Here is a 72,089-nt window from a genome sequence, read left to right as displayed (position 1 = left end):
CGGTCCATATTCATACAGAAATGACGACGAAATTCTAATTCGCCAGTATTCGAACTCGCTGTTGTTGTAGATATACTAGTTGGCCGCCCGTCGTTGCTCGCGCGTAAAATAGGCACAAATATATTTTAATTAATACAGAAAATGGTATATGTGCGTGCAAATGTTATGTTTTTGTTTTCTTAATAGTTCACTTGTAAGTAAAAAAAAAAAAAAAATACTCGAGCTGAGATCGAAACCAAAACCCAAAGACAGAGAGTCAAGTATAATAAACATTAACCAAACTTGACACGAATGTTTTTAATCCTTCTTTTTTCTAACATAAAGAATCTGTCATCTGAACTATTTGCGCATGCATATTCCTGAAACAGGTGACAAACAGATTAAAATCTGATCACCTCCACCTACATTTTTTTTTTTAATTTGGACCCCGTGACAGCTGTATTCTGCGAATAAGAACGGATTAAAATTGTTTCTATGTGTCTGAAAACCTTATATACCATATTCCAAGTCTGAAGATCAAAGGTAGAGGAGCTGGGTTGGGGAGTGTCCTCACAGACATTCTCACTTTTATAGATATAATAAATTACTAAAATATCCATATAAAACCAGAGAATATATATATATATATATATATATATATATATATATATATATATATATATATATATATATATATATATATATATCAGTCATTGTCTGTATTTCTTGAGATGAGGTGTTTTCATTGATTGAGATTGTCGGACTGACTTCCTTATCTTGGTTGTTATCGTCACAACGTTTCGGCCGTTTTGCGCTGCGGCCTTCATCAGGTCCTAGTGGCATATGGCCGAGTGGTCCTAGACGTTGTATCAAAGTTTACAGTTACCCAAAGGTGCTGAGTTCAATCCTGAACGAAGGCAGTAAAATGTAACATTCAAAACAGATAATCATCAACTATGTCCCAGAGCCTAGCTGGGGTCTGAACACGCTACCCCCGTAATAATAATAAAAGGCTGGGTTCGAGACTCCTAACAAACGGTTCCCCAGTTTGATACAAAACATCTGATGAAGGCCGGAATGCAAAACGGCCGAAACGTTGTGACGATAACAACCAAGATGAGGAAGTCAGTCTAACAATCTCAATATATATATATATATATATATATATATATATATATATATATAGCAATTGTTTTGTTTTTTTTTGCCCACACAGAGAATTGAATCTTCAAACTTGCGCAACCTGTATTGGTTTCTCGATTTGCCTGTTTGTGCTCCGTTTTCTCAGAAATTGTGTGGTCAATCTGTCTGAAATTGTGTATAAACCTTTGTTATAATTAAATTAAATAAACTAAGTATTGTGGTTTCTACTTGATACACAGTAAGGTACTAATAGTGAATTTAACCACGATATCATATATCCCCTAGAACTTTTCGCAGAAACTACTGGGTCGATTTGGGAGAAATTTGTGTAGTCCTATGTTCTAAAGATTCAGGGAATTAAGTATTATGGTCGATTTAAAGTTAGGAGTTAATTATTATTGATTGTTTTAAATAATAATATTATTGATTTTTTTTAATATTTTATGTACAAACTAGGAGTTTTTATGCAGGACATCAAAGATTTGTGGTCGTCTCAGGATTCTGACTGACTGAAATTTCCAGTACTCTCTGCTTCTTTCGATAGCACGTGTAAATTATTTTGCGTTATCGCAACTGCCATTTATCATGGATTTTTCACTGACAACGACTATTGGTCTTCACTTGAATATACGTAACAATGTGCTTTCCTAAGTCAAGAGTTCCCTGCACAGTCATCCAGTGGTGCGGGGTCAGAGTATTGCTTTTTTCTCTTTGGTCTTTATATCGTTTATCTTTTCATTATTTAGAATAGTGTCTACTTTCTTTACGGCTATTTTGGTGATGGTCGATAGACATGTTACAGTGTTGGGGTTTCAGGTCGATTGGTTGCGTTTGTTTTTTGTTTTGTTTTGTTTTGTTTTCTTTTGATGTATTCGGGTTAGACTTTGTTTGTAATGTGGATTAGTTCCCCCTCTTGTGAGTTGTCCTTAAGATTTCAGCTGCTGTACGCATTACTGTCTATAAACGCATCCACAATGCATTGTCTACTTTCTACTCAGTGTCTACTCTCCATGCATTGTCTACAGTGCAAGCTTAAGTATAGGAAATGATAATTAATGCCAGGTGAATAATTTGAACCCAGTCGCAGAGTCACACTTAACTCTGCAACTTGGTATTAAACCCTATGCTATCGTTGAGTGTCATAGGAAAAATAATTTAAGATTCATATTATATAAAATAAGGGGTCATATTTACATGATAACCATCGTCATTTAGTGGAAAATAGTAGCGAGGGAAATACCACTTGCCGCACATAATGTTGGCTTCTTCGTTTTTCTATCTATTTTCCCTTTTTTATATCTTTCGCACCGTATCAATTTCTGTACCAGTTCTTGACTTGCATGTTGCACGTTATATATGGTCACATATCGTTGAAGAACCTTGCATTTAATAATATAACACCGGAAGATCAAAATCGGTTCATTTTCCCGGCACCATTCTAGGATCAAGTGACGATTTCTTACTCAGATCATTGATCCATTTTATAGATCTAACCGTCTATCGCGAGCCAAAGCATCGCTGAACTTCATACTTCAATACTAAACTCAAATAATGTTACAAAAGAATCGGTAAAATTCTGAAATCAAAGACGATACACATATCCGACCAGAGAATCGGTAAACTTTCGAAGAATCAAAGAGCTATTAGCGTATTAACAAACTTCTGATGTGAAAATCTTATTGATATAGAAAGAGGACACGTGACACTATTTTGACTTCAAACATCGCCAGCGACGGAATGGCTAGAATTTGAGATTCAAACATTTGTAAACTTCTAAAGAATGATCAAAGATCAAATCTAAATAAAATAAATTTGTGTATACAATAAATTTCTATGGTTCGAAGACTAGCAGATAGAAAGTTTGAACAATTTGTTTACATTAAGATTGAATTTTCGTCATGTTTCCATAGCCAAAACTTCGTTATTTTTTCATAGATAATATTTTATATTCGAAAAACCATTTTGATATTGTCAGGAAAAATGTCTTCGAATAAATGCAATATTAAATAAGAGGTCATTAGAAGGCATTCGAATACAGAATTCTAAACCTGATGTAATTCCGTGCGAAGTGAGTACTCTGCTATCTGCACAACCACATTACGCAGAAGAAAAATCTATTGACAAACACAGATTTAGAAAACGACGTGTAGCATTGACTGTAAAATTATTTACTTTATTCTCAAAAAATACAACTTTGTTATATATGGGTCGTGGATTGCATTCATCTTCAAAAGATCTAGCTTATTTGCATATTCTTTTAAATATTCATTGATATTAACCCTGTATTATTCTTTTTCGTTTTTTTTATCGGATGATTATCTTTAGTTAACTAATACGTACAATTATATTCATGCAGGTATTCTACATGATTTATACTTTCGGAATATTTGCGTAAAACGTTTGTAGTAAACACAAACCGCTTTCTCTCTCTCTCTCTCTCTCTCTCTCTCTCTCTATATATATATATATATATATATATATATATATATATATATATATATATATATATATATATATATGCGTATATATATATTTAAATTTTGACTACCAAACTCCTCCGTATGTTCCTAACTTAATATATAGGGTATTCAAGATCATACAAAACTTTATATTGTGGTTTTAGTCGGGGAAAATCGGTGCAGAAGTGTGAAAATTAAAAAAAAAATAGAATTTGCCAGGTGAAGGTAAAATTACGGCATTACAAATATGCATGCGTAACGTAATAGTTATCACTTCATGTTTTGTTTTATAGCTTTACAGCAAACATGTCTACATAGCTCACGAATTAACTTCAAAGGAAAACGTAAATCGTAAGCTAAGATTTTGTTTTCCGGTGGGTTGAGGAGTGACGAACAAGTCAATTTTTTTTTACATTATTTTTAAGGTATTAATATATATTGGGCCCAATGTAATATAAGGAAGAATGTCTAATCTGCATTAACCAAAATATCATATTTCGTCGTATTATACGATCTGGCAATGCTAGTCTTCAGTAATACCAAAGACATATTCCAATATATTCATTTTTTTAATTTCCTTGATTTAGATTTTTGTATACAAAAGGCATTACAATTCAGCTTTGTAGTTCTCTTACTTATTTTATGTTAATGGATACACTTCATTTTTAAGGAATGGCATAATAGTCATGTGTATTTACTGCATATTATTCGGAAACCGTTATTTTTAGTGATTCTTATTTGCATATTCTGATTTCTTTAGCAATAACATACTGATATGTACACATTGTATCGCTTAATCCGTTGGTTTGACAAAATATTACATTCTTACTGAAAAATTAGTGTAAAATATTGGACAAAGCTCACATGGTCTTTAAGAGGGAAAATATCAAAACTTGCAAGGCACGCAACTAACTATAAATTAATTAATGAAAGAGATTAGTTTTCTCACAATCCTTAATGCATACACGGCTTCTTTTTAATGTTTAATGGGCAATCTTTCTCAGACGTTGGGCTTATTTTTTTGAATAGAGCAAAACTATTTACAAAACTCCTCCTTGTTGCAAAAAAGTTTGATACTTTTATTTCATTTTCTGTGTGTCTACACATACGTATATGTGCACGATTGTGTGCATGTATTCGAAAGGTGTTTAGTGTATATATATATATATATATGTTTGTGTACGTAAAATATACATGATTATATTCGAGATATATGCATGTTATTTAAAAAGGTTTAAAACTTTACATTGTAATTAGTCAGATACATATTAAAAAGAAAGTTTGCTATCTACTCAGCAAATTTGCAAACTGATCGCCGCCGTCAAAAAAAATAAAATAAATAAATAAAAAATAAAAACGCACTGTTTTTCCTGCTTAAAACTTAACTCCTGAACGGTAAATATTACTATCCTTTATTTTCTTATTTTAGTTTTTCTATATATCGTGCTATCCTGCTCGCTTATAATTCTTTGTTTCCAGATTTTTATCCCTCGAGACAGAGAAAATGTGTAATTGTTTGCTAGCATGTATTACTTTAGAAAACGAGTTCGTATATTTTAAAATAGTAAAGAAATCAAAACGGATCCTTCAAATCAAATGCAAGGGAAAATAACTACCGGTCGATCCTTGATAAGAACGCACATGACCCTTAAGGCACCCCTACTTTTTATTACTACTCTGAAATAGAAATTTTGGCACCCCAAAATTCATTTTGCTTAGAGATTCTGATCTAATAGGGGGACTCTTTACTGAGTTGCTGTAATGGACAAACAAGATCAGTACATGTATCTATTTCGTGTTGCATGTACCCTATATAAATCTAAACCTATTTCTTTTTTATTTCTTCCCTTTGTATATCTTACATTCCAGGTTCCTATTAATTATTAATATTTCATTTACTTATTTTATAACAAAGGTTTTCCACCATACTTTATAACTAACACGGCTTCTTCTTACTATAAGATGAAAATTCTATCTCTGGGTGAGGACTCGGATCATCCATCTAGGAGAAAGAAAACTCAGATATTAAAATTAGATGAGGAAGATTTCATCAGTTATGGTTGTCAACCTTCTTAGAGCTTGTGGCTCGAAGAAATTTATCGGTTTGCAAACCTAAATTGCTTCAGGATTATTCTTGTTCATTGGAATTTGGGTGGCAATAAGCACCCGCATAGGTCTCAGTACTCTTCGAATTCATCCCCTTGCGGTCTCGATAATGCCTTGATTATTCGGTTCTTCCATTTTCCTTGACTCCTCAGGACTATTTAAAATTGTGTTTTCGAAGCTGATGCTATTTCTTGTGGGGAGTATATATATTTTTTAATTTTTTGCAGTTTCAGTTGTCTTAGATTCATGTGGTGTTTCTTACATCTTTTTGTTTTACCCTGTTGCAGTATCCATGCGTTTGTAGTTTAACAGGATTAGTTCACCTGTAATTTATGCATGTGTGTCAGAATTAATTCACTCATTCCGCTTTCGTTCTGAAGTGTCTTAAGACAAAAATTTGAATACAAGATTAATAGAAATAATATGATTTATTAAAACGCATCTAACAAATTTGCTAAACGTAAAATATATCCGTCGTCATCATCATCGTCGTCATCATGATAATTGTTATTAGACAGCAGAATCGGTCACCTTAATTTATTTCGGTTCTAAATTGTCTGTCTTTGAACGGAATTTGTTTGCATCTAATTCAGAAAAAAACATTGAAATAATGAATAGATTAATATAAAACAGCACAGAAATGAAAACCTTTCGCCAGATTGTCGGATGAAAAAAGCTATAATTAGCAGACATTTTTTATCTCATTAATCATCCTGTGACAAAAGCACTTTCAAAAATCGTGTTCGTTCTGTGTCAGTGACGCGTCTGTCCAATGGCCGAATCTACTGTTTGGTATTATTCATGGGTTAATCGAATTGTTTGGATGAATTTCTCATCTGCTTTTAAGACATAGCGACGTTTTAAACAATGAACTACAAGACTTATCGATAGTAGTAGAAAGTCCTGTGGTTTATGTGAACATTTAGCAGCGTGGACACAATACAACTTAACTTATGATGTTAGCGTTTAATAGAGTATAAGTTGTCTTTTTCCTCAAAGTTGTGTGGGAAGTGTGAAGACTTCACTTTCGAGCAATATCAGAGCATACATGAACTTAAATGAATCCAATGAATTCGAACTCAGCATCGTTGAATCAATGTTATCCGTTAGGAAAATAACAAATGAGAGGTTGCCCAACACATTGTAGCCTCGGTCACAAAGTAGATAAAGTATAGAAACACATTTCTACTCACTTTTTTGTTGAGCAACGATATTCTTTTTCTCATTCTCTCGCCACGCGTGACTTCTCGCTACAGCTGTTACTTCCTTCACGTGATGGTCTACTCGATGATGATCTCGAATATCAGCAACGTCTTTAACGAGATCGTGTTCTCTAAAGTGCTCCTAAACTTTTTTTATAGTTATTTTGTTCTAAAACTAATGAAAAACACAGTAAAACAGAAATGCTCATATTTATTTAGTTATTTCATTTATGAATTTTTTAGGTCTTTTACTTCTTTAATAATCAGTTGATTACAAAAATCGTCGCACATCATTGCGATATTCTTTAATAAATTAAAATGTGTATCTGTTTTTTTATATGTGTGCGGCTTATGCTTATATAGTTTTGATTACAATTTAAATTAAAATTTCCTGAAAAAAATACCAGTTTTACTGACAAAAAGCGACTTGCAAAATAAATACGTTAATGATTGTTATATAAAATTATATATATATATATATATATATATATATATATATATATATATATATATATATATATAGTCTTATTTGTAGTATTCCGAATTTTACTCGGTTTACATAATTGGAAATTCAGTAATCGTTCATATACCAATAAATTTTAAGCCAGCAAGTGATGTCTTAAATTGTAAGCTACAGAATTATCACGATTTCATAATAGAACATTCATATATTGTTTTAACAAAACTCAAGACACCCAAGAATGGATTGATATCAATCCATTTTTTATGTCTTTTTTTTGTTTAAATAATATATATATATATATATATATATGTATGTATGTATATATATATATATATATATATATATATATATATATATATGTATATATATATGTATACTGGATATCAAATTATTAACGAGTTTACACTTTTTAAATATTGTAAGAACGAATGAATAAAAAGCCATGAAACTTTAAGAAAATGCTTACAATACTATTCAGCTACTTCAGTCCGAAAATAAAAGTATTTAAAGCAGTATTAGCGAAACTATCGCAGAATATAGGAATATCTGTTGATTTCAATGTGTTATTAACGAGGTTGAGAAAAAAAAACACAACATACCAATAACTTGTTTATTGAAATAATTATCAAACATTTAATGAACTAGGAAAAATGCTTAGCAATTTTTTACGTTGACATAATTAGTAGGGGATATGCGACCCTTTTATATGATTGGTTGTAAAAGACGTTGTTCCACAGAATTAATCAAATTTAAGATTTCATCAACAGTTATTTTTCGCGATACCTCTTGGACATCATCCCACAACTCATCGTTGTTCTAAAATTGGCATCAACTAGCATAGAGGCGTCGCTTCATGATACTCCGAAGACTCTCAATTGGGTACGAATCTGGTGAATTCGCTTGCCCCTCCATCTCCATAACCCAGAGAACCCCAGTGGTTGCAAATACTCTTTTCTTTTGTTTGTCGTATGCAGGGGGCATTATCCTGCATAAAAATAATGTTTCTATTATTCATAGTGCTCCCATATAATGTACCTCCGATAATCCCAGCCCAAAGCATTATCCCAACAACACCTTGTTAACGCCCTAACGCTGATCACATGATGTGTCGTTAATCTAGACTACTCCCTTGCTCCAGCCATCTGGGCATCAAAAGTGAAACGCACTTCATCCGTGAAAAAACTTTGGGAAAATCCGTTTTCATGTTGTTCTCTGCCTATTGCAATCGCTTTTGTACGTATTTTATTTATTTGGAGGCTTTGTCACTGGCTAAACAGATTTTGCTATTTCTTTCAGAAGGCGACATCGAGTACTTTTTGAAACATTCTTCAATCCAGTTTGGAGAAAGACTTCTTTACTTGTCTACACAGATTTCTTAACCACTTCAGGTTTAATTTGGAGTAGAGAAACGCGTTAAGCACCTCTAGATTTACCTTTGTTAGCTCTCTTATGTAGCTTTGTAGGGCCACTGACAAAGTTCTTCACAGTTTGATGGTACCCTCTTAGCATATTCAATATTTCAAAGGTAGTTCTACATTTTGCTTGCTACTCTGTAATAGTACTCTTTCAAGAACTTCCTAAACCACCTTTACGACCAATTTTATTGACGAAACAAATTGCCTTGTTAATAACACCTAAAATATGGTGGATTAAGTAATTATATTCCCAGGAACAGTACAAAAATTTACAGGAAGCGCAGCTCAGCATTAACTACGTCTCCTAAGATTCTGATACGAAACTACCGGTAGTTTATGAAACTGGTAAAAAACGTTATCTCGTCAATAATACACAGACAAACACATACCCACACACATACATATATATATATATATGTATAAACACATATTGATATAATTAAATATATATCAGAATATAAACAAATTTAGATTTGTAGATTTATATATATGTATATTTATATATATATATATATATATAGAGAGAGAGCACTATTCATACATATAATTATATGTGTATATATATATCCATATATACACACATAAATATATAATTACATATGTATATATATATATGTATAGAATTATATATGAATAGTTATATATATTTGTATTTTATATATATAGAATTATATATATATATCGATTTGTATATATACATTTATTAATCTCACACTGTATATATGTTAATACACATATATATGTATTTATATATATCTTATTTTTTATATATTTATATTTATGTATGTAATTATATATATTATATATATTTATAAATATATATATTTATATATTTATGCACATATATATATTTATAAATATTTATATTTATATATATATATATTTATATACATATAGATCTATATAAACATTAATATACATATATATGTATATATATATTTATACATATATATATGTTAATATATGTATTATTTATATATATATATATTGTATTCATATATATATACACATTTATATACATGAAAATGTATATACAAACGTATATATATTTATGTATATTTGTATATAATATGTATATATTTATATATATATAAATATGCTAACATATTTATATATATATATTTAAATATATATATATATATTTTAATATATACATGCATATTAATTTATATATATATTTAAACATATATATATGCTAATATATTTTAGATATATTTATATATTAATTTCTAAATTAATTTTTTTATTACATATATTTCTGTATATATATATATTTTTATATCTATTTACATATATATACTTATTTATATATAATATATATTATATATATATATGTATTTTATATATATATATATTATATATGTTTATATGCATTATTATATATATGCATATTTACATATACATAATTTTTCTATATATATATATATATATATATACATATATATATATATATACAGTTGTATATATTCATACGTATATGCATTTATATATATTTATATAATTATTCTATATATTTCTATATATATATATATATATATATATATTTATATTTACATAACTTTATATATGCAAATATTTATACATGTATATATTCTTATATAAATATATTTACATATTCATATATTTTTATATGTATATATTTATAAATGTATGTTTGATATATATATATAATATTTTAATATATGCATGTATATAGTTATATATATATTTAATATATTTATATATATTTATTTGTATATGTATATATTGATATTTGCATATATTTATATATGTACCTATTTCTATTTGTATATATATATATATATATATATATATTTATATATATATGCATATACATATATATGTATATATCGCATGTTATTTATGATCATTTTCCTCCACATTTGTACCTCGAAAAGCCTGATGATGTCCCTGAAATAGGGAGGAATAGTTGATTAACATTATTTTATAAAGTCTTGGTTTTTCTTTTTCCAATAATCACACATATATATGTTTGTATATATATATATATATATATATATATATATATATATATATATATATATATACAAAATAAAAGTTACAAAAGTTTACTAAGGTAACTAAAATGGTAAATTTAAAATATATTATAAATATTAAAGAGTTAATATTTACAAGTAAAATAAACTCAGCCAGATGTAAAAAGCTCAATAAAACCGAAAAGGAAATAGAGCTTATAATATGAACACATGATTAATAAAACATGTTAAAAGACATCTTGACAAAGAGTTAAAAACATATTTAATTTTAAAAAAGGAAGCACAAGATAAGTGGATAGTCCTTAATCCGCGTAGTTTCGAAGAAATACTCTACTTCTATTCAGAGGGCAGGAATTAGCAAAATGCAGGATCGGATATTGCATATAAAAGTATTTAATGAAACTACAAGTAAGTCAAAGATCTTACTTGGTTAAAAAAGAGTGAGGTAAGGGGAACAGGAGGCAAAAGAAAAATAATAAAAAGATTTCACATGAATGGATAGTCCGGTGAAGGGTAAAAATCCAAAAATGGTAAAATCCAAAACAGTAGAATTTCAAATTTCAATCCAAATGGTCCAAAATCATCCAAAAGGCAGAGTTCCTTGGAAAAAAGCGCAAATGGAATGAATTCCAAATCATTAAAAGAAAAGCACTAGATATAATATTTAGAACACGTCTGTCAAGGCTGGATGAATCAAAAAAATGTATATATATCGTTCCGAACGTTTTTCAATATAATAGTATCATAGTAATAGTATATACAAAGCAAGGAGACTCTGTGTTAAATTACTGTACTCTATAAACAGTCAATTTAATCTTAATTACTTACTTGTTAATTGACAAGTTTTACGCCACTTTTTATACAACACACTGTTAGAAAAAAATGTTAAATACTATTTCCGATATATATATATATATATATATGTATATATATACTGCAGAATAATTTTATTTAACAATCAGTTGGTATTGAAATCTGTGATTATAAGATTTACAAAATATTACTGGCAGTAATATTCTATAAGTATAAGTATTGCACCATCTTTATAAGAATTGCTGGATATGCAAGATAGAAAAAATCAGCTATGCGGATAACGCAATAGACAGCTCGGATCTTCCTACCTCACTGCTTTAAGAATGTTCAATATGGATTTTACCACGTAATTTGGATCTACAATTTTCATATCCTTTTCTTTAAATTCACTTGTTGCAGGACTTTTGATAAATCATTTATTTTGACTTTGACAATCTATGTCTCACTGACTTTAGCTAATATGGTACATACCTTTATAAAGATTTGCTAATATATTCACCTCTGATGAGATGGTAGACATCAAAACTATAGGTTAAGTGCTGTGTCTGCACAAATAATTAACAAGAACATGAAAGTAAAGGTACACAATAATATATTAGGAGGGAAAGTTATAAACATATTTACATGTCTTCAGATATACTTTAGTTGGAGATATTCCGGCAGAGGTGGCGTGTTGCATGCCTTACTGGAGGCAGCATGAGCATCTTGCCTATTTGACGGTCGTTGCCGGACTCCCCCGGCATTTGTGATTGATAGCTTTATATATCTCACTCACCCGCCTATAAGATTAAATTTCTAAAGTATTCTTTGTCTTTGTTAGAATAATAAAAATGCATTGATATGAAACACAGACATTTCATTTCAAATATATGTATGTATATATATGCACACACATATATGTGTGCATATAAGTGTGTGTGTGTTTTGTGTATGTATATCAGATGGGGCCAGTAGCGAATTTAAATATTTTTTGCTAATAAAATAATGGAGGAAAAGAGAAATAATTGGTCTATGTAAAGAATATTATTTTAATGACCGTGTCAAGTGAAGTAAGATAGGCTTTCGCAATGAAACGTGTGTATTTATAGAAACCGTCTTTTCGTTTATTTTATAACATGATAGATTTTAAAGCTCTATATGACTAAATTAATAGGCGAGTTCTTACGTTCTATAAACTGATCAACTCCGAGACGAAATCTTTCATAACCTACATAAATTCACCCAGAAGTTTATGGTACATGTGTGCCTAGGCATGTATTAATTGTATAAAAAGCATATTTCAATGTGTGTATATATATATATACATATATATATATACATATATATATATATGCATACATATATATATATATACATATATATACATACATATATATACATATATATACATACATATATATACATGCATATATATACATATATATATACACACATACATATATACATACATATATACACACATACATATATACATATATATATATATATAAATACATATATATATATATATATATATATTAGTGTTGGGACGAGTAATCAGAATTGGAATCGAGACTCGGAAAAATCGGAGCTTTTTGGGGTTCTGGAATCGGTATCGGAATCGGAAAATTTGAGCCTATTTTCCGATGGCAAAACCGATTTCTTTAATTTATCTTTTTTATTTGAGAATTATCTTCCACTGCTTGTAGTAATAACAAAATAATAAATATTTATTGATTTTAACTTCAAGTAAGACTAAAATCTCTTGATCACGACCTCACAAATGTGTGTTTTACGTTTGAGAGAATATGGGCACATTTAAGATGTTTTTTTTACAGTAATCGGAACAAAATCACACTTTTACAGTTAAATATTTAGAGATTTATAAAGAATCAGAATGAGCATCGAAAATTGTTTCGGAATCGGGAATTTAGTACAGAATCAGTAATTGTATCGGAATCGGGAAAAATATTGGAATCGTGGAATCGTCTTCTCACTAACATATATATATATATATATATATATATATATATATATATGTATGCATATATATATATACATTTACAATGTAGAAATACTAAAACAGATCGATTTAAAAATTTCCAGGCAAACAATAAATAAAATATTAAAAAAAAAAAATTAAGGAAAATGGCGTAAGAAGGTTTAGCTGCTTGATCTCTTAAATAAGGATTCGAAATATTTTTTTAATGTAAATGAAATAGTGTCTTTCACCGTCTGAGTAGAGGCCATTTGGGCATATTTTCGAATGACCTAATGTTTGTAATTTTCCAAATGGTCACGATACAAATATAACAAAAATCGTTGAGATTTGATTTGGACTCAGAAGACAACGGACGGCTCCCCATTGTCTCCTCCTCTTCACTGGGAAGGGGAAGAAGGCTGGCGTGTGTAGAAGAAGAACCCACACAGGTCGATTTCACTTTCCACCTTCTGCAGGACATCTGGGAAAAGTGAAATAAACTATAGAACTAATTCCTTGTCTTGGAGTGATTGACTCTTCATCCAAAACAGGTATCAAGTCTCCCTTCAGGACGAGAAATTCCAGATGGTCCAACATCGAAGAAGCAGTGGTAGGTTCTGAAAATACATGTCACTCACACACGATTCCCTTTATGATACAACATAAATATATAATATAACACGTCATCTCTTCTAATCCATTATTAGAGATGACGCAACAAAAACTCAACCCTTTATTATAGAGTAACAACGTAACACGTCATCAATGGAAGAGTTCCTTATTTTTGTTGGTATTATTTCATCCCTGACACTATAAGTTAAACGTCTACTAACGTGGGTGTTATCGAGGTCGCTCTAGCTTGTATTGGGCGTAGAACATTCTAGTTCATTTTTTATTTTATCATTACGGACAGCATGCGTTAATCAATATAACGTTGAAAAAAGAGCCAGCAATTAGAAAAATCTATCAATGAAAATATCGAATAAGCAGAAAAACTGTTTTAGAATACGCTTCTACATGCGAATAAAATACTTTCTTTTCTTTTTTTTCGAATTAATTTCGCATTTTCAAAAATATTTTCTAGCTAAAGAGTTCTTAATTTTGTTAGTCCGCTATTTTCCTCTGAAGTGAATTGGAAGCTATTTATATATATATATATATATATATATATATATACATATATATATATATATATATATATATATATATATATATATATAGCATATTGTTATTCAGATATTTTGCTGTAGTTTCACATTATTTCCACTCACGAGATTATTTAATTCATTATTAAGCATGGAAGATTTTTGTTTACTCTCTTTAATGCCGTACATAATCTTAGACAATGTTTTATTGCTAACATATATGTGTGTGTGTGTGTACATTATATATAATAAGAATATATATATATATATATATATATATATACATATATATATATATATATATATATATATAATAAAACACAAAAAATAAAGAACATTTCCGTAAATCACGACATATTCGAACCAGTCATGCAATGGTAGCGGTTTACGCTTCTGACTATGGGGTCTCGATTTCGAACTCGCTAGATTCAGGCACTTTGATGTGTCGTAGACGAGAAAATATGCCTCAGTGGATAATTATGTTTTTAAAACAATATGTATATATATATATATATATATATATATATGGGTGTGTATATATATATATATATATATATATATATATATATATGGGTGTGTGTATGTGTGTGGGGGTGTGCGTGTGTGTGTGGGGGTGGATAGGTACATATAATTATATACACGGATATGTATATATGTATCTATATATATTTATATATATATATATATTTATATATATATATATAGATATATATAATTAGAAAGACATTACTGCACAAACACGAAGCTTTTAATCGTAAGATTTATATAAAAAACATGCATCATTGATGGTATATAATTATTAGCTTTGTCAGACGTTTTCCAAATTGCTATGTATACTTTATTAGTAATGAACTTATCGTCCATGTTCTTAACAGACAGCTATGCTTAATATTGTGACATAATGAATTGCTTTATGTCGAATTGTAGGTACATCAGCTAATGCTAATCTTGAAAAATTTCGAATAAAGAACTAAGAAGAGGTCAAAGTGAAACGCAAATTCGGAATTAAGCAAGTTCTAACAAAAAGAGACAGAAAAAGATGTCATGTAATATCTAAGATAAAGTTTAAAATGTCGAAGTTGATAACACAAAGAGACTTGAGATCATGACCCATGACGTTACGAGTATCGACTTGACAGAGAAACAAAGGATTTAAATCAGTCTATCGTTGGGTGTGGCAAAATAGATTTCAGATCATGCTGTGATCATTGAATGAAAATATTTTATAATTGCCGATAATAAAAATTATATCCTGAGATCTATTTAATGCTATAATATACTTTACTAATTAATTAAAACAAAACTATTAGACATATTCTAATGTGTGGGTTATTTCTATATTTTAGTAAACTAAAACTCTAAAACCTTCATAAAGTCGTAGCCGAGATTTGTTTTCTTCTGTATACACATGACAACATAAAAGATAAACGTTGCAGTATACTATAAATTTACCATATAAATTGGTTACAGGAAATAACAGCGAACACCGAAATGTTTCATTTATTATTTTTCAAAATGAACTACCGTTTAAACAGTATGCATAAGTAACACACAATGAAAAAAAAAAGCATGTATAAATCATTATAGTAATCTACCTATATCTTCCGGATAAATACACGCTATAATAATCGTTTCCTTTTTTTATCCGGACAAAAAAGGCCAAACTATTTTTTTTAGTTAGTATGTGTTTAATGTGTTTTTCTATGTGTATTCATACATATATACATGTGTATGTGATTATGTGTGTGTTAGATAATTACGTCGATACACCGTTTTTCAATAGTCAACCTAATATGTAAAAAGTTTACTTGATATAACAATTCAGGTTTTGTTGACTATAAGAGGAAAGTGTGTGCATTGTGCAACCATGTGTTACAATTACACACGCAAAAGCTTTTACAGTATGGACACATTCTTAATTATATATATATGAGGCGGGTTAACGTCATCCAGGACATCGTATATGTCTAATTGTAAATTGCGTAAACCCCACTCGACAATAGCACATGTGGTTTGAAGATTCAAATCCTAGAAGAGTCACGCTACGCTGATGAGCGAGAGAATCTTTAAGCACCTGTTCATTGATTACTCCTTATGAGTAAAATAATAAATAAATAATATGTGTATATTTGCTTGCCCCCAAGAAATATGGGCGATCTTCTAAGGGAAAATATATTCTTACATCACTAAGGTGGGACAGATTAATAGTCGTCTATCATTAAAAAGTCTAGTTTTTTTTTTAATGGACATGTAAACTAGGATACTCCAGTTTCAAGTCAAATATGAACAGGTGAAATCACGGAGGAATAAAAGGCGAATCAAATGAGGTATCGGTTGTTTAAACAGTTATATTCGATTTATCTTAAATTTGCAGGTTGTGCGGACATTGTTTCTGGTGCCACTGTATATACAATATTTCTATATGTATAAAAACGCATGCATACATACGCATATATACAATTTAGAACGTTGACATAGTTGTGGATAGAACCTAATTACAAATGCTATTTGACACACTATCGATTGCATACTCTTATTGTTTTCACTATAATTAGTAATAGAATATCGATTTGCGTCTGTGTGTTTTTTTAGAATGTAGTTTGATTAATTACCCTGAATTTAATAATAAAAGTCAACGGTTTTGCGCTATAGCACAAATATAAATGCTATCTCGTTGGAACACAATTTGATTATTTTAAATTTAATATATATACATATATGTGTGTATATATATATATACATATATATATGTGTGCGTGTGTGTGTCTGTAAGTGTGCGTGTGTGCGTGTATATGTGTGAGTATGTGTACATCAGGCTTACAATTTCCAGCAGTGAATCAACCAATAAAGTGTTAACGAGATTAATTCAAGGGAGTAACGTACCGAAGTAGGGCAAGATATTCGTTAAATTTATTTTACATGAGATATATATATATATATGTATATATATGCATATATATATATATGTGTGTATATATATGTATATATATGTATATATACATATATATATGTGTGTGGTTGTGTGTGTGTGTCGCTAGACATTCATAAGTATGTTTCAACTGATCAGTTTCAGTTAAGGGATATTGTATTTATATGTATATATATATATATATATATATATATATATATATATATATATATAAAGTGAAATGGTCTGGGTGTATATTTTCATACAACACTACTCTGTCAATTTTAAGTCTACAGACTCGAGATTTAACATGAGGCATATTGAGGTTTAGGCCAGAAATTTGGATGTCAATGGGTGAAAGTTCAACGATTTGACTTTGGAAAAATCTACAAAACTCCTCCGCGACTTCTTGGTCTTAATATTTGAAATTTTAGATGTAGGTTACTTGGACTCTAATCAGATTTTTTAATTTGATTTGAGCCCCAAAAAATGTTAACGAGTCATAGTTTAAAATAATATTTTACCTATGCGGTCTCTGCAAAATTACTCCATTTGAAGTTAGACATAAAGTGTATTCAGACATAAGACAATATTTTTAATCGGTTTTTGGAAGAAAATCTGGATGTCAAGGGGTCAAAGTTCAAAATATGTGGCCTTTGCGGTCCCTAGTAAATTATTCAGCCAATTTTGAATCTAAACATTTGAAATTTTACATAAAGGGTAATCAGACATGCCGCAAGCTTTTTAATCCGTTTTTCGGCGAGAATTTTGCTGCCAAGAGGTCGAATATTGTAAGAGCATTCAATTTGATGTTAAATATCATTTAACATCAAAATGAAGGCTCTGACGATGATACTTATGATTTTTAAAAAGCGGATCATTATAACATACATCTGCCTTACTTAAAAAATGTTATGGTTTTTTGGTGTCTTTAAAAAAATCACCCAATACTCTTGCTGATGAGGAGACTTCGTTTTAAACAAATATATGTTTAATTTTTGTCCATGACTTAATGTATATCCAAATAAAAATATCTTTTCCGAAACGATCGTACAATTTATTAACTTTGTTGTGTTACTTCTTTGAAACCGATTTTTAATTTTAATTATAAATTATCAATCATCTTACTAAAGATATATATATATATATATATATATATATATATATATATATATATATATATATATATATATATATACTAGTTTTATTTATTCGCTGTCTATATTAGAGTTACTTTGGTTTTTATTTCAGTTTTCATTTTTTTAAAATGGTTTCGTTGTTAGAAATACTTGTAAGAGCTACAACGATCTTTCATTTCTTCAATTGAAATATGTGTCATCCACATCATTTTGCGTTCATTCCTCGTAAATGTGTGAATCGTGCTAATCACTATTCCTATTCTCCTCATTCCCTCAGACAAATTAGTTACTACTCTTCAGTGAAAACAGTTTATAGTTAAATTATTACGGTTTTTATTTTGCGATTTTTGGTGGACAACAATTTTATTTAATCTACTGACAAAGAGTTTCCACACGTGGTATTATTAATTATATTTAAACAAATACTGTGTTTAATGATACAAAGACTCTATCGATCTCAAGCATCCATCTATTTTGATAACACTTTTGAACGATTTTATTTCGATGTCTCTGTAGTTTGGAGGGCAATAGGCGTCTCAAAAATGCAGTTTTTTCTTTCACTTTATTATTAGGTTGGTGCAAAAATATTGTCATTTTCATATATAGTTGAATGTTAAAAACCGACTATTCTATTTTGCCCCAACCTTATAGTCGAGGTGCCGATTCTTATTTAACTCCCCTGCCCCTTTATATTCTTTGACTTATTACCACCTTTTTTGTTTGGGGCAGTATCAAGATTGTACATATAATTCTTTACTTAGAGGTGAAGCATATTATTTTTGTATTGTTACAGTTGCCATGAATTCGTGTATATTTTCTCTATTTTATTTTTTTTTTATTTCAATTGTAATTTTTAATGGAACTATTGTCTGATTATGTAAGTTGCACACCATACAACAAAAATATTTTTTGATAACAAGCTGAGCATGCAATGATCATCTCCACGAGTGAAAAATTACTTTTACGGTGACTAATGTGTGTGCAAAATTCAAAAAAATCCAAGGCATGGTTATTCAGAAAAGTGCGAACCAATGAACGGACCTACGATTTGGTGATAATTTGACCCCTATAATGGACCCCGATGAAGCAACAAGTTACTTCGGAAAATCCGTTCTGGTAAGAACTTTACTTTCACCATGTCTAATGTTTTTGCAAATTTTCCAAAAAGTGGTGATTGAGAATAGTGTGAACAGATGAACAGACGAATGAGATTGAATTATTATGTCCAATCTCTATTTTGTCAGGAACCAAAAAAAATCACTCTAGACAAAGCATACAGCCAGTTGATGTTAGAAGATAAAATTTTAAAGTTTAAAAACTACCCACCATGAATGTTCGATTTATAAATTCTAACGCAGAAAACAGCAATTTCTTTTCATATTTTTCAAAAACATATTTTACGAGATAATATGACCGAAAATGTCATTTCTATAGTTATATCTAGAGTGTCGATGCTTTCTTTTATTTAAATTATTTCAAATCTTTTTACAAAGTGTTTTTACAACTCCTGCTACTATTCCTACACTTATTTGGATTACCGTCATTTTTTTTATGTTTTACATGTCATCTGATTCGATTTATATGCTGTTTTTTTTGTTCGTCTTTGTTCCTATTATTAATTCAGAGATTTGCTCTGACGACGATACTTAAAATTTGGTATATTTTTGTTTTTCATTATCTATTCTTATCATGCCAATCACCTAGCTTGGCTAAGTTTATGTTTTGAATTCTATGGAGCAAATAATTTCATGATTTTTACGTTCTAATTCTGTCTCGGGATTGTGGTTGTACGAGTGTGTGTATTGTCAACTTGGAAACATTTGCATAGTTAACTATATTTTAATGCGGCTATAGTATAAAATCATGTACCATTTCCTATCTTTATCAAAAATTTGAATTTACAGTTCGTTCCTTTTACTTGTCTGTGTTTGTTTTATATAGTTTTTGACAGTGTTATTTTTGTGGCGCTCAGGGAAAAGTGCGTTGCTTTTCATGTGTCCTTTTTTATATTCATATTTTTATGTTTAATGTTTCTCTTTATTAATATGATTTATTTTAATATTACTATTTCTGATCATTATTAGTCATAAACACTAGGAATTCTAACATGTCATCATTAGAGAACTAATAGTCGGTTGTGTGCCCTAGAATCTGAGAGACAGAAAGTCTTCTTAGATAAACTTAGCAAATACTTTTGCGTTATCTGAACAGTTATTTTCCATTAATTTCTCTCTTGACACGACCATCGATTTTCACTGCGATTTTGGTGGCAATAAACCAAGACCCTAATACTCTGCGCATTATTCTAGTTGAGGTTTCCCGTTAGTCCCTCCCATGGAAACAGAGGTAATACCTGAAAGGTTACATTATAACCACAAAAGATACAGTACTCTGCTCCCTCAAACGGAAGCGAGGAGGTAATGCCTAGAAGGTTTTATCATGATGAACTAAAATATAAGATTATGATCCTGTAAAAAAAAGTAATACTCTCATAACAAAAGAACAGATACTACACTGCTCTCATCTAAATTAAGCATTGAAAAACCGTACAATAGAATATTAATCAAAGCAATAGAATAGTTTTCATTTGGACATACCAAATATTAATTAGCAATAGACTATTAGTAGTAATATTACACGCATTATACGTAGTAGTAATAGTAGTAGTATTATTAGTAGTAATAATTTTTAGGTATTATTATAAGTAGTAGTAGTAATAGTAATAGTAGTAGGAATAGTAGTAATAGCGGCGAAAGCTTTTAATTGTTAGAATTTATTGCTGCTTGTGAATTCTTGTCTTCAATATTTCTTTGTTTTTATGCATTTGGCTCAGACTTTGAAAAGGTTTTCATGTTTTGTAAGAGCTCTCTTATTGTTTGTCAGATCTCGTTAATTGAATTCTCGATAAAAATGTTTTCTGTCGCCGAAACATCGGTAAATTATTGTTGAGCGAATGTTAATTCAATTTGCTTGTTTAGTTTCGAGATTGCTGAACGTCTTATAACATGAAAAAAAAAATGGAAACAAAAAATCAATCAAGACAAATAATATATTGATGGAAACGCGAAAGAAGACACGATAAATGTTTACACGTTTCGACTATCCTCTATAAAATAGCATTGGTTTGTCAAACACGAGCTCAAATTCCAGATCGGGTTTTCGATATTGATGAAGTCGTAACTTTTTTATAACTTAATTTTTTTTTTTTTTTTTTTTTGGTTGGTTGTTTTACAGGATATCAACCCTTTTCAGGTTATTTAATGCCGAATCCAGTTATTTTGAAGAATTTTTTTTAAATAGAATATATTTTTTTTCAAGTCGGTTTCTATTTAACCCATAGTAAAGACCCTAATCGATACTACATTCCGGGTCAGAATGGACCTGGGAGCAATGGCAAATAAAGGGTGGCTCCATACTCCCCCAAAGTCCACAAGCTAGGGCCTCACCATCGAATATAGTTTAAGGTCATATCCAGGATCCTTTTTATAACTTGAATAAATAAATTGGTGGAATTATTCCAGTTCTTAAAATATCAAAAATAATTTTGTAAAGTACTAATTTATATATTTATGTAAATATTCAACTCATCACGAAATATTTTTTAGTAAAGAAATTAATTGTAGGTTTTGTTTTTTTTTTACTTCAACTAGATCTCCACGTTCACCGTTAATTACTTTTATAAATTTTCGGGTATGCTGAAAACGAATATCAAAATTAAGTTTGAAGCAGCCACTGAGTTATCTTGAATTATTCACCTTTATTATCCAATGTAATCCTTCATGTTTTCACTGACGGCCATCTTTTCCCAACTGAACGTGTAATAATGCGCATGCGTGTAACGAAACACTCTCCCTGACCTATGTTCAGTGTGGTGACGGCGACTGAGATTCATTAAGTAATACATTGGAAAAAAGTCTTAATATCAAGAAAAGTACTTGCCTGCCCCAATTTCAATTTGATATGTGTTTACAACAGACCTAGAACGCCCTAATGTTTGTAAATTCAATACTGAGTGTTAAGTTGCAGTTAAGTTAACACATAACACAGATAATTCATAAATTATTTGTTTATATATATAGTTAGATTAAACCGTAATGTGATTATTGTATTTTTGAGTGTCTAGCTTTGATTGAACTTAACAGTTATTTCCAAAACTTGATATAAATCAGTCCCTCCCCTATACAAAAAAAATCGTTTTATGGACAACATCTAAAGAAAATGGATGCTTATATTTTTTACTCAAAAGTATTGTTGCAACTTTCACTTTAGCTTAAAAAAGTAATTGTAATTAGTCGAACTTAGAAATAATAAAAAGATGAACAAACAACAAAATCTTTAAAAGAGACAATTGATAAAATAGACACAAGTTCGCATTAAATAAGCATTAAGCAAATTTCTGATTTCATATGTATAAAATTTATTGAAAGCAATTTAAAATTAATTGCTCGAACATAAATTTTTAGTTTAAGTCCTCTTCTGACGATTAAAATCATAATATTAAAATATCAAACATAATGACTCTTATTCTTATTATTAGTTTTTGGAAATCGATTACATTATTTTGTTTCTATAAAGTATCTAAACTTGATGTTAAACGTAAGTGGTTTCAACACGAAAATTTAATTCAGAAAATATTGCCTTATTGGCGTCTAGTGATATCGCATATAATTTAATGCTAAGTCGATATATCTTAATTTTCAAATGTGGTATGCAAATATTACGCACCCAGAATCATTTACAAAAATATGAAAACATTGGAACATAGATAATGTTAATTAATAGATGTATAATAATTAGGGCCATGACAAGAGAATATTATTTTCATTATTTTGACTCTCGAGTATATATCAGTTAATATCTTATATGTTTTTAGATAGTGATGAGGTTCTCGATTGATTAACTCTGTCAAATATACACTCGAGAGTCAAAACAATGATCAGAATATTCTCGTGTCGTAGAATCAATAATAATCACTGTTAAAATTTTACAAAAAATCCGAAGAGCGTGAACTGTCAAGCTGTAATTTTGTGCGGATGCGCATATGCAAATGAATGCGAAATGACGTCACCGAAAAATATATAAAAAAGAGAAAGAGAACTTTCACGTGAGAGACGTAGTGCCAGAACGAGATGATGTTCACGATCACTCATGAGAGTGGATAACGTTCGAGATCTCGTTAGAGACGACGATCCCGTGGGTAATAATGAGAAAATAAATGTCGTTACAAACGAAAAGAGAGTGAAAGTTATTTTCTATTCTTTCTCTCTTTTCTGATTGAACGCGTTTTGTGGGTTTCCTGTGCCATATTACAAAGTTACAAAGGCATCTATTTTTCAACTTATTCCGATAACATTTAAATCAATTTATGTAGATGAAATTAAAAAAAAAACTCTTATACTTAGAAGCTCTATCCGAATATTCATAATAATCGTTCATATAGTAAAACAACATATTAAGTAGTTAAATAGTTATGTAGTTAGTAATTGAGATTCTTAATGTTTCTATCCTTTTTTTAATTTAAAAATACAATTATAATCCCAAAAGGGTGTTTGTCATCTATCTGAATCTCCAAGTTACGAAAGGTTTCTTGAGAATTTGTTACAATAGACCTTTAAATCAGAATTTTATTTTATGACAATTACATACCTGCAAAATTATAGTTCATTATTAGATTATGTACGAAGTACGTCATCGTTCAGAATTTAATGTTAACACTTGAGTTACCGTGTCAAAATAAAGCACACGAGAAAAGAAAAAGATGGTGATAAAGTACCTCGCCAAAAATTCTGTCAAAAATCTTGGCTTTGAGACTGATTACCGAAGAGTTTATTTCAGGGATTATCTCCCGATACGAATGGTGAAAAGAGGGAACAGAGAATAATAATATGTAATAGTCCAGAGAAAATGTATTTAATTTATAAATAAATGACTGAATACCAATGTACATTATATAAATTAAAAAAAAAACGGATTGAAGAGTGTGTTTTATTTTATTTTTAGTTTTAGTTTTTTTTTTTAGTTTTTTCATAGACTATCTATGATACAGTTAGACAGGAGTAAATCCCGATTTATTTTACTATCAGAAAACAGAGACAAACAACCTACACTGTAGCAGTAATAAATAGACATGGCAATTACACTAAACTAGCGTAATCTACGTAACAGAAATAAGTTTATCGATTAGCAAAGAGAAATTACAGATATTTTCCTTAAGACAAGGAATTATTTTCGATTTGAACACGTGGAATTAAAAGAATAAAATATTGTCGGAAAACTACAAAGCTGTTTATTTTTTGAACAGTTTATTATATCTACTTGAAATTTAAGACAATTAAAACAAGTTTCCTTAAAAATTGATACTGACACAGTTTTTCGTTTAAAATGCTCTAACTTATAGGCTCTATCTTATTGAAAAATCATATCTTATTAGAAAATGAACCAGTTCTATAAAAAATCATTATAGCCTTGCCGTGTAACAACGTTTCCCTCGATAAAATGTGCCATAAATCTTGTTGAACGATACACCACGAAAAACATTTACGTTAGGGAAATCTTTGTCATATTGAATAATTTACTGAGGATTTTCGGTTACCGAAATTTACACTTGTGTCGGTTCACATTGCTATTCAGATGAAAAATGATTCGTCAATGAAAATTAACAGTGAACTGAAGATCTCGTCGTCCGTCATCATTTGCAGAATCTGGTTGCAACATTCCGTTTGTCGTAAGTAGTTATTGTTTTTAAGCGCATGAAAGAGCTGAAGTCAGTAAGGTTTCAATTGCAACTGTATTTATTTATTTATTTATTTACTTTTGTTAAGCGCACGCCATACCGTGGTGGGGGAATTGCCAGCTCAAGCGCGGCGTGTGGATTTCCTTGAGCTCCGAGCAAACGCAGCATGGGTTCTCTCCACATCTTCCTCTGTAGTTTGAGGTCCCCCGGGACTTTTGCATTTACACGGACGCCTGCTCTCTTCAAACTGCTTAAACCATCTTCGGGTGTGTTTTTTTTTCCAAGGGGGAAGGGTGAAGGAGTATAACAATTCACGCTGCACTGTAAGCACTGATTCAGCTTTTGTAAACTAAAAAACGCAAAAAGGCTTCTGACAGGTCGCGATTTTTTTTTTTTTTTGCTGTCGTTGACAGACGCATGAATCACGTGACAATCATAGAAAACTAGGAAACCGATCTTGCAAACACCCACTCCCTCATTCTGATTAATACATTTACTTACGAAATATTTGATCATGAAATAGGGGCATTATTTCGAATCACTGTATATTTATTTATTTTTGAAATAATTCCTACAATTAAGTTAGTTTTTATTATGATAATGAATTATATTTAGTTTTTACTGTATTAATTTGCAACGGTTAAGGGCAATAAGACTTGGTTGATGTGAACAGATATCAGAATGTTTTTGCTCAAAACCAAAACGTCGTTGGCGTATCAAAATGTTTTGATCTGTTCCTTTATAAACTACTAGCATTTCAGCCCGGAGTTGCCCGAGTGTTTGGATATGTATGTTGAGCAAAAAAGAAAAAGTTATAGTTGTAAGGCAGGCTCGAACCCCTACCGCAAAGGAGTAAAAGAACGGGGTAAAACCTAACGTTTATGCTGTTACGACCACCGCCAAACCGGAAGCGACATTTTTTTAAATTAAGGCTAGACAATCTAAAGGAGAGGATAACTTTCAAAAATATCGGCGAAAAAAGTGACCCCCCCCCTGTAGAAAAGCGCCTAGTTGAAGGGGAAGGTATTAATGTCTTTAGCCAATTTTTCAATACTTGTCGTATGAAAGGTCGAACTTTAAAACGATACTGATCTTGGTAAAATCCGCCGCCTCTATTGAAAGTTTAAGGCAGGCATGCAAACGGACATACATACATTTATATATTGGTAACTAAAAATGTTCGACCCAATCTGATGAAAAAGCTTGCCCTTTATGTAAAATTTCAAATATTTAGACCAGAAATTGTCTGAGTAATTCGAAGGAGACCGCAGAGGTCACTTTTTTTTACTTTGACCCCTATTATGACCTCTTAAAATGTATTGTTTTAGACTCAAATCAAGTTATTAAGTCAGATCCATGTCCAATGAACCTATATCTAAAATTTCAAGTACGTAGACCCAAAATTGTCGGATGAGTTTGGTAGAGATCTCAAAGGTCAAATCGTTGAATTTTGACCCCTTAATCGCCAAATTTCTGGCCAAAAGCCGATCACATCGATTTTTCCAAATCTCAGTACCCTGTATATCTAATTTCGAGTCTGTAGACTAAAAATTGACAGAGTTATTGCGTAGGGAAATGCACACCGACACACACACAGACACACATACACGTTCACTTTTATATATGTATATTGATTAAATAGTCTTTTATACAAATTATATAAGCCATTTACTTATCAGTAGGGCTCTGATAGCAGAATATTTTCATTATTTTTACTCTCTGGTATATATCAGTAAATATCTTATATGTTTTCAAATATTTATGTGGTTCTGGATTGGTTAACTCTGTCTAACTCAGTCCGATATAAACTCGAGAGTCCAAATAATGAGAAGAATATTATCTTGCCATAGCCCTACTTATTATAGATTTATATGTAAACCGTGTTTTATTCGTCCTCGTGGATTTTTATTTCCATCATATTTTATTGAAAAATAAAATAGACGCAAACTACATGAACGTATACGTGTAAAATGCGTGTAAAACAAAGCTATGCCTAAAAAAACAAACAAAGTGGCTGTATTTTTAAACAAATAGGTTGTATGTATAAAAAATTAAAAAAAGGAATAGAGGTCAAGTTAATAAAGGTGAGGTTATGTTTTTTAGCAGATTTCATTTCGTCGATTAATATGTGCAGTGTAACTTCCTATGACTTCTTCTTCTTCTTCTTCTTATTATTATTATTATTGTTATTATTATTATTATTATTGTTATTATTATTATTGTTATTATTATTATTATTATTATTATTATTGTTATTATTATTATTATTATTGTTATTATTATTATTATTATTATTATTATTATTATGATACTTATGCAAAGAAAGTACCATGAAGAAATAGTGACGTTTTAATTTGAAAACTTATTCTGAACACGGGTAGAGTAGTACATTGTGACTATTCTCTAGTTTAAACTTCAATAAAATATGATATCATAAAACTTGTATTTTACTTAAAAATTAATGACTAAAACCGTACGATAATTTCTCTGCATATGCATTAGTATTTAAAAAAAAATCTTTTTTATTAAAAAAGAAAGAGTATAAAGATTTACAGTAACGTCGTACCATATGTCATTAAAAAAAATTGCGTGATTGAAATATAAGTGTTATTTTTATTTTTATTTTTTTGTTTAAACGAGCTTTATCGAAAAAAAAAACAGAAATCATATCACGATTCTTCAATTTTGCTTGGAATCTTAGTCCACATTCTTAACCCTATCGCCTGCATGGATTTTAAGAAATTCTTCTATTTTCTCTTCCATATATGGGCAGTACTGAGTGCCAATGTAATTCTAAAAACAAAATTAACCAGCATGAATAGTACAAGTAGGACCAAAAAATATAATATATCCAGCGTAACGCAGAGTAATTGAAAACGAGGCTGTAGCCTCATTCTCAGACAGAACCGGTGCATGAATACGTTTACTTTTTTGCGTATATTCGCACGCTTAAAAATAGCGTAATTTGCAAAGGATTGTATATCTGCAACTTTCACATTAGTTGAGTTTTTAAATCCGTTTTTTCTTTCTCTTTTTATAATTAATTCTTGCTGCATTCAGCTGCATTCGCCTACTCCAGCGATTGTCTATTCTATTCATGATAATTGTTACCAGTCTGATTGCGTAGAATTCCAAGCTGATGCCTTTTGTGTCGATATCCTGTTCGTCTGTATAGCTTGCCTTGAACTGCAAGCAACTGTCAATCGACTGAAAAGCGAAAACTGGGGGATGGCAGTAAGTTGTAGGAGACTTACGAGAACAACTGGCAACAAGGAAATAGACGTTGAAGACACCATGTCCCGCACTTCTGGATGCATTATTTAACCCGATACCCTTCAATCAACTAAGAGTTCAAGCATAATACTTTACTACTTTAATAGTATATGCCTATCGTTTTTTGATACCCTCTCCATGTTTTTAAAACATTTATAGTACTAGAAAGCAAATGGCAATGTTTGGCTTTTAAATAACATTAAAATAAAAGTAGTTATAGAAATGATTTTATAAGACGAACGAATATGCGGCATAATTTGTTCGCAAGTATTTATGATTTATGTTATTGCCTCCCAGCCATGTAAAATGTTTGGCAAGTATAATTAATTTTCTTAATTCTGTATTAAGAGAAACGATATGCTTAAATATGACAATGTATTGTGAAGAAATGTGGGATATTCAAATTTTCCATTAAAATAAGATTTAAAAGTGTAATATATGATTTAATACATATTATTCGAATGGATCAGAAAGAATTGCAAATTGCATCACTATGATAGCTAAACCAGAATTCATGACCTGAAAGCACTTCCTGTCATCGACGTGCGTCATAAACATATTTGCTATTAAATGTATTGCTAAGTAACATTGAGAATGATTGTGACTATATAAGATAAAAATTCTAGAGCTCATGGTACTCTCCATTTTAGGCTAAATACTTGAATTCGAAAACGGTGAAACTACATTAGTAGATTTACTTAACAATCTGATTCATAACTGCCAGGTTTTTGCATTAAACATTCGTGAGAAAACGAAGAATAAAAGTAAATTTTCTTCCACTCACTTTGCATATGCTGTGCAATTTACAAGAATATCGACGAATCGTGGAATGCATAGCTATTAAACCTATGCATGCATCGTTGACACGACTTCCTTAGTCCGGGATACCGATTTGTCGTTTTGGTAAATCGTACATTGGAAGTTTATATATTGTTAATATACGAATGAATAAACTGATAATTATGCAATAAAATGTATGTTCCCAAGAACGAAGTTTCATATGTATATATATATATGTGTGTGTGTGTGTGTGTATATATGCATATACATATACATGCATATACATACATATGCATATGCATATATATATACATATATATATGCATATACATATATATACATATATATGCATATACATATATATATATGCATATACATATATACATATATATACATATATAAATACATGTGTATACATATCCACATATATATACATATATATATACATATATTTATATATTAAGATATGTATATATATGCATATACATACATATATTTACATATTTACATATATATACGCATATATATATATGCATATACATATATTTACATATGTATATATATATACATATTTTTATACATTTATACATGTATATATATATATACATATATATATACATATATTCATATATTTACATATATATACATATATATATATATGAATATACATATATATACATATATGCATATATATACATATACACATATATATACATATATATATATTTACACACATATATATATATGCATATACATATAAATACATATGTATGCATATATATATGCATATATATACATATTTACATACATATACACATATATATACATATATATATATACACACAACCATATATATATACATATATATACATATATAAATATACATATGCATATATATATATACATATACACACACCCACATATATATACATATATATACACATACACACACATTGTATGTATATATATATATATATATATATATATATATATATATATATATATATATATATATATATTATAAAGTTTCCTTGTCGGATTTTAGAATTGAAACACAAAGTTCATAACATCTAGTCCATCGATATTTTATTCGGCATATCTATTTGCCTTTGTATTTTCTTTAATCATTTCTGGGGCGATGTCACACTTGGTTTTACTTCAGTTTGTTTGCAATAAAAAATTATTCCTGTTAGAATAGTTTTTTAAAATGTTTTCGTATTGTCATTTCACGCCAAACAAGGCACCGGGCTACTCAGTTTTGAGACTATTTTGGACCAGATTTTCAGGTATACTATTTATGGAGTTGCAACAACGAGATTTCTCTTCACATTGCACTTCAATTTGCTCATGCCAGTACAGTCGGAGAAGCATGGGCCCGGGAGCGTATTCCATACTGCAGCTGTCCGTTGGAAAAAAGCTATTCGAGTAGAAGGCTTTAAGGGACCTAGAGATCCCTACAGTGTTGAGGCAGGGTTTTCCGCCCGTCGAGTTAATCAAGGGCATTGCGAGAGGTGTGCAAGTGCTCGCTATTCCTCAGATACATGTCAAAATGGAACAAGGAGTCCACGTTTCGGCGATGGGACTAAGGAGTTAAGTTAATAGTTTAGGAACTATTAGGTTGGCGACTCTTTTTTTTAACTTTGACTAGGAGCGAGAGACTAGTGGGTGATGCATCAGCGCAGATGTGGAACCAATATTCCATGCAGAGGCGAACCGTGTTAATTTAGAACTACAGTTTCCTCTGAAGTATGAGTAGCTTTTTAGGACAGTAGAGAGTCCACATTTCCCGCCGCAGTTCTGACACTTACGTCAATGTAGTTGTTCTAATTTATTTTTTCTGTAAATGGTAACCTTAAGAGCTAAAGCGAAGTACTTTCAAGATGTTTATCATTAGCTATGGCAATCAGCAGTTGATAAGGTGTCTTGTAATTATAGAAATAAATAGGCTTAGTCTTTTTAGCATTAAACGTTACCAATTAGTTACAGCTTATTTCCCCTACAGACTCGAGGTCTTCATCTAGAGTTTTAGCAATTTCCTTAGATATGTGTTCATTCGTTTTGCCCCGTTGTCTGTTATAGTACGAGGTCTACTTGACAATTATACTCATCTCAGAAAATTTTATCAGAAAGGTCATTTATGAATATCAAGAATAATAAAAGTTCACGTATTTACCTCTGTGGCACTCTCGCATTTATATTATATTGATTTTTCTCTTATCAAAAAAGGGCTTGAATGCGTCCAGCAAGAGCATACCGTTTGATTTTTATGAAAAGACTGTCGTGCCGAACTCTTTAAAATGCCTCAGATATGTTTATGGCTTCTGACTTCGTATCACCTGACTTATCAAGTGCTTGGTATATATGCTCAGAGATTACAGTTAGAATATTTGTAGTAGAATGGGATTTTCTAAATCCATACTGTTTGACGAATATAAGTTAATTGTCTTTGCAGTTTGTGTACTAGTGCTTGATTGCTTAAAGGTTCGGCGATTTTGGCAAAGATAGAGGAGATGATAATATGGCGATAATTGAGTGGATAAAATGTTTCGCCAGATTTCTTGTAAAGAGGTACAACATAAGCAATTTTCTAACAATCGGGAAAGCTAGATTCGTTAAGATTTATTGTAGAGCGTTAAAAGAACCGGAGCAACCATAGCAGAGCATTTTTTCATAGTATATCAGGGGAGAACACCGGGCCCACATACTGTCGAGGTGTTTAGATTTATTATGGCTTACAGAACAAGGACAGGGACATTTGGGAGCGAATGACCTGCTGTGTTTAAAGTGGAGTTTGGGGCGAATAGTTGGGCAAGTAGATTTGCCTTTTCAGTTGCTTTGCAAGCAATCTTTATGTTTTTAGATAGCGGGAGGAGTGTCAATTGCCTATTTTTGACGACACGGTTATAAATTTTCAAGAAATAATTTGTTCGTAGTTCTGCGACACTAAGCGCGTTCTGATGACTTCAGACTGCCTTCTCGTGGCTGCGGCTATTGCTCTCTTACAATTATTTCTAGCTTCTACAAACTTTTGCCTATTTCTACCGGACTTATGTCTAATAAATCTTCAGAATTCATGCTGCTTTAAGCGATAGCAGTTGCACAATGTGATGTACAATTGTAGAGAATGTGGTTGATAAATTATGTCCGTGTAGAAACGTGTGCTTCAATTGGTGTTTTGAACCATTCAGCGGTCTGATGTGCACACTTTCCTGCAGAAAAAGAAAACATATTCCTTCATGGAGCGTCTTTTTTCATCCCTGATGGTTTCCCAGTTAGCCTTTTTATAGTACTTTGTCGTTTTTAGTAATGCCTTTTCAGCTTTGAGTCGAGAGTTAAGGGTGATTTCTACAATTATCACAACGTGATCAGCATTCCCGAGTGAACTATGGACATTTGTTACACGATCCTCGAAAACTGTAGCCAGCAAAAAGATGTAGGAGTGTGGCTTGTTAGCCGTCGATTTGGGATATAGGTAGGAAATGTAACCGTCTGTGATAAGGATTGAGATATAGAGAAACTAGGTGTTATGCTAAAAGTTGCGTCTGTGTATGTAGAGACTTTGGTGGACTTTAAAGTCATCAAATGGATGTGCTTGCGCCTTAGTATCTTGGGGGATGCTGTATCTATGCTATCAGTGACGTGATTGATTAGGATACTCTCCTAGGTCGGGGGGGGGTTCTAAGGAAAATATAAGTAGATAGCACTAATTTGCAGGTTCAGTCTAAAGCACGTGGCATTCTTGTAGTCTAATTCAAGGGAAAACCTTAATATATATATATATATATATATATATATATATATATATGTATATATATACATGTGTGTGTGTGTGTGTGTGTGTCTATGAGGGAGAGAGAAAGGGAGTGATTACTTTCAATTAAATGTTGTATTTGAAATATGAACAGTATATGATATGAACCAAAATTAGTTAATCTGCCGGTAATGAACTACCGAAACAAAATCGAATTATTTTTCTAGATAATTATCCTTATTATTATTATAATACGTTATTTAGAGCTTTGCGCTATTTAATATTCGATTCGATTCAAACTGTCGTCAGTGGATGAAGTTTCATTAAGAGAAAAATAAGATAGCGAATATGCTAAGTGATCTGGATTAACCTTTCTCATAGTCTTTTGTCACTAAAATTAGCTCTGAAAGATTTTGGAAAATGTTTATTTATCAAATTAGGAAATAGAAGCGCAAATGAGGTCAGCTGGAAACTAAAAACAAACAGAAGGAACGAATTTTGAGTAAAGGGGAAGAAGAATTTAATAGTCACTGCCGGGAGACGAGGGTCTACTTTAAAGAGAAGAAATGTCTGTCGTTAAAAGCTGATGGCGGAAAAGGTCGGTAGGAAGACCGCAGAATCGATGCAGCGGCATGCATCACATGAATAGAGAACGAGGGAAATGTGTGGCGGTAAAAAAGGCAATAGGTTGTTGAATATTCATGGTGGCTGTGACACAGGATAAATGGAGAACACATCTGTGTATTTACAGCCGATTTTATGTTTGAAATCAGCCGATGGTGATGAAAGTGAATTGCCGGGATAAGTTAGTAAGAGCGGAAGAAGAATTTATTCGCGTAGATATAATAAACTAAGACGGGGGGAGAGACAGAGAGAGAGAGAGAGAGAGAGAGAGAGAGAGAGAAAGAAAAATGAGTAAAAAATAAAACAAAAATAAATGTGAAGTACAAACAAAAGTAAGAATGATAAAATTACCAATGGGACACTTTGCTTTCGTATAAGAATTATCGCCTAGATAGGTCTTTAGTAAGCTGACCAAGACATGCTCATTAGTGTGTAGCCACATATATACTGCTTATGTAAAGACAAATAAAGAGTTTATATATATATATGTATATATATATATATATATATATATATATATATATATATATATTGTCGGCGTCCTTTCATCTAGATAGACGATGGAGAATCGCGCGTGAAGGTTGTCGCTGTGAGTGAGCAGACCGAGGCGGGCGCGGCAGATTCTATTGCACTTTCCGTAGGATATACTCTGTCTTGCTCGGCCGATGCTGCTGATGCTGATGCTGTCCTGTTAGTTCCCACTGTTTATTTCTTCTCTCCTCACTCAGACGGACACACTTCTTGACGTTGACCCTCCAGGAGCCATGGTCTGCAGCATAGAATTCGTGGTCAACAGGATTAAAAATTGCCGGATTTAAAGACCTTTTTACATACATTCTTAAATCTGAAGAGTGGTCTACCGGTTGGTCTGCCGAAGGATGTCTTTGGAGATTTGCCCATCCTGCTTGCAAACGACGTGCCCTATGAAGAACAGACGTCTTTTGAAGAGGAGGGCAAACATGCTTGGGGGATTTGCTTTGGCAAGAACGTCTTTGTTCGGAACGCGACCCTGCCATGTAATCCATAAATCTTTCTTAGATTGCGCAGATGGAAGGCGTTATATCTGCGCTCTTGATGCTCGAAAATGTTCCATATCTCACTGCTTTATAATAAGATGCTTAGGATACAGGTTTGATATATCCTCATTTTTTGTGTTTATGGGCAGCATGTTGCTATTCCACGCTCTCTTGGTCAGCCGGACCTTAGCTGTTGCAGCTTTCATGATGCGAGCGTTCAGCTCAGCATCCAGTTAGAAATTATTGGAAATAACAAATAGGTGAAGTTGTTCACCACCTCCAGTGTGTGATCGCCAATAAATATGAAGAGGACGTTTCTGACATCTTAGGCCTTGACATATGTTTTCTTGAGTCAGACCAAACTCGTTGCAAGCATAGGTGAGGCGCTCAATCAGTTGTTGGGGGTCTTCCTCAGAATGGGCTGCTAATGTTGCATCATCTGCGAACAGCATTTCTCTGGAGGGGTATGCGTCTTCAGTTTTGGCATGCAGTTTCTCCGCATAGATTAGTGGCGCAGTGTAGACATTACCCCTTACATGGTTTTACGTGCCAGCTTGGAGGCTTGGAGTCAGTAGGTGAGAGATAAGGTGGATGCAGAATAGTGGCGCTCATCTGCGCTAAGAGGAAGGACACAACATGCCAAGCTGCCGGAGGTACAACTCCTCCACCCATATATATATATATATATATATATATATATATATATATATATATATATATATATATATGTATATATATAAATATATATATGTATATATGTATATATATAAATATATATATGTATATATAAATATATATATATATAAATATATATATATATAAATATATATATATATATGTATATATACATAAATATATATATGTATATATAAATATACATGTATATATATATATGTATAAATATATGTATATATGTATATATATATGTATGTGTGTATGTGTGTGTGTGTAAGAAAACAGTTTTTTGATGACATATCTGAAATCAGAACGTAAATAATAAAATACTATAGAATCTATACCATATTCTTTTCACTGTTAAACACTGTTTTAACAGTCCACTACAGCTGTATGCTATATATATATATATATATATATATATATATATATATATATATATATATATATATACATATATATACATATATCTACAGCTGTATGCTACATATATGTGTATATATATACATATATATACATAAATATACGTATATTTATGTATATATATATGTATATATATACATATATATATATGTATATATATGTATATATATACATATATATGTATATATGTATATATACATATATATGTATATATATATATGTATATATATGTATATATATATATATATATATATATATATATATATATATAGCAGTTGTAGTAGACTGTTAAAACAGTGTTTAACAGTGAAAAGAATACGGTATAGGTTCTATAGTATTTTATTATTTACGTTCTGATTTCAGATATGTCAACAAAAAACTGTTTTCTTACACACACACACACACACACACATATATATATATATATATCATCAGGCCGGCCGGCATTTCCCGGTCGTAAGATACTCTTAAATATAATATTTTGATAATTTGATTTGACAGATTTCGTATTTGTTATATTATATTGGACCCAATATATAGTAATGATTATAAAAGTTTAAAAGAATGAATTATACACCAAAATAAAAACGGTTTACTTTAAATTGACTTTCTCCTTTAACATTAATCCTTGAGCTATGAAGAAATGTTTGCTGCAAGGCTAAAATGTCGTGGTTCGACCTTCACCTGACACAGCCCATTTTTTTCAGATGTTTCACCGGTTTTACTCGGCTAAAACCCAAATATAAAGTTTCGCATCAGTTCGAATACCTTATATATTCAATTTTATATCTGTAAACCAAAGAATGCAATGTAGCCAATTGTTTAAAAATATATACGCATAAATATATTTAAAAAAAAGGAACTTTGCGTTTATTCTATTCTTTTGGAGAAAATCTTATGCAAGTATAAATAATGTAGAATATCTGCATAATTATACTTACACGTAACAGTTAATTAAAGATGATAATCCCATCAGAAAACCTAAAAAATATAATAGGAATTTAATTAAAATAGATTGTTAAAAGAATCTTCAATAATGCTTAATCTTCTGCCAATGAATGCAATTCCACACCCCATAAAAAACAAAGCTGCATTTCTTTTTAAGTAAAACGAAAACAGGGGTTTAAATATAACAATCAATACACAATACAATAAATTTATAGCAGTATATATATATATATATATATATATATATATATATATATATATATATATATATAAATAAATAATTTTCACCTGAAAAGTAAATTCTATAGTAATATAAATCTATTTTGGGTAGTAAATAATTCCAAACCAGTGAAAGAAAAATTAGATAAAATAAATTCCAGAATAAAAGCAAAATCTATAGCTACTTATGATTTTAGTACGCTATATACTAAAATTCCGCACGAAAAACTTATAAAAGAGTTAAATGATACTGTAGATTTGGCTTTTCAAGGTGGAAAAGGTAAATATATAGACTTTTCAAACTCTAATGCTTTCTGGTGTAAAAATAAAAATAGCAAAACTAGTATTTCTAAAGGTATTTTAAAAATGCTTGTAAGTCATCTTATTAAAGAATGCTATTTTCAAATAGGAAATAAAATATTACTCCAAACGATAGGTATCCCAATGGGATTGGATCCGGCACCATTTTGGGCAAATTTGTATTTACATAGACTCGAGTATATATATATGTCATCATTATTAAAAACAGATATATCTAAAACATATAACTTTCATGGGTGTAGGAGATTTATAGATGACCTTATATGCATAAACGATAATGATGAATTCGAAAAAAATAAACATCTCATATATCCAAACGAACTAAAATTAAATTGTGAACATAGAGGACAACAGGCTACATTTCTGGATTTAGATATAAAAATTGAGGATGGAATTTTTCTTTATAAAATATTTGATAAAAGAAACGCTTTCCCCTTTAAAATAGTACGTATGCCCCATAAGGATAGCACCTGCCCCGTTTTTGTGTTTTATGGAACCATTATGTCAGAGTTTTTGAGAATAGCTCGCGTTACTCTAAAATTAACAGATTTTATACCACCAGTTTCTAGCTTAGTAATAAGGATGATAAAACAAGGTGGAGATAAAAATAAAATATTTAAACAGTTAAATAAAGCATTTGTTCGTTATCCTGATGCTTTTGAATCGTTTAAGATAAACCAGATTATATTGATAAAGGAAATCCAAAACTATATTAGCAATGTATAAATGTATTTATAATTACATATAATAAATTTATATAGTTAAAAAAAAAAAAAAAAAAAAAAAAAATGTATATATGTAAAAAATAAAATATTTTTAACCTTTATATATCTAATTTTAAATAAATAAGAATGTAAATATACAAACTACTAACTATAGTGGGGGTGATAAGTAGTTAAATGGATTAATCCAAATCTTATAAATACAAGACTGATAAATTAAAAAATTAAAAAATGTATCCATTTTAAATGGATAGTACCAGTCAAGGATCCGTCACTTGACAATCAGCCCAACAGGTGAGGGGCCGAGAACCGGGTCAGCACCTGTTGGACTGAGGTACACCGCTTGGGTAATACCTAGGAGGTCCACCCTCCCAGGCCTTGCCACCGGGCTTTCCGGTGGGGCAAGTTTATTGCTTGTTGCCTGAGGCGCCCCGACCGGGGAATGCCGACGGGGTTACTCAGGCAATTTTTAAAATTGCAGGAGTGCCCCTCCTTTAGGGGAGCCTGCTGGGTTACCACTTTCCGGCCTTGTGCCACATTTTGCTGAGTGGACAGCAAATAAATATAATCCATTTTAAATGGATAGTACCAGTCAAGGATCCGTCACTTGACACTCAGCTCAACAGGTGAGGGGCCGGGAACCGGCCCAGCACCTGTTGGACTGAGGTACACCGCCTGGGTAATACCTAGGAGGTCCACCCTCCCAGGCCTTGCCACTGGGCTTTCCGGTGGGGCAAGTTTATTGCTTGTTGCCTGAGGCGCCCCGACCGGGGAATGCCGACGGGGTTACTCAGGCAATTTTTAAAATTGCAGGAGTGCCCCTCCTTTAGGGGAGCCTGCTGGGTTACCACTTTCCGGCCTTGTGCCACATTTTGCTGAGTGGACAGCAAATAAATATAATCCATTTTAAATGGATAGTACCAGTCAAGGATCCGTCACTTGACAATCAGCCCAACAGGTGAGGGGCCGGAGACCGGCCCAGCACCTGTTGGACTGAGGTACACCGCCTGGGTAATACCTAGGAGGTCCACCCTCCCAGGCCTTGCCACTGGGCTTTCCGGTGGGGCAAGTTTATTGCTTGTTGCCTGAGGCGCCCCGACCGGGGAATGCCGACGGGGTTACTCAGGCAATTTTTAAAATTGCAGGAGTGCCCCTCCTTTAGGGGAGCCTGCTGGGTTACCACTTTCCGGCCTTGCGCCACATTTTGCTGAGTGGACAGCAAATAAATATAATCCATTTTAAATGTGGAAATTGATGAATCGCACAGGTAAGAAATTCATTTTTATACTATGAAAAGGTTAGTAATTACAATTAAGAATAGGAAATTGGGAAAAAAAGTTTTTGTAACTTGTCTTCTTCCTAAGATTAAGGGTGGTGGTGTTTGATCAACACTGCTGGGGAGCCATGATGTAATACACTGTTTTGTTTTTAAATCCCCGAAACAGTGTTTCATGGTAAACAACTGATGATCCCTTAAAAAATATAAAAATTGGTATTATAGTAAATTTGAGAGTTGATGCAGTGATTGCAGGTGATTAAATGACTTACTGACTAGATGTTTTTTTTATGAATGATAAAAAATAATTTTTTGTGTGGTTTCAAATGTTAAAAACTTCAAAGACTATATATATATATATGCATGCCAAAACATTAAAACATAAATCACAATCTAAAAGCGTCTGTAAACGTAAACTGAATATAAATATTAAATTTATATAGTAATCTATACACAATAAATAAAGCAATTCAAACAAGGTAAAAAAAAATATAGTTTTTCTTAGAAGAAAAAAATTTAGATAGTAAACTATACTTATATATATGAATTCATTGTTCAGTACGATACTGAAATAAATATATTAAACGTATATATATATATATATATATATGTGTGGGGGGGGTGTACATACATATATATATATGTGTATATTATATGAGTACATACATACATACATTTATACATACATATATAATAAATATATATACATACATTTATGTATATATAATGTATGTATATATATATATATATATATGTATTCTATGTATGCATAGAATATATATACATACGTATATATATATATATATATATATATATATATATATATATATATAAGTACAAAAACGCCAGAAAAATCAAATAATTTAACGAGGTTACCATAATGCTTAATAAAAAGAGCAAAATATTTTTTTTATTTAATTTTAAGTGAACAAATTACATAGGCGCGACAATAATAAAGCTGTGTTTGTTTCAAATTATTTAGTATCATTGTATGGGGGTAACGTCGCAATTACAGAAGATAATTGAATTGAAAGTTTCGTTCACTCGATTAGTGCCATTATTTGAGCAACACAGTTGTATTAGAGTGACCATTTATATTGTTTACCTACAATTAAATATAAGTATCTATCTATTAATCTACCCATCTATCAATCTACTGATCCATCTGCCTGTCTGTCTATCTATCTATATATGCATATATGTCTATACATACACATATTTATCTATATATCATGTATGTATACGTATATATATATGTAAATTTATATCTATGTATTTATATATATATATATATATTTCCACATATACATGTACGTATATATATATATATTTATATACACACACAGATGTATGTATATAAATACCATATATAACTTAGTATGTATGTTAATATATATATTAATATATTAATATATATATAAATATATATATATATATAAATATATATATATATATCTATATCTATATATATATATATATATATATATATGTATATATATACTTATATTAGCAGGTATGATTGTTAAAATACCTGGAGAAGGGTCTCTATACCTTGGGAGAGCTCAATTTTTTTCAATGTTGTGGCTGTTTTGCTTAAACTATTTCGATCGAACAGGTCAATAGTATTGTCCTGCCAACCTCTTCAGATTTATACCCAGTTGTTTTACGATCCTTGAATAATCTCCTACTAAGTTTAAATGCTTTGTTTTTCATTCTTTATCTTTTATTATTTTTTATCCCCTTTTTTTAGAGACCTCGAAGCATTTTGTGATATTTTTATGTTTTTTAAGAGCTTTTTTCTGCCATATTTCCCCATATTTCTTTGTGACGTTGAGAGGTTCCAGGTCGGCAGAGGAAGTATCATTGAATGAAACAAATGGCTATTTGTAGCGACCATATGTAACTCTCTACCCTCAAGTAAAATAAAATAATTATATATATATATATATATATATATATATATATATATATATATATATATATATATATATATATAAATAGTATAACGCCAGTACATTAATTCCTATTAAGAAGTTTTTTTTTCAGATTGTGACGTGGAATACGATGTTTTTTTCCGGATCCTTGCTATTGTATTTGCCCTGCCTTACGGCGTTAGTTATAACGTCATTTGATTATATTCATGTATATCATATACGGTACTGTATGTGATTACTAATTTTAAATGTCGAATACCAGGGTTCCACTATATAAATAAATATATATATATATATATATATATATATATATTTACTAGCATTTAAGTCCGGCGTTGGCCGGGTGTTTGGATGCGAATGTTGGACCCCCCCCCAAAAAAAAAGTGGTAATAGGAAGGCAGGTTTGAAACCTTACCAGGAAGGACGGAAAAAACCAGACGTCTTTGCTGTTACGACCACCGCCAAAGTGACGTAGGTTTAAATAAAGGCTGGATAAACGAAAGGAGAGGATGTCTTTAAAAAATATCGGCGAAAAAAGCGACCCCCTGTAGAAAAGTGCCAACTTGAAGGTGAAGAATTAATGTTTTAAGACAATTTTTCGATATTTGTCGCCTGAAATGTCGAACTTAAAAACGATGCTGATCTGGTGAAAATCAGTCGTTAGAAAGTTTTAGGCATACATGCAAACATGCACACATATACATATTATCAATAAAAAACCTTGCCCTATCTCAAAATGTGCTTAGTAGTTTGCTAGAGACCGCAAAGAATAATTCTCTTTAAATTTGACCCCATGACAGCTCATATTCTTGACCCAAACGAATTAAAAAGTGTGCCCTATCTCTGAATACTCTTTATGTAAAATTTCAAATGTTTTGACCAGAAATTGTGTGAGTAATTTGGTAGAGACCGCAGATGTCAATTTTTTTTTAAATTTTACCCCTATTATGACCCCTTAACATTTATTGTTTTGGGCTGAAATCAAGTTATTAAGTTAGATCAATGTCCAAGGAACCTATATCTAAAATTTAAATTGCCTACACCCAAATTTGGCGGAGGAGCTTGGTAGAGTTCTCAAAGGTCAACTACTTGAACTTTAACCCCTTAACAGCCAAATTTCTGACTGAAAACTGATTAAAAGATTTTTCCAGATCCCAGTAGCTGGTATATCAAATGTTGAGTCTGTAGACTTAATATTGACAGAGTTATTCGTAGGGAAATATACACAGAGAGACGGCCACACAGACACACATACAGACAGACACTTTACCTTTTATACATATATATATATATGTGTGTGTGGGGGGGGTGTACATGTATATACTAAGTCACTGTCATCTATTTTGCCGTATTAGTCTTCATAATTGCGGCTACATTAGATAATGACATGGTTAGAAGTAAAATTAATTATTATTGTCATTTCTATATGTCTGTCTTTCTATTTATCTATCTATCCAGTGATATTGTTAAAATAGTTTATATTGGAAGTTATTATTTGCCCATGTTTAACTTCGTTTATTTCTGGAAACATCTTACTTATAAACCCATTGTTACATTCCTGACCTATTCTATTCTCTAAACAATAAATATCTTCCAATATAAACTATTTTAACAATAAAATTTGATAGATAGAAAAATAGATAGATAGAACGACAGATGGATCTATATTAACTAATTTAACTTTTTACCATGTAATTATCTAACAACTATGCGCTGCAAGTGTTTTAAACTTTAATTCCAAACCCGAAAGCTTGATATCAGTAAGTGATTACATTATTAAGAATTAGGTTTTTCGAGTAAATGAGTTTCAAATTACGACAGATTTGATCAATAATTTATATATAATATATATATATATATATATATATATATATATAATATATATATAAATATATATATATATAATATATATATATGTATATATACACACACACAGACATTACAAATTCTGCAAACAAGGTATATTTTATCATGTATTTTCTATAAGCAAAATATATAGGAAGGGTTTTTTTGCAGAATAAAGGAATCGTTGATTAACCCGGTTTAATAAAAACACATTTTTGGCGTACCATGATTGAATTCCGAAGGAAACAAAATTGATAGATTACACGATTAAATTTTAAATACCGTTTCCTTTGTTAAAATGAAATGCAAGCAAAATATTTACCGTACGAAAATAATAGTTATTATTAGGGTTATGACATCAGGATACTCTTTTCCTTGTTTTGATTCTCGGGTATATATGCAGTTTTATTTTATGTTTTTTATCTATAGTGACGTGATCTTCTGTTGATTAATTGTGTCTAACTGTATCGGATATATAATGGAGAGTAAAAAAAAAATTAAAAGACTATGCTGTTGTTATTGCTCTAATAATTATTTAAAAACCCGTTCAAAACATGAAGCGGGAAGGCGATTGTACTTGATATCCACATTTACCTAAAAAGCTCGAAAAACAAATGATACCTTTAAAATACAATTTATCTAACAATTGCTTTAAAAAAAAAGCACAGTCTGTATTAGTAACTTAATAATTTATTTTCAATGTTCGATTCAAATGTCGAACTCTTTTAATTATACGTCCCAGAATTATAAACGACACACTATTTTTCGGTTGATGAGAGGCAATCAAGTTTTGTAGTAGCTTGTATGTCGCTCTGGTTCGCTCATTCTCACAAAACACATTCATTTATACGTCACGTCTAGATTAAAAATGCCATCCTAAGCAAGTAATACCCAGAATTACTCGGACGCATCTAAAGTATCTCGCTTGCTTTTTAGATCTGTTCGAGGCTCATTTACACCGTCTACAAGAGCCACACACTTCAATGGACACCGGTTTTAACGGATATTTTGATAACAGACCTGTTCACTATTGAAAGCGGGTGCACAACCACGATAACAACTACTTGTTTGTTAGTCGAATTTTCTCAGAACCTTTACAAAGGTTTATTTTCTTCAAACGATAAAAAAACGGCAAAAAGGAGCAAGCTATTTACGCCCTGGAGAAATCTCCTACGCGGTGTTCTCTCTTTTCGCTAACTACCATTTCCAGTTCAGTCCCATAAATTACGACGCCCATTATGGTATAGCTCTATTAAGATCGATATTTAGGATTTTAACTCACTTTCATTCTTTTATTCTAAAAACGTCGTCGACATTATTATTAGAAATTTTTGTACATATACGCAAGCAAACCTTGTAATAGGTCGTTCATTTAAATAATAACAAAACTACGAAAGATTTTTACAATAAAAATGACAAATTACATAAGAAAGCACTCCCTTTCTGGTTTATTGTTTGTATCGCTTGAGAAAAGGCATGAAGCAACTCGATGTAAGGAGCTAGAGAGAACGAAATAATATTATTGCAAATACACATGGTGTCTATTAATCTTAATCTTGAAAACACCGAGGCTGTACATAGAAGGAAAACAGTGAGCAAAAAGAGAGTTCCACCACCTTGCAGTCCTTGAAAATAACTTACTGGAATAGGAAGCTGTATTACGATAGGGAATCAAAACAACGAATTAATGGATACATTTAGACCAACAAGTCAAACGAGCTGGAACAAAGGTAGCAGGGAATAGATTAAAGAGGTGAGAGAATTCTGAGAAATATTTGCGACCATATAGTATTTTACGGCCTTAAAGCTACTTTTGGGTTATTTATTAAAAGTGTAATTTTAATATAACCGTATGCGTCATGTTCTTTTTATAGTTTCAAATATTTATTCACTATGTTTATTTAGGTTACGATATTTTGTTTTTGCGCAATTCAATTCTTTTTGTTTGTTTTTTTTTTTTTTTTTTTTTTTGGTGTTAAATGTCGAATCCAGTAATCTTGGAAAACGTTTTATACTTAAATAATTTTTATATTTGCTCGGTTGTAAAATATACTTAAACATGATATTTGGAATTGTGAATAACGCGTATATATTATTAAAGAATATGTCCTCTTTTGATTATTATATGTTACGATAAATAATTAGCTAGGTGGACTATTTTGCAAAAAAATAAAATAAAATAAAATTTAAAAAATTAATGATAATATCGTTCATAAAAAAATTAATGATAATATCGTTCATAAAAAAATTAATGATAATATCGTTCATAAAAATCCATCTGTTTCCTTTTAACAATATCATGGCAGCTGATATTTTAACTTGACGGTGAATGCCCTGGAAAATTCATTTCTGAATTATGTTTAATTTTTAAATATGCAAACGAAGAAATGATTTGCGGCGATTTTAAATGATACTTCTTCTTTTATCTTACATTGAACCTGTTAATAAGACAAAAATTAAATTAAATTGTGAGGTACAGCCGGATTTCACCATGGAATCATTCAGTCTGACGTTAACTGTTCTACCATTAAGCTTTGTATCCAGCTTATTATTCTTCTTTGTTTTTTAAGAAAAAAATGTTTGTTGAAATCTCATTATTTGTCCTGACCAGTGTAACGTAAAATATACCCTGGTAAAAATAATTCTGTTTTATGTATAAGAGAGCAAAGCTAATTTTATGATCATATGTTTTCAATTTTCGATATTTATCGGAGGAATTTCTGTACAAGAAAACTGCCGGACGTATAAATTAGCTTCGTGTGAAATTTGCAAAAGACAGGCTCAGCCGTTTCGGAATCTATGTGGAAGGAACACACACACACACATAGTGACTTTAATATAATAGCAGATATAAAAAAAAGGCTAAGCATTGCGTTTATTTGTCTTAACGCTTTATGAATCCAATATTTTATATATTGGATTATTTATTTATGGTGTTGGGTTTTGTGTAGCTGTTTCAATTGTCAACATATCAACGCTTTCCGTGTTTAGTAATGTAGAATTCAATCAGTTTAGTAAAAAGTTTCTCTGCTTCAAGTTTATTTTTTATATATCTTCAATTATTTATTGAAGACGTTTAATTAGGTTTAGCTGTTTTGTAGAGAAAATCTGTTTTGTTATATTTTTGTATATTATGATTAAGCTTTGCAAAGAGAAAGGAGAAAAAATAACAATAGCATACATGTTTAGTCTATTTGAGCTCCAGAAACCTATATTTTAAGACACTCCGATTTAGTAGCAGGAGAAACTTCATTTTAATGATATTTATATCCATTATTATTTAATTAATTACAAATTACGCAAGCAGTAATTTGATTTTACTCAAATTAAATTGAGTCATATTTGTATTTTCTATCGACTTCTTTAATTTTCCGAGGGAAAGATATCCAGAAAATAAACTTAAAAGTATGAAAATCTCATGACAATAAGTATTCTGTAATCTCAAAAAGTAAATTAATCTAAATATCTATAAAAGTGAAATCGTCTGTGTGTGTATATTTTCCAACTAAAGTAATCTGTCAATTTTTAGTCTAAAGACTCGAGATTTGACATAACGGGTATTGAGATTTGGTAAAATCTTTTAAATCGGTTTTCAGCCAGAAAATAACCTGTCCACCGGTCGAAGTTCATCGATTTGCCTTTTGAAAACTCTACCAACTCCTCCGCCAATTTTGGGTCTCAACACTTGAAATTTAAGATGTAGATTACATTAACATGGATCAAACTTTTTAATTTGATTTGGGACCAAATCAATGAATGTTAAGGGGTCGCAATTGGGGTAAATGTTTTAAAACCATACCTTTTTTTACATAGGCGTCACCACTTATCAAGGCCGATAGGCCACTCAAAGATAAGGGTTAAAGAGTGTAGAGTAGTCAAAAGGACAATATAGTAATCGATAGTAATGGAAGTTCGGTAAATTTGTTAACTTAAGTGGAACGGCTCATCAGAAACTTGTTCACGTTGGACTTGAAGACAACCATATTATAGACAACTGGAAAGCAGAAAAATGGAAGACAATTCCACAGGCGTACAGTTCTAAGAAAGAAGCTTTTATCATGGATTCTATGTTTAGGTTTAGGCACAGATAAAGAGTGGGGGGGAATTATTTATAATGTTTTCACCTAGTCTAGTGTTTCCTGTGAAAGTTTGGCGAGGGGGGACCATAGATTGAAGCTCAGTCTAACACTTTCCATGAAAATAACGAAAAAGCAAAGACAAACTCGCAATATCTCTTCTGTGAGATACAGGTTGCAGTGAAGAGAAAAGGGCATATCCACCAGGCCACGAAGTCTATTTTGAACCCTATCAAGGCAGGACAAGTCTTTTCTAGCAGCTCCTGCTCAGATGTGGCAACAGTATTCCATCATTGGACGTATCTGGCTCTTATGTATATAGAGCATTGTAACAGCAATGAGATATCTACTGGATCGATAGAAGGATCCGACCATGTTTCCAGCGGCCTTGGCATCAGATTTGATGTACGTATTCCATTTAAGATCAGGAGTAAAGGTAAAGCCCAGAAGTCTGTCAAAACTTGAGGCCTCCCCAAGACGAAGGCCATTCATTTTAATTGATGCCAGATGGGGATCAGAACATTGATGATGTAAAGATAGAAGCTTGTTTTTGGATGCATTAAAAGTCACCAGCCACACCTTTCCCCATTGTACAACGTGATCAAGATCAGAGGAGAGAGAATCGGAGAGAACTTGGTCGTTTACTCTCTTAGATGTGCTACCATAGATGGTAGTGTCGTTAGCAAAAATGTCTACGAATGGTGTAAGGATGTGATTTGGAAGATCATTAATGTAGATCAGGAAAAGAGTTGGGCCCAGGATGGGTCCCTGAGGGACTCCAGCATTTATACTGTGAGCTTCTGATTTTTGCCCATTAACTACTACTCTTATGAACCTATCAGAGAGAAATGATTTAATAATTGAGAAGACATTTCCAGTTATACCATAGCTGGAGATCTTGTAAAGTAAACATTTATGCCATACTCTATCAAAGGTCTTTGATATGTGAAGAGCAATTGCCCTAGAAAGGTAGACTCTGTCGAGAGATTCGCTAATCCTATCAGATATAACACTGTTGTTTCTATCAATTTACTCGACACATTTCTGGTCTATACATTTGAAATTTTACATAAAGGATATTCAAAGATATGGCAAACTTTTTAATTAGTTTGGGTCGATACTTTGCGCTTTCAAGGGGTTAAATTTCAAGATTTTTTTGCGGTCTCAAGCAAACTACTCCGTCAATTTTGGGTCTAACCATTTGAAATTTTTCAAAACGCTGATTTGGATATACAACAAGCATTTTAATCAGTTTTAAGGCGAAATTTTCGCTTCCAAAAGATTGAAGTAAAAAGAGTTGACCTTTGCAATTTCTACCAAACTCCTCCGCCAATTTTGGGTCTAAACACTTGAAATTTTAAATGTAGGTAACTTCGACATTGTTAACACTTTTTATTCGGATTTTAGACCCAAAGAATAAACGCCAAGGGTCAAAATTAAGGTCAAAGTTTTAAAAAAATACCTCTGAGGTCTCTATCAAATTACTAAAACAATTTCTGGTCTAAACATTTGAAATTTTACATAAAGAGTATTCACACACACGACAATTATGTACAACGGGGCCGGGCAAAGCTGAACTGCTAGTTTAATCGATACTCTTTGAAATTATAAAGATCAGCGTTAAAACACCATGTACAAACATAGGAATCAATTGTCAACATTTGTGCTTGCCTGGTGCTTTTGATTCAAATTATACACACCTTATATTTTTCGAGTGTAATGAAATGTCAGCTGATGTTCGTTAATCACGAAGGTCGTTTAAGAAGTAAAACCTCTTACATTTTTGGTGCAGAATTTATTTTTCTACACTGTTAGCACAATGTTTACCTGCGATGAACGATTGTTGTATATTGACGAGCGATGCGCTCTTAATCACTCGACTGCCGTTCCAAATATAAAAGCTTATAATTTTTAACTAAGAAATTTGAAGAGTTACGAAGCCGGAAGTTGAATCATTACAATGACCCAACTTTTGTGCGCAGGAACGTATTTTTTCTACACGGTAAGCACATGCTCAGTGAAATATGACGCATCTCTGCTTTCGGCACACCTTCCTAACACTTGTAGCTGTCTTACACTGTCTCACACTGTTAATGTAATGAGTGCATGAGTTCGATAATCATAGCAACGCAATCTCCTCTGACTCATGCAGACGCGAGAAAAACATGAGGCATTATAAAAAAAAACACCCGTTTTATGAATAATAGATGTTATACAGTAATTTGTGACGATAAATATTGATTCGTAATATGATTTATTTTCTAAAAAATACGTATAAGCCTCTTTAAATCAATCTAATTTTAAAATCGGTCTCTGTTGCATTACCATGCAATAGTATAAGGATTCTTCTGTGAATTATCTCAGATTGACGGTCCCCATTATCTTGGTTTGTTTGTTTGTTTGTTGGTTTGTCTTTGTTTTACGGCATATCAACCTTTTTCAGGTTATTTTATACCGAATCCAATTGTTTTGAAGAATATTTTTTTAATAGAGTATATTTGCTGGTTTTTTTTAAGTCAGTTTCTATTTAACGCATAGTTGCGACCCTAACAGGTACTACCACTCCGGGTCAGAGTGAACCTGGGAGCAATGTCAATTAAAGGGTGGATCAACACTCCGTAAAGCACACAAGCTGGGGCCTCACCATCGGATATAGTTTAAGGTCATATCCAGGACCCTATTGTCTTGGAAAAAAGAAAATAGTAGTAGAGATTAATATCATATCATTAGAAATTTTCTTATATAAGAGGGATCTTCTCTTTTACTTGTTTCATGTTTTTTTTCTGTTTACAGTGTTTACGAGTCTTTAAGAAGATTTTTCAACTAAAGACGCTGATAAATTGAGTTACTGCTTAAACCGAATCCAGGGGAACCCAAAAAAACAAAAGCTAAATGGAGTCCATCTAGAACATATGCTGTAGAACGGAGAAAAAAAGGCCAAACACCCTTGTGTTTTACTGTGATGTTTTGAATATAATAAACTTGTTATGACCAAAGTTTCATTTCATCCGGACAAAACACTAAGAAACGGGGCCAAATTAGAGTTGGGCCCGTTTTTTATTTAGGGAGGGCGACCCGTATATACGTCATATACTCCCAAATTACTACATGAACTCAAATCACATTCCTATTTTATGTATTTATCGCGAATACTCTACAAGTTTTATTTTATTAGTTTGTACGAACTTTTTTGTATAAATGTGTAACCACTTATCAAGGCTTAAAAGTCACTTGCGAATAAGGGATAAATGAATGCTAGATTGACGCTAATACTGTTACGGGTTGACATGCTAGTATATATATATATGTGTATAGGTGTATATACATATATGTATAAACGTGGTGATTCGTAATTATGATGGTGATTGAACAGATTTTATTCATTTAAGCTGGCAGCTTAATAATTAGCTGTTTACATTAGACCTGAAAACGGCCATGTTTTAGTCAGATGCAAAGCACCCATGCGGTATTTACGCCATTAAAGTTATACTATTACAGTAAATACCCACATACATAATGATAGGAAAAGTCTGTTTAACTCAACAAAAAGAACCAAGTTAAATTAACATGTAAGATATTTATCATAAAAAGCATAGGTTTAATGAATGAATATTAATACAGAGAAAAAAATAAAAAATGGATTATCTAATAATAATCTAAAACAGCCAATTTTATATCTAGGGTTGTGAAAACAAAATATTCTTTTCAGTGTTTGGAGTTTCTAGTGGATCCGTTGACATCTTATATGCTTTTATATAGAGTGATGGGGTTCTCGGTAAATTAACTGCCTAACTCTGTCGGATATGTACTCCAGAGTCAGAACATTGATAAGAATATTTTGCTGTCATTACCCTAGTTATAAATACTTTATTACCAGTGTTGTTACAATAGAACCTTCGTTTCGTTATTTTGATTCTCGTGTATATATCCGCCACAGTTAGACACACTAATTCAACCGAGACCCACATCCGTCTATAAAAAAATATCAGATATTAATGGATATATACTCAAGAGTCAATACAGTATAAAAGAATATGCAGTTGTCACATCCCTAGTTCTTACTTTTGACACGTAATAAAAAAGTAGTCAGCAAAGTCGTTAATTAATCTGTCTGTGTTTCAGTAAATAAAAATACGATCTCTAAATAAAATGAGGCCGCTCATCGACTTAACCGACTTGTTATAAATGAATGAATTTCAAAGATTTACATTCGCCTAATTCAATTAAATAAATTATAAACTTGCTTAACTTGAAAATTAAAATGCAAAAATCAAGTATCGAGTTTCAATTGTTTTAAAGGAAGCATTTCAAAATGAAACCTATCTGAGAACCCTCAAAGACATGTGTAAAATGTTTACAAATAACCCTTCCACTTTAAGAATTCATGGACCACGAACTCACATATGCACACATACAGACAATATCCCTTTACATATAATTTATAACTTTTTCTTATTAAAGAGCACTAAAGAATAACAGTTAAATATATTCACTGCTAAAGTTAGCTCCACAGCAATGAGATTGAAATCAGTGGATAAAATAAGCAACAACTATTTGTTTTTATTCGACTTGTAAACGAACATGTTATAGCAAGTTAGGAAGTAGAATTGTGGTATGTCTTTCATAGATAAGATGATTTAGAAGAGAACATTATTTAATAGAAGAACTATCTTTTTTTTTGGTAGATCAAATCAATCTGTATATTACAATATTTTCAGACACTCACGTATTTTTATTTGAAGTAAAATGACTTTCCGCCCACCTTCTATATTTTTCCATTTATAACTTCAGGCCTAATATATTTTCAGGTATATATATATATATATATTCAGGTATATATATATATATATATATATATATATATTTATATATCTGACTAAAACTTGATTGTCTTCAAATCCAACATAAACAAATTCTTGATGTACTGCCACTTAAGTAATCGTATTTACAAAATTTCTATTACTAAGGATTAATACAATATTATCCCATTGATTACTGTGCACTCTCTACATCCTCGAGTGGCCACTGGGTCTTGATATGTGGTAACTCCTATGTAAAAATAAATGAACGAAACGCAGCCATTCGATGGCGCCTAGGATATTTACATATAACTCCTTCCCAGTCCTCCTCTTCATATAGGCCGTTGCACACAGTTCTGAAGAATTGAGCATTGTCCGATTGGCAATAATCAGAAGCATTTAAGCTAGAACGGATTAAGAGTCTGTGACATATGCATAAAAATACACATCGGTAGTTTGTAGAGATACACTTCTAAATATACCGGGCAAATCCACAACATAGCGTGCGCCCACCGGCACATGTACGGAGAAGCGTCCATAAGACTCGTTCTGAAGAACGACGACACTGTCCAATCTACTTCGGATACAGTAACGAAATGTCTGCTCCACGATAATGAGATTTCATCACGTGGTCGTTCGATTTAGCTGTTGTCTCATGAGCAAATGATTACAGTCCGGCTTTAAAACACGTTCACGGCCGCGCTCTCCCCCGCCTAGTCGTCTTTCCGGTGTACACCAGTTTTTGGATAAGACCCGCAAAGCGAGCCAATATTGGAAGGCGTCCAATTGACTTGTTCTGGTGCCGGATACACGGCGACCATATGGGTTTCTTGATGTCTTCTTCTGGCATGAGATTTGAACAACCACGAGATTTGAAAGTATTTCATGGTATCGATAGAGTTTTATTATCTGTAGCTTTTTTTTCATTAGAGCTTCTCGTTCGTTTCCTCTGCATTTTCTTAAAGGTCGCTGGTGTCTTTTCATGGTATTTGATGTTCTGCTAGCCCCTCTACTTTTATTACATTTTTTCTTTGTTTGCTCTCTGTTTTCGTCGTCCATTGCTTCGGCTTATTACGGTTCTCACCTTTTCATAAACTTGTATCCTTTCTATATGTTTTTATACTTATTTAGTTTATTCATTTTACATATCTTCTTTTATTTATTCTTCTTTTTCGCATTCTTTCCTTATGTTATTTTTCTCTGGGATGTTTGAAGGACATACTGTGTGTAAAAGAGACGAAAGACTTCAATAATATTTTGAAATAAGAAATAGTTTTAGTCATCGTTGTTTTAAACAGATGAAAATTCCAAGATATAATAATCTCATGTCGGACATTTTTTTCCTTGTTCTCACGTAACACTCAAAGATACTTGTTTTTTTCTGAACTGTATAAATGCTTTAAATAAGGTAACCCACTAAAAACTTATTCGGCATGATAGAGAACAATCACATAGAAAAATGATTCTATCTCTATTAAAACAACAGCAAATAAAAAATTAAAATATCATATAATATTAAGGGACTGTAGTTTCTTTTAAAATATTTCTGTCAAGAACGGCCATAAACTGTGTTTTAAATCGATATTTATTCAATAATGGCCTCCTTTTCCACCAAGCAAAACGTAGTCAAATCTTCCGTGGACGAATCTTCCTAGATGTTATTTTAAAATGTATTTATTAATGTATATAATCATTATAAATAGTTTTAACCGTTAGGATTAATAGACAAAATAGAACTGTTTGTTCATCGTTTAACGAGCAAAATTACATCGCAGTTAAAACTAAAATTAAATATATAAGCATGCTTTTTAAAGAAATTAAAAATAGATATATATTATATATCCGAATTTATTTACTTTATCCATGTTCTCTATTTTCCTTCGTTCGTTTCTTTTAATTTTCTTTTCTTTTATTATGTTTTCCTTTATTTTTCTTTTATTACGTTTTAACTTAATTTTTTACTTTTGATCTTATTTGGTTTTTATCTTTATGAATTTTTAATTCCTCTGCTTTTTCGTTTCTTTGTTTCATTGTTTTATTTTTTATTTGTTTATTTGTTTTTTAAGTTTCATCTTTGACATATCCCCATCCCATTTTTATGAGATGTCTACATTTTTGTCTCTTTTTCTTTGTGTTATTATACGTTTTAGGCGATTTTCCTTTTTCCTCCCTTACATTGCCTTCCTCGTCTTTTTTTAAATGATTGTTTCTAGTGCTCCTACTATTATAGGTATTATTTTGATGTTTTTTCATCTTCCATACCCCATTCAGCTCTCTGGCTAGCTAGCACCTTTTCTCTTTTTCTTTGATATTCACCCCAGGGTCATTATTATTTTTTAATGTATGATTATGCTACAGATTACAAAGTGTATTTTAAGTTTACTTTCGACATCATTGTACATCTCGCATTCCTTAACTTGTCTTTTAGACCTCACCTTCCATCAACGATGCTTCTTATAAAAAGCAAAAAAAAAATTGATGTTGCTACGTCAGAATTTATCAATAAATCATGTACCGTTGGGTAATCCTATGCATTTATGTAGTATGTTTTTTTTTCTTGTATGGAGTGGGTCTATGCCTTGTTTGCAACGAACTCAATAAAAATACAGCACATAATCTCTTCGACACACAGGATCTCGCCCGATCGCCAAAGTAAAAGGACGTTCAGCATGATTAGTATTTTAGTGTGTGAACATTTGAAAACACCAGGCGCTGCACGTGCTCCCCGTTTATTAAAAATTGTTTCGAGGCGTTCTAGATTTCACCATTCATACGGAATCTATCAGAGCAGATTAAGGTTATAGTAGCTTATATTACACAACCCTTGCCTAAAAATTAGACGTGTAGGCACCTTTAAAGCATGTAACCATTGTCTATGTAAGTGAACTTCGCCATTACATATCAATTATTATTATTATTATTATTATTATTATTATTATTATTATTATTATTATCTATATATGCATACGATAGCATGTGTATTCTTTTGTGTGTCACGCTTACATCCGGGTCGTTTCATCGTTATGTTCTTCTATTTCTTGTCATAAATAATTTTACCAAGAATTCTTCATAAGTTTTGCTTTCGGTTTCGACTATAGCTGATGGCACATGAATCATCTTTTTTTATATAAATAATTTTATCAATAATTCTGGATAAGTTTTGGTTTCGGTTTCGATTATCGCTGTAACTCAAGTTATATATATATATATATATATATATATATATATACATATATTTTTCACGTAAATCACAATCTAAAAGCGTCTGTAAACTTAAAGTGAATATAAATATTAAATTTATTTAGTAATCTCGACACAATAACTAAATCAATACAAATAAGCTAAAAAAATATTAAGTTCTCCTTAGAAGAAAATTTGTTAGATAGTAAACTATGTTTATATATATGAATTTATTGTTCGGTACGACACTGAAATAAATATATTAAACTTTTATTAAGCACACAAAGGAACAGATCAACCAGAGGTCAAATAGTCCTTTGTCCGTTAAGTGCATGTTCATTGGCTGATAGGAAGGGCGCGGTGGATATTAGAAAGCTGATTGGCTAACAAACATCTCAATAGAAGGTGCGTATATAAAAACGACAGACAACCACAAAATTAGCGCATAAGCCTGAGGAGTCCTAGAGTGGATGAAACACGGAATATTCAGGGTAGCTTAATCGCCATATATATGTTATAACTTACTAACTAGCTCTACCTACGTATTGAGGATTTTTTAAGTAAATACTTAAAGTTTACACATAAATGTATACTTTCGTATATTAATTTTTTTTGAGTAAATGAAATAGTTATATATATATATATATATATATATATATATATATATATATATATATATAAATATATATTTCATAAGTTTTTATTTCGGGTTCGATTCAAGCTAATACACTGAAGTCATATGGATATATTTTTTTTATATTTGAAATGCAACTTTATAACATATAAAAATAGATAGAATATTAACTCTATAATAATATATACGAAATCTGCAAAAATTTAAAAATCATATTGAAGCGTACTTTACGACCGGGCTTTACCGGGCGTTTGTGCTAGCTTAGATAATCTTTTGCAGTTTAAAAAACAGCTACGATAATATCAGAGCGTCTCATTTATACCGAACATCAACGGAGTGCCAATATCAATATAGTACATACGAATGAGTCCTACTAGATATTATTATTATTATCTGGCTTGATCCCTGTCTGTTTATTCTGTCTATTTCCTCTTATTCTTATTCTTATTTTACCTGGCCCATATTTCTTATCTTCTTTCCCTACCGTCCTTAATTTTCTCGTTTGAATTTTTCTTCTTTTTCTTTTCATTTATTTCAAATCGTCTCAGTTCTTGTTTTTCGTTGTTTTCTCTTACTCAGGGTTCCGTTATACAATATTTTAAACGCTCAATACTCTATTGAAATATTTTCACAATTTCCAAAATTATGCCTTATTATGTTCATTGCTTTTGCTACATTGACTCTATAATTACTTCATTATATGAGAAGTTTTATCCACTTTTCAGTCACAAATAAAATGAAATGCTATTGCGTTAAATATTTATGGAATATGTATATATATATATATATATATATATATATATATGGCTTAATTTCCATATATATTTATAACTTACGACTATATATATAAATATATATATATATATATTTATATATATATATAAATATATATATATATAAATATATATATATATATTTATATATACACACATTCAATCATTAGAGAATACATAAAGAAATATAAGCAAAAATATTATCCTGTCGACACACTAGTTCTCATAAGATCAGTAAAGTAAAGCAAAGAGGAAGCGGGCAAGTAGAAGATGCTTGACTATTTAGGAATTCTAAAGACCATGTTTTAGACCATGACATTCGAATTTATCATCTGGGTGCACAGTTTAAAATGATTTTGAGCGATACCTACTCAGTCTTTTCAGAGTGTGCATCTAGCAGTTAATATATCTACTGCACAACTGTCAACTGTCTGCTCTGTCCGTCGCAAACGTTTTCACCAACTGACAAAATTAGTAGTTCTGAAAACTGCGAATAGTTCTAAACTAAGTTTCATCACTTTGCAGACAGCTCGTACGTTCACATCATCGAGATGAACAATTCATATATATATATATATATATATATATATATATATATATATATATATATATATATAATGAAAATAAAGGAATTTAGTGTTTACCTTATTTACGCAATGGTAAATTTCAAGCTAATATAAATAACAGTATTTATGTATGGAAAATTTAATCCCAAAAGAATTTAAAAAAGCTCAATACGCAATATATATATATATATATATATATATATATATATATATATATATATATATATATTGGTTTATCGTTTTGGGGGAAAGAATTTCAACAAAGTGCTCGATTACAAAGAAAAAACATTGTTCCTCCATATAAGGGCTTAAGATTTATTTATTTAAATATACAGAAGGTCAGAATTACATTGGTACCGTCGGTGTCAAGCCTAACATAAGGACGACCAGTTATGGGTAAATCGTAAATAATGTAAGGCTCTCGTCAGCCATGCTGTTTATATATATATATATATATATATATATATATATATATATATATATATATATATATATATATATATATATTACATATCCAACATTTTTTCACTTTTTTATTTTGGCAATTCATAACTAAAATAAATTGCGGTTTCACTTAGTGTCTTAACTAGCAAATTCTTGCATAGCTACAAATACAATTTGCTGATTTATTTATGCCCTCTGATGAGAACAATAAGCAGAATAGTATTCTTTGAAACTCTGCGGATAAAGGACTTTGTAAATTGTTCTTTGGAGTATTGAGTCGAACAATAAATTTTGATTGTAAAGTTCAACTTAGTTTTAATTTTCTTTCTTTCTTTCTTATATATATATATATATATATATATATATATATATATATATATATTGCTATATGTTCGTCTGTCTTTCGTAATATTTTCAAACTCTTTCTCCTCCGAAACTAAAAGTCGCAGAGCAGCACTAGGGACCTCAAATGATTGAATTTTGAATGGATAGTCATTTTATAGGTATTTAGTCGTAAAGAATAGGCTTAAAGGATTAAAAAAAAGTTCAAATTGAAAAAAAAATCGGTTTTACAATTTCTACATTCATCTTAGTTTATTTTTAACTTTTAATCCGTTTATATGCGTGTCACGTAGGTACAATGGTACATACCCAGCTTGGAATGTTACAGTTTTGCTTTCTGTTTCGATTCCAGCTTGTGGCACGTAAATACTTTGTTCTTTTTTTTTACTTTTTAAATCACGACTCTATGATAATATATACAAAATATAGACAAATTAAATATTACATTTAAGCGAATTTAACGACTCGGAAAAATCTGCCGCCCCACCTCCGTTAGGATATATGAAAGGAACTATGTTTGTATGTTTCGATATTTTACAACTCTCTTCCGAAGCTAAAAGTCGTAGTGCGGCGCTAGTGACCTCAAATGGTTGGGTTTTTTGGGGGTTTTTTATAGACCGTGCTTTTACGGATCTTTACCTGGTTAAAATAGGTTTCAAGCCGTCAAAACGGGGTCAAAATTTTTAAAATCCTTAGATTTTCTACGCTTATCTTAGTTTTTTTTTTATCTAGCTTATATGTGTGCCATTTTGAGCAGTGATAACGGCACCAGCTTTGAATACTACAATTTTGAGTTCGGTTTCGATTCTTGTTCATGGCACCCAAATATGTTTTCTTTTATTTCGGAAATCACAACTATATAATAATGTATACGAAATCCGGACAAATTAACATATCATTAAGCATATTTTACGATCGGGAAAACCGCCCCCGTCGCTAGTATATATATATATATATATATATATATATATATATATATATATATATATATATATATATATATATTGGCTTCTAAAGAGAGACTGTTTCGTAACAATACAGCTCGTCAGTGAGGCTAGAATAGCACCCATACACAGCATAAATCGAACCTACAAGCACCTAGATAATAGCTTACAGATCTTTCCTGGGATATATAAGATCGGCGTCCACACATTCCATCAGATGCCTTTTTTAAATGTCTCTTTTCAAATGTCTTCCTTTTCTATAAACTTTTGACTGCTACTGTTTAAGTTTTCAATTTGTTTTTTTTTTTTGTTTTTTTTTGTTTTTTTTTGCTTGTTTTTTGCAAACAATAAGCTTTGCATCATGCTAAGTAAGCTGCAGGCAAAATGATTTACCATAATTAAGATCAGTCTTATATATAATCATTCATAGATAGGCTCGCTTAATCACAGCCCTTTGGGTGCGGCAAAAATATCACATGCGAGGTGCTTTCAAAATGTTTCCAGACTTTTGTTGTGTAGGCACTTTTATTATTAGTACTCACATGAAACTATACTCCCATTAAATATATCTCCTCTGGTTGCAATGTACGTGTTGTACTGTTCCTACACATTCTGGAAGGCCCCATGAGAATCCTGTTGTGTGAGCGTGTCAATAATTTTCGTAACAGTCTGTTTCCTCTCCTCAATTGATTCATAACAAAAACCTCTAAGGTTTCCCTAGAGCTTAGGAAAAAACCAATAGTCACTGGAAGCACAAGCTAAATTATATAGAGGGATTGTCTAGATGACTATCTTAAATCATATGGGACAAGAATGAAGCGCCCTTATCACTGGAAATGTTTTCTCAATCATTAAATCATTTCTCTCTGATAGGTTCATAAGAGTAGTGGTTGATGGGCAGAAATCAGAGGCCCACAGTATTAATGCTGGAGTCCCTCAGGGGTCAATCCTGGGCCCAACTCTCTTCCTGATATGCATCAATGATCTCCCAAAACACATGCTTAAATCATTCGTTGACATCTATGCTGATGACACGTCCATCTATGGCAACACATCCAAGGCCGTAAATGACAAGGTTCTCTCTAATTCTTTCTCTTCTGATCTTGAGCGCGTGGTACAGTGGGGACGAGGTCGCTGGTTACTTTTAATGCATCCAAAAACAAGCTTCTATCTTTACATCATCAAAGCTCTGATCCCCATTTGGCATCAATTGAAATGGATGGCTCTCGTCTTGAGGACGCCCCATGTTTTGACAAGCTTCATGGTTTTACCTATAGTCCTGATCTGAAATGGAACACGCACATCAGGTCTGTTGCCAAGGACGCTGGGAAAATGGTGGGATCCTTCTACCACTCCAGAAGATATATCACTACTGATGCAATTCTCTATCTATATAAAAGCCAAGTACGTCAAAGTATGGAGTACTGCTGCCACATCTGGGCAGGAGCTGCTAAAAACAGCCTATTCTGCCTTGATAGGGTACAAAATAGACTTCGTAGCTTAGTAGGGATACCCTTTTCTCTTTCCTGCAGCCTCTCTCCCAGAGAAGAGACGTGGCGCGTATTCTTTGCTTTTTCGTTTTTTCCATGGCAAATGCTCGTCTGAGCTCCAATCTCTGACCCCCTCGCCAATCTTTCACAAGAAATACCCGTCTGACCGAAACTACTGTCAATAATTTCCCCACTCTTTATCTGTGCCTAAATCCAAACGTAGATTCCATGAGCAGAGCTTCTTTCTCAGAAGTGCACGACTGTGGAACTCTTTTCCGTTAGTCTGTTTCCCACCTGACTACAACTTGGATGTCTTCAATTCGAACATAAACAAATTCCTGACAAATCGCCCTCTTAAGTAAGACACTCTATCAAATCTCTAATACTAATGATTACTACAATACTATATCATTGATTACTGTACACGCAATTACCTTTATCCCTGAGTGGCCTCCGAACCTTGATAAGTGGTGACCTCCATGTAAAAAAAAACAAACTCCGCCCTAAAGTTTCGCATCTTAAGTTCCTTGGGAATCATTTCCTCACTTACATTAAACTGAGTACTTATTGCCCCTATAGACACACGACAGTCCTTCTGCATGTAATCCCTTATTCGGGCAATCAACTTTAGTGTTCTACCATTGTTGCTTCTCCCTCGCCTCTCATTATATATCAAAGACTCCCTGCTTCCATTGAGTCTCTTACGTCACTAAAAAACTGATGCTCGATTCATGGCAGATAATCCAAAAACCAGTTTGAATAATTATATACGTTTCGGTGGCATTTTCCAAGTTTAATACAGAATTTTACTGCATATAGTTCTCTTAATTTGAGGATTGCATTTTTTTAAATTCACCAGCTGTGAAAATCAGGATTAAGCAGGGTGTATACTAATTCCGGCTTTAGGTGTTCATTTGAACTTTAAATTATAAAAAATTGGTCAACCATCTCATCAGATTTATAACAATAGCTTACTGAATTTCCAAGCGTCACCGTCAGTTTTAAATGCCTGTACGAAAAGTCTGGGAACATATTGAGGGGCCTCGTATCTCGAGGCAGTGTTGAAATGCTTTAGAAGTTGACTTCCAAGCAAACAACTCTTATAAGTACTTTATTTTGATTTTGGCTTTACTGCATTTTCAAGACCACCCCCATAAAAAAGAAATGGTGCCACTTAGATGTAAGCGGATACTATTTGCGACAAAATATACAGAGAAATTGAGCAGCAAAATCTGTCTGCATTACACTTGATCTTCTGAATATTAGTACAGCCACGGAAGCAGGAAGTCAGGGGAAATAAAATACCCTTGAAGTTCAAGAGAAGATATTGAGTAGAAGGCTTTCCGGCATCAACGGATCTCTACAGTGTAGGGGTGTGATTTTGTTGCTTGTCGGATTAGTCGAGTCTTTTTATTGAAGGGGCATAAAGACTTGAAGTTCGTCGGAGCACTATCCATTAAAATACTTGTAAATAGGCTCAAGGATACCACGGAGTTTAAGGTTCGTTTGACGCTGCTAAATCTCTTAGTTTGGCGACGCTTTTTTTAACCCTATCTAGGAGTGAGAGACAAGTAGCAGATGCACCAGCTGAAATGTGGCACCAATTCTTCATGCATGGGCGAATGGTTAATATGCAGATATATAGGTTAACTCATAGGAAACTTTCTAGCACTGTAAAGAAAGAGACCAATTTTGCATTCGACTTTGCATGACTTTCGATGTATGTGTTCTGATGTATTTTCATCGTGAACGTGCAACGGAGGAGTTTGAACGAAGAGCATTCAAGTAGTGTATCTTTAGTTATAACTCTCTGTAGTTTGCAAGATTTTTTCTAATCATTAGAGGAAAAAACTTAGTTTTTGCAGACTTGAATGCTTAGATATATTTATGTTCTCATTCCAATATAGACTGGATGATTTTTCTCTAAGATTTGAACGAATTCCTTTGATTTCCCCATGTGTCTGTTATAGAGTATGGTGGCATCATATATATATATATATATATATATATATATATATATATATATATATATATATATATACCCAACTTGGAGGCAATTTTATGGGGAAGATTATTCATGAATATGATGAAAACATCTTTCTCTCAATTTAATACTTAGTACTTTCACCTATATTTTCTTTGGCTTCTTTATGTGTTGTAAACCGTCTGCTTTAACTAGTCTAAAGTTAATAAACATAGAACGGTGTTTTAATAGAAGAGTTTAAATGCCAAACCCGACAAACGCCATTTTAAACAGAATTACGAAACTATCGGTGCAAACGTATTACGTTTAAACACACGTCATTGAATTGCATCACATAATATTATATCTGTACTATTCCTCTTTGTTTGCAAAGAAAACCTTCATACGAATTTCACTCTTCATATACTTGTCTTTTTATTTCATATTCAAGCAGATTTGATTTATCGTACTCTGTATTTGAATGCTTAAATGCCTTCAACATGGTTAAACCATAAAGTGTCTGCTTATGTACACACCCCGGAAATACTGTTCAGATCTAAATATGGAATAGACTTGATACGCACATTTCACAGCCATAATATTATTATCATATTAATGTTTACCATGCATATTCTCATATCTCACATTCCATGCACCGTGCCACTACATACACATGGCTGATTGATGCTAGTATTCGTCTGGACGATTATAGTTATTTATAATTTTTTACATAAATCAGCCAGTTTAAATTATCTGTATGCACAATCAATGAATTATTCTAACCGCATTCATTAACTTCTTTCTACACTTTTTTTACTCCACACGGCATATTTCCACTTGGAAAGTAAGACGTTATTATTTGAGCTCGTGTCCAATGCTATGGGGAGATGAGGAGCGAATCTCCTGTTCGCGTTACATTTAAACTTTTGTAGTATTATATGGTAACAGTTTCGATAAATTTGAAAGGAGTTTTAAAGTCTAGAAACAATCACAGTAAAAGGATTTACAACATGTATGGCGTTTCAAGAATGAAGGGGTAAGAGTTTGCTGCTTGTCAGGCAAGTCAAGCTTATCGAAGTCGACAGCGTATAAGAGACACTCCATTATTTTAATTTAATACATAGGGATACAACACCGCAGTTATGATGCAGAGATTGAAGCTTATACATTAGAGTAGGATGTATTAAATTTCATTTTCTCTGTTGTACCTGCGTAAGAGATGACGACTAGTGATAGATTCTACCAGTCAAGATATGGCAACAATAGTCCATCTTCGAGTGAATATCAAAGTGTAGTATCCGTTCTTCAGATCTACACTTCAATTTCCTGTTTTCTGTCAGTGGAGGAGAAATCCTTCACGACTGAGACAATTTTTTATTTTTGTTCCTTTTCTCCACATTAAAAAACAACACTGGTGCCTAACTCTGTCCCGGGGTGGGCATTGTAAATAGGAGCAATAGTCCATGAATTGTGGCTGTCAAGATATATGATAGTTTCTGGTTTGATTAATTTTCTGGTACGATGAATTGAACCCCTCTTCTTAATTCATTTTTATACTATTGTTCTATCCGAGTATTACATGTATCCTTCTTTTTAGAAACAATAACTATCTATTATATCTAAAACATTCTCCTGAATACATGTCTTGACATCAGTGTAATCTATATTATTTATGCCTGAACACGTCTTTCACTACATCTATTAATGTTACATTTCCATACATGAGCAATAACAACATAGAATTAAAGAATTTGTATACATACTTGCACGAGTGTTTAAACGCACTTGCCGTTTATTCTCTTTATTGGCGCTTCTTTTTATCTGCACCGCATTTTATATGTCACTGTTATCGTCTAGTTGTTTCCGATTTTCTCGTCAGTTAAAACAAGACGAATATACTTTTCATGCCTGAATGACTCAAGTAAGACGTTCGCTAAGTTATTCAAAATTTTATTATCAAGGATTAACTTAAAGAGAGAGAGAGAGAGAGTAACTAGATAGGTAAAACTAATTCCTACTTTGGTTAGATCTTAACAGAAGAAATAAGAGACGCAGACGAACAGTCATTGAGTTACAATCGACTTAGATTATCTTTATTTTATTTGTCGTGTCCCATCCATATTAATTTAAGATGATGACTGAATGGAAAATATGTTTCTTTCTTGCTTTCAAATTCTCGTCATATTCTCATATGTGTTGCCTACAGTTATACCCTTGCCCTCTGTCTCGCTCGAACTAACATAACCCGTTATTGAGTACAATCGAGTTTGCAGGTAGGTTCTCTTGACATGCACTGAGAGTTACCCTAGTCAAAATTAAATCAACGATAATCGATGCTTCCTGAGGTATGGTCCCTACTATATAAAATAAAGCTGGATTTTTCTCTATATGAAGTTATATTTTATTTTAGTTTTTTTTTTTTAAATTATAAATACCATGTGTTCATAAATGTTGAAAATGTTGTTGAAAAAAAGCGTAACATTTTTCAAAATTCCCTCGCCTGTTTATTTGTTTGTTTGTTTGTTTGTTTTTCGTGTTTCGAATTTATTTTTTCCCTTTGCATTGGATTAGAATTAAACGAATTATTTAAAAAAAAAAAAAATGCACGCGGTGATCTGATCGAAAATTGAAATAATTTTCTCATCAGGAAATGAACTTGGCACTACATATGTGCGAACCGCACTTTCGTGACGGGCGTTCTATATTTGAGCATGCGACAATTTTCTACCCACATCTTTTTACAAATAATTGCATATGCAAACCGTTTTTATGCGATGCGTACTATATATATAACCAAAAAAACAGGAAAACGCTTAAAAGCAAAAACTTCTGTTTGAGGCTGAAAAAACAAGCAGATATTTCTAAACAATCGAAAAATATGTATGATAGAAAAGCAAGTTATTTTATGCTACATAGATAGAATTATCAGTACAAGCACCCTTCAGGCAAGTCAAAATAGAAAATGACTCTGTGAATTAATCCTTCAACTATCTGTATTATATTTCTCTTAGACTGTTTTCATCTATCTATCTGTTCGACTTTTGTTCGAAAACTACAAAGCCGATCTGATTTAAATTTTGTATGGACCTGTTTTGATACGCTGCAGCGATCTAAGTTTTATTACCTCCGTTTTATTAACATTTACTGAAGAATAAAGATTAAACCACAATATCAAATTTGCTCCAGAGGTTTTGTATGGCCCTGTGCTATAATGAAGTCTATCGAATTAGGGAGTATGATATCTTTTCGATGCACAGAAATAAGAATTAGTAGGTATTAGTATTTAATGCAATAATAAACTCAAATTTAACCAAATCCAACAATCAATCAAAGTATTCGTTTTAAGTCTCCGGCCTATAATTTTTGCTAGGTTTTAATGGACAACTTATTAACTTACTACTATTACTGATAAACCGTTATTAATATAACTCCTATATATTTTTTAATCAAAGCTGTTGATTGTCTGCTCCATTTAGGAAACCATAGCGGCGCCTCGGGAGAAAGCTTCGCGTGCCTCACCGCAGCGACTTGGTTCAGAATACATTTTATTATGCATTGCACAGTAAAAATATTTTATATACAATGGCATGAATTAAGTTCAAACATTCATATCTCACGTAACACACTTCAACTAAACTCTAAATGGAAACATTCATTTCTAATTCTCTCCTGTCATATGAAAGATTTTACTGGTAATTTAATATGTCGGCCTTTCGGCATTTATCATAATAAAACTTCTCAAATGCCTTTGTGATGTCAGGCTGAGCAAGCTGGTAGGTTTGGTTGCGTTGTTTTGTTTTACGACATTAACCCTTTTAGGGTTATTTAATGCCGAATCCAGTTGTTTGACAAACAGTTTTTATCCTTCAAGTTCTTTATATCTTCAAATATTTATTCATACAGTTTTGTTGTGTTGTTTTAGGACATATTTACCCTTTTCTGGTTATTTACTGCCGAATCCATTTACTTGGAAATAGTATTCATGTTGCATTGAGTTATTTTGTAGGGTTTTTTTTTTATTCTTCTTCTTTGTATCTTCAGTCGCAAATTTGTAGTGTTTGGTTTGGTTGTTTTTGTAGTGCATTTCTGTTCCCTGTTCAGCAAAATAGCAATGAGTTTTGCAAAGGGAGGACGGAAAATTAATGTTTGATACATTTTAAGTTGGGAAACCAGTTAGGAGATGGAGGAGAGAGAAAGAGAAAATGGAAATGGAAAGAAGGAAAAGGGGGGGGGATGTTTTTTTCTTTGTTTGTTTGTTTGTTTTTGGTTTAGCAGAACAATTTAGTTATGCAAAACAAGTAAAAAAGAAAACGCATCAATGTTAGGTACATTTACTCTTAGAAAGCCAATATCTTCAGACAGCCTGATCTAGTAGGACCATCGTAAGGTTTTCAATTTGTTAAAAATCTTCTGTTAATTTTTTCATGGGATTATGTCCTTCATCGATTAATGATATTTATTAAAGACAATCTCGATACAAAACCTATCTAAAAACACGGGCAGGCATATAAAGTACATTCGTGTGAAATGTCATAAAACTTGGTCCAGCTGTTTTCGAGTGCATAAGGAAAGGAACTCACGCATTAACGCATACAAAAGCTCTTTATATATATGTATATATATATATATATAGTATTATTTATTAACTTACTATTAATCTACAAATATAAAAGCGAAAATGTATGTATGTTTGTATGTGTGTTCGCTTTTTCTGTATGTCTACAAAAGTTTTTTTTTCAGAGAAGCTGTCGGTCGGTTCACAACTTTTTAAAACATTTTATATCACATATAAATCGTAATATCTCAGAGTTAATAACGAAGCTCGCCTGTCTATTTAATTTGCTCGACCTTGGGAAGATAAATATTCAACATTTGTCGCTCGCCGCATGTGGGTTAGTCTTTTCCCTATAACATCTTGGGAAGCGTTCCCGCAGTAAATGAAATACTATCCCGCAGTCAAACTTCACCTCATTAACTGATTAAAACGGCCACCTGCCAAATCCAAGTAATTCAATAAATTCAAACGTGTTTCCGTTAGCATCTCGCAATGATTACCGTCGCACGTTTTTTTTTTTTTTTTTCACACTTTAATTTACAACTTTTCCTCAAGGGTTCGGGTTCGGGTTCGATCCTCATACTTACCTACCAAAACATTTTTACCCCCCACCCCCACCCCCGGAGTTCTCACACACACCTCCAAACACCCTGGCAACGTCGGGTACCCCTTGCTAGTTTATTATAAAGTAATAAATAATACTCCTTTCAATAATGAATTCCAATATATATATATATATATATATATATATATATATATATATATATATATATATATATATATATGGAAGATCAGATAATACAGATAATAAATAAACGTGGATTTTTAACACCAAAAATCCAACTTGATGGCCGTGGCGCAGTGGATAGAGACGTTGAATCTCTACGGTTCTAGGTGAGAATTGTCTGAAGATAGGGATTCCAATCCTACCCAAAGCCGGCTAAAGGTTTACTTGGCCAAAACGTGGTGAGACGACAACAACTATGGAAGGCAGTAATTTCTGAGAATGCAGTTAGGAGATTCGGAGTTCCTATCCCATCGCGCTTACCACCTGACGAAGACAGAGGAATAGTTGGCCCAAACGTCGTGAAAAAACAACTAATAAAAATGAAGATAATAGTCCGCAATAAATACATAATTTAGCTATTAAAGTGGTCTTACACAAATGTAATCACAAATACACATATGAACATCGCTCGTTTCTTACTTGCTTCAAAGGATTGGTGAAGTTTATAGTCATTATCACTTTACAGAGATCTCGATGTGGGCGCTTATAACTTAATCCCTACTTCCTCTGCTCTCTACTGCCATGTCGGGGCAGCTTGAAAGATCTTGTAGATATCAACAATAATTAAGATGACTGCAAAAAAGTGGTAAACTGTTTTTATGAACACACGCTTGAAAGGCACGCCAGGAAGAAGTAGAAGAGTCTTACATCAAACTTACGAAATCAGAATATCAATGTATATAAACAGTTGGAGAAAGTCGACTATTCGTTAAAGAAAAAATGTCTAACGAATCGGAAGTTGCGTGCCATTGCTAATCGAATTTGCTCTATCGTTATCCTCTTTTATTAGAGCAAAAATCGTGTCATAGAAAGAAAACTCCATTTTCAATCGTACATAAATTCCGATTATTCATATCGATCTGTTCCATTTTCTCTCTCTGAGTAGTAAATATGTTTAAGCAAGGTTATCTCTGCAAAGCCAGGTCAAATGTTGCAGCAAGGATTCCTGGAGGCATAAATAAATTAAGAAGATAAACTTTACCTTTAGCATGAAACGAATTTTGTTATTCCCGAGGATATAATTAGGTAGGAATTGACTAAGTTTGTCGCAAAATAATTCTTGTCAACAGTTTGTGAACGATAAAACTCAAATCAGCACCACGATGACAACGTTTATTTTGTTTGTTTTTACCAAGATTCATTAGTTTGTTTGTGCTGTGAGGAATATTGTGAAAAGCTTAAATTTAGCTTTTACAAGATCTGTTAATTGTAAGTGGCATAAAAAGCTGTTAAATTGTACGACTACAATAACGAATAGTATATTTCCCCTATATAACATCCAAGCAAGATTCCCATTACGGAACTATTATTTTAGAACGAAATAGTTTTTTTTGCTTTTCATATCTTTTAAATAAGGGCTGACAACTGAAATAGTATTTCAATCCACGTAACATCCGACATTCTCCAGGTGTATTTTGTTGACTTAGAGAATATTTCTATCGAACTCAGGAATCTGAAAATATTCTACGGTATTTATAACTGAATTTTACCAAAGAGGCAGAGACTGATATCTGTAAGAGAATGTTAAAGCTTATGTAGTTAAAACAGTTACATCGAGTAAGACACACGACACTGAGGAAAACTTATAAAATCCCTTGAAGAAGCTGACCGAATCCACCCAGCGTGCATGTCAGGTCAGGAAAAGAGGATTTAAGAAAAATTACATGTGTTTTAAATTAAATTTCACCGAAACTTCAAAACAGTGAATTTCGATTGTTTTACATTTAGACCCAAATTAATGTGGATGAGCGATACACTTGTTTACATATTCTTAAAACGACTGCATTAAATCAGTTCAACAGCATTTCCAGCTAAATGCTGGAAATATCACTCTTTGACTTCAATGGCGATGTGTTCAATGGTTTAACGCACCAGCGATTTATTATGCAATTACGAGGATTGTTGCAATGATAAAGCCTCTTATTTTTTAACTCAAAATGTCGAATAGCTACGAACGTGACATTGCTTATATTAAAATAAGCGACATTTTCTGCTTTAAAATGAATTTTACATACAATCGTTTTTAGTGAAGTTTTACCACGAAACCTCAGGTTCTGGCATATGCATAACAGAGTGTTTTCTTAGAGTCTCACAACGTCAATATCTGCAATAAAGCCATGACAATTTCAAGTAATGAAATTATGTTCAGTCCTTATACCTGTTTGAAATCCTCTTTTATCCGGGCGAATAAAAATAGGAGGCATTACTTACGATCTTTGTACATGCTGGGTCGATCATTTTTCATGGTAACGAAATTGAACGGTTTTATTCTCCAGTATTTTTTGGTAATACCAGGTATCTACACCGTTCATATTAAACAGCGTCAATGTTCTGGAATGTCTTCTTTGGGTGAGCGTTGGTGGAAACTTAAAGTTATTAGTATTCGAAACAACAATTTGATTTCTTTTTTCAGGAAAAGACTCCTTTAGATTGAGGTTGTCATTTGCGTCACGCTATTTTAAAAACATCTTATTATTATTTTTTTTAGAAACAATAATTACAGGTTTCATTTCGAAAGCGAGAGATTTTCATATGAAAAATATGATAATTATAAGTTGCATAGATTAATCTACAAAACAAGGGAATATCATACCAAAATTCCCTGCTCATAGCTGTATAGTTGGTATCGAAAAATACAATTAAACATCTCGCATTTGGGAAAAATATCTGTGTCTATTGCCAATTTATATAACACACGTCTTTATCGCCTCAAACCTCTTAGGCTTTTATTGGTTTATATAACCTTTGATTTTCGAAACAAGACTGATTGTTCTTGATATATATATATATATATATATATATATATATATATATATATATATATATATATATTTGATCTTCGCCTTAAGCTATTCAATAGCAACTTTATACTTCAGTGTGCCAGACAGACGGCCTATCATATTTACAAGCAGAGCGTTTGTAGAGATGTGTGAACGCAACTGAAACGTAAGCGTTTTTTCTATACAAATAACTCAAAGTATGTAAATGGCACGAACAGCAAGAAAATAGATTGTTAGGTGCATGGTTTAGATTAGTCTAAGAGGATAGAAAGTGATGAATGAAATAAACAATTTGGCATCTGAAGACAAGCACGTTATAATTTGCGAAGAGGCAGGCACATGGTAACGTGTTCCCTTGTTGAATGCTTCCTAAAAATGTATTTGATGTAAATTTCGTTAATTCTAAACAAACACTATGAAAAAACAAAATAGTGTGTAGCCGTTGTACGAATACGAGTTTTTTTTTCTGTAAATAAATGTAATCACAGACTATTATGTTATCATAAAGACAGTGTAAGCATCCCGTAAGTAATTATATTTACGCTACTTGTCTCCCTCTGTTCTGTTATTTGTTTAACAAGTGCTCAACCGAGCTTCAATCTATGTCGCCATCTCAAAACATTCACTACAAATATTCATCTAACTATAAACTCTCTTACCGTTTTGTCTTACTCTCTATTTGTTCCTTAAACTAAGCGCATATTTCATGAAAAGAGTTTATTGTCGATTACTGCTCGGGCGAGGAACGTTATACTGCAAGCATAATAGTATATACATTATGATCTATTTTTAGTTCAATATAAACACCTTCTTGTTTAGACCTTCTATTATTTTATAAATTCTTATCGAATTTCTATCACTACCAAGCATCTTAATGTTTCTTGCACGTATATCCTGACATTCAATAATCCTAATTTTTCAGTGACTTCAACGCTTCGATAAGTGATTATCTTGTAACAAAAGACGGGCAAGGTGCTATTCCCAACCAAATGTTGCAGACCAAACTTCCGGCCGACCGATAACACCGCTTACAGATATGCAATGGCCGATCTAAAACCGACATTTATGTTTAGAATATAAAATGTCATATTTTTAGGGCAGATCTTTTCGTTATGCCTTTCTTTATCGCATGCTGTATGTCAATCTAACAGGGTAATCCTTGATACGTAAATAAAATAAAATCCAAGATTAGTACAGTAAGCAAAGATTACATTAAGGCCTGGTAAAGGTTGGATTTGGCGAAGGATTCAAGCGAAGTACGGAAAGGGTCGTGACTGAAAAAGCAACTATAAGTGCATAATCTTCTTTCGTAACTAGGAGGGGTTCCTAGTATTAGGATAGGAACACAAAAGATAAATGTAGAACTCAGAGAGGTATAAAGCTGTCAGGATGTGGGAAATTATCTGGAAATCAATGGATTATATTGACCTAGAGAGATCAACCATTTCCATCACTGAAAAGCGCCTTTGTAGTTCTGAACTTAGTTT

This window comes from Euprymna scolopes, chromosome 12, assembly GCF_053919585.1.
Source record: "Euprymna scolopes isolate OS-2025 chromosome 12, ASM5391958v1, whole genome shotgun sequence".
In the NCBI taxonomy this organism is placed as follows: Eukaryota; Metazoa; Mollusca; class Cephalopoda; order Sepiida; family Sepiolidae; genus Euprymna; species Euprymna scolopes.
This window is presented reverse-complemented; position numbering follows the sequence as displayed.